Raw genomic sequence first — 72,089 nt, forward strand, 5'->3', positions numbered from 1 at the left:
CCACAACAAAGAGTAGCCCCTGCTCGCCGCAACTAGAGAAAAGCCCACACGTAGCAACGAAGACCCAACGCAGCCAAAAATAAATTTATTAAAAAAAAATTGTTTCCTACACACTAACAATGAACTATCTGAAAAGAAAATTTAAAAAACAGTCCCATTTATAACAACATTAAAAGGAATATACTTAGCCAAATATACTTAGGCATAAACTTAGCCAAAGAGGTGAAAGACTTGGATAGTTAAAACTACAAAACATTGATAAAGGAAATTAAAGAGGACACAAATAAGTGGAAAGACATCCTGTGCTCATGCATTGGAAGTACTAACATTATTAAATGTCCATACTACCCTAAACGATCTACAGATTCAATGAAATCCTTGTCAAAATCCAAATGCAAATTTTTACAGAAATAGAAAAAAAAATCTAAAATTGATTTGGAACCACAAAAGGCCCCAAATATCCAAAACAATTTCAAGAAAGAATAACAAAGCTGGAGGCATCACACTACCTGATTTCAAACATATTGCAAATAGTATGGTTCTGACTTAAAGACAGACATATAGACCAATGAAACAGAATAAAGAGTCCAAAAATAAACCCACACATATATGGTCAACTGATTTTTGGCAAGGCACCAAGAATACATGGTGGGGAAAGGATAGTGTCTTTAAAAAATAGTGTTGTGAAAACTGGATATCCACATGCAAAAAAATGAGATCGGACTCTTATCTTACATCATGCACAAAGATTAACTCAGAATGCACTAAAGACTTAAATGTAAGGCCTGAAATTGCAAATCCCCAAGAGGAAAACAGAGGAAAAGTTTCATGGCTTTGGTATTGACCATGATTTATTGGATACAACACAAAAAGCACAGTAAACAAAAGGCAAAAATAGACAAGTAAGATTACATCTCACTAAAAACTTCTGCAAAACAAAGGAAACCATTAGAAGATTTAAAAGGTAACTTAATGAAATGGAAAAAAGATTTGCAAATCACATATCTGATAAGGGGTTAATATCCAAAATATATAAGGAACTCCTACAACTCAATAGCAAAAATCCCCACAAAACTTAATTACAAAATAGGCAAAAGACTTGAATAAATATTTCTGCAAAGATAATATACAAATGGTGAACATGTATGTATACATGAAAAGATGTTCAACATCACTAACAATTAGGAAAATGCAAATAAAAACCAGTTTGATATCACCTTATACCTGTTAGGATGGCAATTATAAAGCAAACAAACAAAAAATAACAAGTATTGGCAGGGATCTGCAGAAGTTGGAATCTTTATGCACTGTTGGTGAGAATGTAAAATGGTGTGTCCACTATTAGAAACAGTAAGGGGATTCCCCCAAACAGTAAAAATTGAATTACCATATGATGCAGCAATTTCTCTTCTGGGTATTTATCCAAAATAATTGAAATCACTATCTCAAAGAGATATCTGCACTTATGTGTTCATTGCAGCATTATTCACAATAACTAAGATATAGAAGCAAACTAAATGTAAACCCACAGATGAATGGATAAGGAAAATGTGGTATATACATACAATGGACTATTATTCAGCATCAAAAATGAAGGAAATCCTGTCACATGCTACAACAGGGAAGAAACTTGAGGACATTATGCTAAGTGAAATAGGCCAGTCATAGAAGAATACAATACTGCGTAATTCCATTTATATGAGGTATCTTAAATAATCAAACTCATAGAAGAAGAAAATAGAGTGGTGGATGCCAGCAACTGGAGGGAAGGGACAATGGGAGTAGCTATTCAAGAAGTATGAGTTTCAGTTCTGCAAGACGCACAAGTTTTAGAGATCTGTCGTACAACATTGTGCATAGAGCTAACAATACTGTATTGTACATGTAAAAATCTAAGAAGGTAGATATCTTTTTTTACCACAATTAAAAAAAAAAGAAAGAATATCCAAGTGTACCTGCTGTGCTTGTAGCAGATAGCAGAGTGTTAAATAAATATTTGATAAGCGTCAGAAAAATAGAAGTCCTAAGATTCTGGAGCACTACTATGACCTATTTTTCTGATGTCTCTTCTCCATTAGAAGAAACAGTCCCTGGCTTGTTATTGAACTCTGGTTGAGAATGAATACCTGATCATGGGTACCAAGTGACTATGTTACTTATGATGACTATTATTTTGCAATAACAAAAATATAACTGAACATTAGCAGCAACATTCTACAATTAAATAGATATAGTATATATGAGAACAGGCCAAAGCAGTTCCTGAGAAACAAGTAAATTGTCTCTGCAGGTGGCTTAGACTTTTGTGGAACCTACCAAAGCTTTTAAAACCTTTCTATAGTATTTCTGCCAGCATCACAAACCAGGGACATAGTCTTAATAAAAATCATGGGCTTCCCTGGTGACACAGTGGTTGAGAATCTGCCTGCTAATGCAGGGGACACGGGTTCGAGCTCTGGTATGGGAGGATCCCACATTCCGTGGAGCAACTAGGCCCATGAACCACAACTACTGAGCCTGCACGTCCGGAGCCTGTGCTCCGCAACAAGAGAGGCCACGATAGTGAGAGGCCCGCTCACTGCGATGAAGCGTGGCTCCCGCTTGCCACAACTAGAGAAAGCCCTTGCACAGAAACGAAGACCCAACACAGCAAGAATAAATAAATAAATTAATAAACTCCTACCCCCAACATCTTAAAAAAAAAATCATGGTAATGATATCAGCATTGTGTCTGGGCAGGAAACATATTTACAGCTGAGGAAATTCCACAAAGTGTAATATCCATGAAATTTGCTGATTTTACCAGGTTCCCCATTAGGTAATGAAAGCTTTTCAGGGTTTTAGCTGGGGGCTAATACCCTGTATATTTTAGGTTCTGTCTTAAAGAAGGCAGTGTATGCTTTAAATTATGGCCTGATATACGATATATTCTGTATTTCAGTTTGAATACATGGGTTACGATATCAAGGGGTTGAAAGTGGGAATGGATCTTCTAACAAGTATGCTTCCCTATTTCCCTTAGACAAGTTTGTTTTTCATTACTACAACTTGGAGACAGGCAGTTTAGAGGTTGCATTTCTCAAGAGAGCAGTGATTCCACCCAGGCATATGGACATAATATACTTAGATCGGAAGCATGCATACTTCTTAATTATTTTGAGCTCCTCTGCATCAGAATTCACTTAGAGAAGGGCTTACTCTCCTGGCTGTGGTAATTTATCCAAAATACCAAAGATAAACTAGGTTGCTGACACATGATAAGTGTAGGCAAAATTATGCCTAGTATCCATCTCAATACTCTGATGTCCAATAGTAAAATGTCAGTGGAAAGCTGTGGCAAACCAGTAAGACAAGATATATTTTCACATTGATTTGGAGTGTAGAAAGATTTGGATCATCCTACCAGGTAAAGAACCCTGACCAGAGGATAAACAGCATGTGGAATGTTTATGAACAAAGTAAGTAAAAATATTAAGTTCAGTCTCTTGGTCATAACTAAGGTCTGAGAAAGTAAGATTTATGTAAAAGTACCTGGCTGATGGGACTTGGTTTCTGCTTTATTATCCTAGAATGAACAGTTTTATGAATGACTGCTAAGGAAAGTCTGTTCTTAACCTTTTTTTAAAAAAAAATCCAAATATATGCTGCAGTTATTCTAGCTAATGCAGTTGGTATCACCCAGGAATTTTTGCCAGATGACTTCTGATGATTCTCAGGCAAAGGAAGAAACTTGTAGATTACCAGAGGGCAGAAAGGGATAAATCAGGTGAGCAGCAGCTATGGAGCTGAAGTAAGTCAAACCAAATGGGTGCCTGCACTTGGGCAGTGTTCAGGGCCAGGGATGGCCAACCCACCTCTCATTAGATCTCAGCTATTTGCTACATTTTAATTACCAAAAATAAATTGAGCATAGAACAAACACAAGCAGCTCTTCTCGAAACATAATTGTAAAAGTCAAAACGTATCCATATGAATCACTCTTTTAGAAAGAAAACATTTAACAAACACATTTTCAGCCTTCACAAAAAAATTTTTATAATTTATTTGCATTTTCAGTAATGTACATATTCTAGAGGAAATACCTGTACGTTCTAGTGATACAATTATTTTTAAATTGGAAGTAATTTTCGATATACCATATTGAAATAAATAAGAATTTCAAAAAATTCAGTAAGCTGATAGATGTCATTTATTTCTTCAATTATATATCAAATACTGAAATTAAAACTTTAATTAGACATGTCATTAAGTTTATGATGGGTAAAGAAAGTAAAATCTTTAATCTATTTGTTAAATTAATGCAAAGCTGAATCCAATATGAACATTTCTCTTTAGTGCTTTGCATTGATGCATGTTTACTACAACATATCTTTGGTCAAACAGGTCTGCTAACATCTTATATCCTTGGCATAACAATTATTGATGGATTTAAATTTGTAGGAGACAGAGACTGAAAAATAGCATAATAATCGTGTCTTTCAGGTAAATATTTGTTTTTGACAGAAAACTACACCTTTGATTATAAATAGCAATTGTAGATTATGAGCTTTAATGATTTTTAAATATAATGAATTGACATTTAACTTTAAGGTTATCAATTGTACTGTAAATTAAAATTTTCATAAAATTATTTTAAAATTTTCCTATATTTGTTATTTTTTTCTAAAAATTATCTGTTCCCCCTTAAAATATTGCTTACATTCTCTGTCCCTGACAAAAAAATCAATGATTCAATCGATCTCTTGTTTGAAGGCAGTGCTCAGTCTCTTAAACTAAAGGGCACACAAGAATACTTGCTGACTAAAGGCAGAAATGTGGGTATGATTATCTATGTGTTTAATGGAAATTTGTAGACCTTCCCTGGTGTGATGTGCCATCACAATTATTATCAATTCGTGCTCTGACCCCAGTAACACTGGGCAAGCAGAAAGACTTATTTTTATGACAAATGAAATCATTACTCTTATGATATACTAGTCTCCTGTGATGGTTTCCTAATTTGTATGTTCTAGAGGAGCTTGTGAATTTTTTTTCTCTGTGGTCCCTGCATCTATCAACTTTGGCTTACATTTTGTGTGTTCCCCAGGATTCAGCATATTGTCAGTCAGCATATCACTTAAGGTTAAAAGTAAAGGAAAAATTGATATTATTAATAGAATAAACGTAAAATTATTAGTGAACCTTTGTCAGGAATGTTTGAGGAAGAGGGTAAAGCCACCTGGGAAAAGACAAAAGAAGAAGGGGACATGCCCACCAGTTAATGCTATTGTTGAATTCTAGACTTTATCTCTAGCTTAAGGCAGAGAGGAATGGGAATTTTGAAAGCAGGATGAAGATGTTATGTTTTCATTAAGGCCATTGTGGCTAGAATGAACAGAATTGCCCATACAAGTCTTTACCAAACTTAGAAAAATCTATTCTCTCTTTTTCTTCTTTCCTGTTTTAACAAATTTTAGACAAGAAAACAAACAACATTTTGTGACCAAGAATACAGCAGTTGCCACACAGGCCAGCAAGAACCCAATCACATCCAAAGAGTGGTACTGGAACCAGGTGAGGTTGTGGGCAGCTGGCCGCAGGTGCTTGGCTCCTTTGTGGTGCATGACAAACTCGATCCAGAAGACTGCTCGGTCCAGGGGCTTTACAGGCTGATCATGGTGAAGCCGTGATAACCTCATAGCATTCTCTTTATAACTGGTAGGCAAAAACAAACAAAAACATAGAAATTATAGAGCTTTTGTTTTCATTAAAAGTAAGCATACAATACATGATATGTGTTATGCAAGCCAAAATCCATAGCTGTGTTGAGAAAAACACTTTAATTCTTGATGTGACATGAACTTTGCTGGTCACATAGCATGTTAAGAGTTGTGAAAGAGGGGTGTGGAAGAAATATATTCTTAATGGAGTGTGGTAAAATGCAAACATATAAAAAAGATGGAATAAATCAGTTGTAAATGTATAGCCTCATTTTTCCAAGAAGGAATTTTGGTATTGTGTGAATTATAGTTTCCAGGACTGTTCCAGACCAAGACTCTGAATAACCCTATTTTGAGAGAAAATACCCATTAGAGAGTCCATAAGCATGGCCTCTAATGTCAGACTAATTAATGATGACAGACATAGAAACTGATAGTCAACAGTAGTGAGACATTTTTGCAATGCCTGAGATCGACACTGTGATAATGCCTCCATTGCACACACCTGTGCCTTTGTGATGCAAAACACAGTGTCTATATATCGGCAGTGTCAAGATTGGATGAAGATACTAAGGTAATTTTAGAAATGGCAAGGACATGGGTTTTGAGTTTTTAAGGTAAATAGAAATGTCTCACTAGCATAAAGCCCATAATCAATGTGGCATCACAAGAGCAATAGTTAACAACTCTAATAGTCTCTCAAACACCAATGGTTATAGGTATGTCTTCAAAAGGCATGTTCTGAATTCACTGGAGATTTCTTGGTGGCTGAGCCAAGAATTAGTATGTTTACCTTTGGTTTTGTGTTAGAGATAAAAGTTCCAGCCTGCAGACATGAAGATGACAGGAGGTAGAGATGTGAAGAGATGTCCTGGTGCAAGCTGGACATTGTTGGGATCAGAGAAGAAGAAATGTAATCATCATTCACCAGTGAACATGATACACAACATCCAGCAGCAAGAGGTAATTTACTTGTGTTCTTTTTTTTGTGCACAGTGAGAAAGAATAGTCATACTCTCTCTTTTTGTTTTGTTGTTTTGTTTGTTTTGTTTTTTGTTGTTGTTTTCATACTCTCTTTAAACCAGATTGAAATATAGGTAGGACTAGAAGAGTAGTTACACAAGTTTCATCCTAATACATTTTAGGCAAACTACAGTGGTGATAAGAGACTATCTGTTCAAATCATATTTTTATTCAAGGTTTTCTCCATTTATAGATAGAGATTTAAAATTTGAAATATGCATATACTTGACAGATACACTTGTACATGTGAATACAAATAAAAATACAGTAAGCCTTCCTACAAATGAGATAGGATAATCTATGCTCATTAAGATGATTACTTAATATTTGTTGTACACTGTTTTATGACAGTTATGTTAAAATATTATGAAATTGCTATGGTTTATGTATTTAAATGTAAACTTCGTGCTCCTTAATTCCTTTAAGGAATAAGAAAATGGAATACAAATACATTATATATATACTCTACACTAAACACTTTTGTTCCCAGATAATTTCAGACTTAGAATTAAGTTTAGGTTAAAGTTAAGGTATTTTTTTGTTTGTTTTTTTTGTTTCTTTTTTTTTGTTTTTTTTCTTTTTCAGTACACGAGCCTCTCACTGTTGTGGCCTCTCCCGTTGCGGAGCACAGGCTCCGGACGCGCAGGCTCAGCGGCCATGGCTCACGGGCCCAGCCGCTCCGCGGCACGTGGGATCCTCCCAGACCGGGGCACGAACCCACGTCCCCTGCATCGGCAGGCGGACCCTCAACCACTGTGCCACCAGGGAAGCCCAGTTAAGGTATTTTTAAAATAAATAATTTCAGGTATTTTCCTGGGAAATTCTAAGAGTATAATTTTTTCACATCAATAGTTTTCAAATCAACAGGAAAATTTAGTAAGCCTTCTATAAAATGAAGTAGAATTTTTAAAAATTACAGAATTTACCTACTCTGATATTTAGTAAAATGAACCAAATTATCAGCAATTAACAACTTGGTAATAGCCTAATAGATTAGACATCAAGATCATCATTTATGGGAAACAAAAGATCATAGTAAGCCTTGCTGAAACTCCTAACCTCCCTTTCCAGATCCTGATGATATATATAATATTCTGAAATATATGATTTGATTATGTATCTTAACAAAAATCTTTTGACTGCAATGTGAGTGGGAGGGGAAAATGGACCACCAGGGCTGACTTTTTAGGATGAGTTCAAGGCAGATATTGAGTGTCTTCCCTTTTGGAAATGAATACATTGACCACTTTGTCTAGAAAACCTTGCTGCTAGGGCTTTAACAGATGGTTTTTCATAGACTAGTTCCACTAAAAAAAGCTGCAAAAATTTCATTTATGTTGACCTTCTCTCCTAACTCCTAAATTGCAGGTTTCAGTAATGTGAATGGAATATTACAACTATCCTTCAAGTTTTGCCTCTGAATAAAAATAATTGAGTCTGAGATAAACTGGAAACAAATTTTAAAATAAGGTATCTATACAAATGTGGAGCAAATAGTGAAAGCAAGATGAGACACATGACAGCAACTTACACAATATTGGGGAAAAAACATAAAAATGACAGACTTAGAATGTAATTAGGCATAATACATAATTCAAAAGAAGAGGAAAGTTTGAGTAGAGTAAGAATGTGAGAGTTATGAACAAAAGCTCGAGGATCAGATTATGAAACAAGAGGAGGTAACAAAAGACAAGGTGAGCTATTGAAATTAGTTGTTAAAAATAGCACTTTAAAGGATTAATAAGAAAATTACAAACAGTAAGCAATGTTCATGAAAAAGTGAATTTACTAATTTATGGACTATTTGAAGGAATCTCAGTAAATTAAGAAAGCAAAAAATGATTAGAACAATTAGAAAATAATAGAGAAAGAAAACAAGCTCAAATATTTTAACATAGGGAATATTAAAATCTGATGTCCCTGAAAGAGATAAAAAATGGAACTAAAAGACATTTTAATAAACAAAAAAAATTAATTTCTGAAAAGAAAAATTGAATAATTTTCATCCTAGATTAACAGTGGTAAAAGAATACAATATAATCCCAGGAAAATGTAGAAAACAAATGATAAGGATATGCCATGTTTAAGTTTCTGAATTTAAAAAATACTATTTCCAGGCCGAACAAGAAACCCTTAAAAAGTAATACTGATCAGAAAGTCCTCAAAACCCTACAGCAGCATTTTAAGCCAGAAGATCATAAGTAACCCTGCACAGTTCAAAAGGAAAGAAAGTGAGATCTAAGTATGTTATATTCAGATAGGTGTCATTCTCCCATCAAGTCAATGAGCAAATATTGTTAACTGTGATTTCAGGGAGTCCATGACTCTTTGATGAAAGAAAATTCCATATGAAGCATTCAGTTAAGAATGAATTCAAAATATTTTGTAGAATCTCTGATTCAATGGTGAATATTGATTCTCTTAAAATATGTGAAAAGATTAAATTACTGTGAGGAAAATAAGTGCCATAAATATTGACAAATTAAAAATTTAAGTAATATATATTAGAGATGAAATAACTTCCAATTTCAACTATTAGTGGCTAAAATTAAAACACATTGTTAAAAATAAACACTATGTATACATATATTAATTCTTAACCTTGGTGAGACCTTTCAGAGAAAAATATTAAGATATAATCATCTGTATCTAAAGTTCATATAGTTTATAAATGTAGTTTACAAATTTATTTTATCTTTAGCTAAATCAGATAAAATTTAGAATTTTGTTTAAAAATACATATATAGTATCAATTGATATTTATAAAATTATTAACTACTCTAACTACTCCTCCCTGTATATATGCATATACTGATTAATGATATACACCAAGTGTTAACAATGATTATTTTTGAATGATCAATATTGGGTGAATTTTCACTTCCATTTTTGTACTTACTGAATGGTTATAATATTTAAATAAACATATATATTTGTTTATAAAAAAAGCAGATTATCCAGAAAATTATCTAAGAATTTATGTAATCACCAACATTATTTATTTTGAAAAAACATTAATATAATATTTGAAATCTTAGTTTGTTTTATCATCTCAGACAATCACTTCAGTAATTTGGGAAATGAAATAATAAAATGGTTTTTAAATGGTCATGTTATAGTTGTTATTTGAAAATACACTAGTTAGAAATGCATGAAACATTGGACATTTTTGAGTATGATGGGTAGCATAATTAATGACAAGCCTTTAAAAGTAGTAGTACTTACAAAGGTTCATTAATGACTGTTCTCAAGGCATTGAGTAAATCTGCACTTGTCATTGTGTTTATGTTCACCTCCACAGCTGCTCCTTTGGCCTTCATGTGAGCAATGTTGTCAGGCTGATCAGCAAACATGGGAACTCCCACCATAGGCACCCCATGATAGATAGCTTCATAGATCCCATTGGTTCCACCATGAGTGATAAAACCTTTTGCTTTGGGATGACCTAGTTTGGGGATTGGAAGAGAAGCAGGTGAGGATTTCATGATACATAATACATTAATAGAATTTCAGAGAGAGATGGGGAAAAAACTATTGGATAACTCAATGAAGAAGGCAGTGTTTTCTACAAAAGCCAAGAACATGGAGAATTGCTATCTCAGATAATCGTGATCCCCGAAAAAGGTGGAATTAACTTCCTCTGCATTGTCTAGAAAGACTTACTTAGGAGGCCATATCAGAACTGAAATTGAAACTTGGAGAGTGGTGAGAGTCTTAACTGAAGATTCTCTTTTATGAGCCAGAGTAAGCATCAATCTATAAAATTAATGGCCCGTTCTTTAATTATATCTGCTTTAAAACTGCAAGTAAAATGTGGAAATTTAAATATTTAAAATGTTTATTGAATTTACTTGCTGTTAAGCAGTTACTTGCCCATCATCCAACTGTACAGCTTTTTTTTCTTGGTCTTATCAAGATCATTCTGTGGTATCCAATCATAGAGCCGAGTATTGGCTCCTAACGTGGCCAGTTTCTTTCCTTTGTAACTCCATAAAACCTGTGGAAGACAGTGCTTTAATTTTGTAAGTAAAAACACAAAATTAAGGCATTTTAAGGCCATAGAGTTATTTATAAATCATATAGCCCATCTTAGTTTTTTTTTTTTTGACTATTTGAAAGTCTGTGTTGAGGTACTACATGAAGTATACAGAAGTTCATAAAAAGTTCAAACAACTGATGTTCATGTATATCTGTTACAGCAGTTAACTTTAAGTCATAAACAAAAGAATATTGCGAAGAAAGTTTTTCAAGAAAAAGTATACTAAAATTTGAAAACAGCAAATAGCACTTGATGTCCTGAAAGGATAAAAATTATAATTTGTAAGTTTTATTAATTTAAGAAACATAGATTGTGTTCTAAATAATTTGTTGGATATTCAAGATATAATATATCATGTTTAAATCTATAACCATTATTTTGTTTTCAGATATTTTATAGCTTGTATGAGTGCAGATTACTTTTCTTGCATAAAAATATAATTGAATAGAGAGGGTCATGAGCATAATATTCTTCCTTATTTCTTTGTATTTTGAGAGGAATTGATAAATGAGAGAAAAGTGCAGTTTGCTTCCCTCCCTGACAAGCTCCAAGGCATGACAGTTGTATTCCACATGCTTCAAATAGCTCCTGCTTTCTTGGAATCAACTCTGGGCCTTAATTCCGAAATGGAGACAAGTCCAAACACTTTTCACTTTCATCTTCTGTTTCAGTTATTTGTGAAACTGATCCAGGTTGCATAGTAGTTTATCAAGGAAGATTTTATTCTAAGCAGAGCTGCAGTCCTCTGTGCCTAAAAGGCTGAAGATCCAGAGGAGAATCTGATGGTGGAAACCAGAAGCTCTTTTCTAGGGACAGGAGAGAGGGTTTTTTTTTTCAGGTAGCATAAAAGGCTGACTTTCTTGTTCCCCAGGCTATGGCTCCAAGGAGTGAGGCACGTCCCAGGCAGGAAACCAGGCATGACTGGAGCAGAGCATCACCAGTGTCATCAGCAAAGAGTCTGGGACATTGACATATTGAATGACTTAACATCCCAGCCAGGCAGGTGTGAGGGGTGCACATGTCCTCCAAATTCTGAGTTCTAAGCATCCTGTTCTGCCCTCAATGGCCGGCAGGTGGTGCACAAAACCGCCCTTTCTTAGCCCATCCTCCTTTATGTGATAGTTGAGAGGAACATACAAAAGAGGTAGTTTGCAAACATTGAGAAATAAGGTAAAACTGTTTGCCTTTACCTTTTTTGAAAGGGCTTATACTAATAGTCTATTAAATATAGTATTATCACTTAAAAGCTTTTGGAAGTGAGATTGTGAGTGAAGAAATAGAAAATAAATAGGACTAGTTTAGGCAGAATATGAGGGTTAAAAAGCATTAAAACGAACATGAATACTACGTAACTACTTGTCATGAGGCCATCCTAGTTCTTAAGTTTCAAATGTAATGTTTTCCAAAAATATAATTAGCTTTAAAATTTTTTTGGCTGCTTTTTGGATGATTTGTTGCCTTTCTGCCCTCCCTCCCTTCCTTCCTCCCTTTGTTTTTCTTTCTTTCTTTCTTCCTGCCTTCCTGCCTGCCTTCCTTCCTTTCTCTCTCTCTTTTTCTCTCTTTTTCCCTTTTTTGTTTTTGAGGGGGAATGAGATAGAGGATTTGTTTATACTCTATTATTTAATGAAGTATCTTGTTAGGATGCTAATCTTTTGTTACATAATTTTTTTCTTTTTTTTTTCTTTTCTGTATTACGATTTTCAGATTAAATACTAATAGGTGGCAAACTCTTTAACAGAAAAGTTTAAAAATAAAAATCCAGAGTTTTAACAGGCCTAAATAGTACACTTACAATTATAGAGTTTTATTTACTTTAATATAAAAATATAAAGAGACAGGATGTTTTGTGAATGGAAGTATATAAAGAGTAGAAATCTAGAATTAACAAAATTAAAGTTAATTGAATGTCATAAATTAGAAAATATATACTGTTTGACAATAACACTAGGATCTTTAATTGTTTTAACTGTAGAAAATTTATCTTGGGAAGATTAGGCTTCTATTTCTAAACCAACTATACTTTAATTGAATCCTAATAAAGCCTAGCAATATAAAGTATATTCTTGAACATGATTCTACTCTACTCTATGTGTAATCTCTCTTTTCCTGGACCTTGAAGCTAACACACTTTAGAATTTTTGGGAAGAGTCAGTGCAAGTCATAAGGTTTCAAAGAGTAAAAATTATTAGAATCTTAACATTTTCATCTCTATTTCATTGAAAATAAGTGACTTCATAAAAAGATGTATTTTCATAGTAATGCGAAGGCTCAGTAGGCAAATGGTAAAATGTGCCCCAAATACATTTTAATGTTTTGAGACATATTTACTTAAAGGTGGTGCCAGTTCTGCTCAGTGTGTGATGAGTTACAACTTTCACCTAGAAAGAGTACTATTAGCCACACACTCTCTCCAGTTGGCAGAGTGGCTGCCCCCCATGACTGGAGTTTGTACTAACCTTCTGTGGAGTCTGGGCAAGGGCTGAGGCAATGAGATTGGCTTTTTCTTCTGTGAGGTTTTTGACCATTGACCCCAGAGAAAACACCACAATACCATCTTCGCCTGAACTTTGGACAAATTCTTCCATTTCCTTCAGAGATAAAATTCTCTCTCTTACACAAGTGCAGGATCACAGGGGGAAAAAGGCTCTCCTACATTTCTAAATAGGCAGACTCAAGAGAAGTGTCAGGGACATTGTTAGACTGATTCTGTCTTCTGCCACATAGAACCATCTAGTCTCTTTAAGAGGAAATGTATTTCTGAAAACTATGGCTTAAATATATAATGAGTGATTACACATAAAGCCATGGAACCAAACCATTATACAAAATGAATAGGGGATAAGAGGCCGATGTTTTCATGGTACATGGAACTATTACTCCCAAGGCTTAATTTTATGAACCAACAGAGCTGTCTGCAAACTTGTAAAAATATTCCTTGGAAGGAAGCCCAAAGAAGGGTTCTGAATGAGGCTTTGAAAATTTTTAGCATGCCAGTTTACATCCAATAAATTATGAATAACTTGATCTAACTTCCTGTTAGGCGTTCAGAATATTTTTCTCATGTTTATTATTTCCCTGATTAATAGGGCTAAAAATATTTTTTAAGAAATGGTATATATAGTAATACATTTGAAAAGATGATAATGCAGTTAAATTCCTGCTACAATCATGATAACAATTATGAGACAGTGTTTCTCTGCCTTCCCACAAGAGTGTGACACTAACTGCGTGCCCAAAATTTGAGCCTTAGCACAGATTCTCTGCAAATAAAATTCTCTTGATCATCACTTACAGTTGTGCAAACTAGGCATAGCAAAGTCTGGGATTGGGGTGTTTCACATAATCTATGTAAATGTCACCCTCTAGAGATATGTCATCTCTTTGTAACTATATGTGGTCACCCTGCAATCACTATGTTTCTCAGTTTAAGGCTAGTAAAATTACAACGGGAAGGACAATGCCATAAATGAAATTAGACTGCTATTTTTACTTAGTTAATGCTAAGAGAATATCTGATGTCCCAGGAATTGGTATTTTACCATTTTGATTCAATTCCCTAAACAGATAGTGATTGAATAAAGAAACATTACACACACACAAACACATATGCAGGCACATATACACACAGGTATATTAAGATTTACACACTTACCTGTTTGATTTGGATTCTTGATTTAACTCTCATTTCTTTTCTATTCTGTGTATCCAGTGACTGGCATAATTCTTTCATCAGAGATATAAGCCAAGATTGGTATTGCCCAAATATCTATATTAATAATTGGGTTTGGGATGGAATAATTTTTCTACCTTGTGAAACATGTCTGAGTCATTTTTGTGAAATTGTCTGCATGTGAAAAGTGGGGTTGGAAGGATAAACATAATAGTGTGGCAAGGTATTACCTAATGAGCCATGGGATATGTCTTATCTCTTTCTGTACCTTTATTTATTTTAGATATTGGTTTACTACCTCCAGTAATAACACTCAATAGAGCTTGTCTTCAGCTATACCTTAGTTGGTGTGAAAAGCATATTCAGAATCCTGAAGTAAAGTTTTAAACTTCAATATCCATCTTACCCTAAACAGAAATCAAGAACTCACCTGGGAACACCATTTAACCTGCTATCTTCTACAGAGATTATGTTTGTTTACCCACAACCCAAGCAAATGAATATCTGTCTCTTCACTGCCTATTGATAAAGATAGTTAAATACAATATTCTTACTGTATTTACCTATTATTTTCCTTTGTTTCTCAATATTGTTTGCTTCTAATATTTCTGGCAGTCCATATTTATTCTTTGATAACATTGGAATATGATTTTCTCTTTTACTCCAAAAAAACCCCTGATATCATGGTCATAAAGAACCAATTCAGCGTTTGGGTTTCTCAGTTTTATGATTTCTACTTTATGTTGATGACTCCCAATTTATTTCTAATGCTCTCTGCTGAGACTGAAACCTTGTATTAACAGATGACTTCTAGAAATCTCCACCTGAAAACTCTTTAGACTTCTTAAAGTGAATTTGAAATGGAACTCATCATTGCTATCTCAAAAAAGCTTTTTCAACTAACTTTCCTGGCTCAGTAAATCTCATTGCTCTCCAAGAGGCCCTGTCTGATTCCATGTCTTCCATCAACACTTAACTTCTTCTTACTGACCAAAGCCTGTCAGTAAGAGTCTGCCCAAGACTCACGAAAGCATCTTTATCACTCAAATGATCATAGTAAATGTCCCTATTCATAACTCTATCATGCTTGTTAGGAAGACTACAGCAGTCTTCTTAATGATTTCCAAGGCTCTAGCTTCCTGTTCTTCAATCCAATATCTATACTATGGACACAATGATATTTTTAACATGTCACATGGCAGACTTCATTCTCTGCTTAAATATCAAAGTAAAGTAAAAAAAAAAAAATCATTCACGAAAGACCCCTATGATTTTGAAAATAGATTTGGTGTAGCAAACTGAAGACATCCAGCAGCATAGCTCTGTTATTGACACTGTGGAGAAGAACGAGTATTTGCAAATTACCAAGTCAATCATTTGTATACAAAGAAAACGTGTTTTGCATCCAAGTAAAGAAAAACTCAGATGAGAATATTCCTTTCTTAAGGATTCTATTCAGAATTGGTGATCATGTATACTGCAGGTTGGATAGCCTCTTTTTAGAATCATTACTACTTTGTAGTGCTTGGATATATGTCTGAAGTTATATAGGCAATGATTTAATTTGATAATAAAGAAGCAATTTCCAAGGACACTCAGCTTGAAATTGCCAGAGACTGGATGAGAACACTGCCTCACAGTTTCCCACCAATATGTTATTGTTCTTTAGATGTCTTGTTCCATGCGTGTGACATCCTGTCTTGACTACTAAGTACTTAGGTGAAATTATTGTGTAAACCTGTAGACCACATTTTAAGAAAGACCTAGCTTAAAGTATTCACTAAGCTTCTATTTTTGAAACAGTTATGCGCAGTATGAAATACAAAGCCAATCAAACGTGAGAACAAAACTGAGCAAAAGTATGCAAAAGTTGTTAAATACTTTCATAAGACATTCTAAATGTTATGCTGAGGACTTGCAAAACAAAAATATGGAATTAAACTTTACCACCAGTCTTTTTCCTATAGTTATATTTATTACACAAAATGAGTTATGAACACAGTGGAAAATTATATAAATAATTGATAAATGGCCATTAAATTTGAATTACCATGTAAATATTGTTATTGTTTGAATCTATTACTGTAATCCTACATGGTGAGTTTACTGAGATGCCTTTCAATTTCAAAGACTTCTTAGAGGTAGCCTGAATGTATGGCAAAAGCCTTAATGTAGGTGAGTTGGATGGAGGGAATTGAGCAGAGGACAGTTACCAATCTCTCGGTGGTAATTCAGGCAAGCCGCAGATATCAACCTAGAAATAACTTTTCTAGGTTCTTTAGCTTATTCATTCCTTTCAAAGGCATGTGAGAAAACTAATATGCATAATTTCTGTATCACTTTTAAAAAATTAATACTTTACATTTTTAGAGCGATATTTGGATCACAGCAAAACTGAGGGGAAAGTGGAGATATCTCCCATGTACCCTTGTCTTCACACATGCATAGACTCCTTCAGTATCAACATCCCCCAAGAGAATCGTACGTTTGTTGCAATTGATGAACCCACACTGAAACATTATAATCATCCAAAGTCTGTTGTTTACATTATAATTAACTCCTAGTATTATAAATTCTGTGGTTTTGGACAAATAATAAAGACATGATCAATCATTATGGTATCATACAGAGTATTTTCACTACCCCAAAATTCTTTGGTGCTCTGCCTATAAATCCCCCATCCCCATCTAACCCCCTAGCAACCATTGATTTTTTTTTTATGGTCTCCACAGTTTTACCTTTCCCAGAATGTCAGAGTTTGAATTGTACAGTAGGTAAACTTTTCAGATTGGATTTTTTCCTTAATAATAGGGACTTAAGGTTCTTCCATTGTTCCATGTCTCTTTGTGGCTCAATAACTCATTTTTTAGAGCTGAATAATATTCCTTTGTTTGGATCTGCAACTTGGTTGCTTCCAAGTTTATCCATTCACCAACTGAAGGGCAATGTGATTGCTTCCAAGTTTTGCCAAATATGAATAAAACTTCTATAAATATCCACGTGCACATTTTTGTGTAAACATGTTTTTAACTCCTTTAGTTAAATACCAAGGAGTGTGGTAGCATGGTAAGAGTATGTTTACTTTTATAAGAAACCACCTAAGTGTTTCCCAAGTGGCTGTACCACTTTACATTCCCACTAGCAATAAGGAGAGTTCCTGTTCCACAACTTTCCAGCTTTTGGTGTTGTCAGTGTTTTGCATTTTGGCCATTTTAATAGATGTGAAGCGGTATCTCATTATTATTTTAATTTGCATTTCCCTCAAAACAAATGACATGGAGCATCTTTTTATATGCTTATTTGCCAACTATATATCTCCTTTGTGCAGTATCTGTTATGATCTTTGGTCTACTTTTTAATCAGGTTTCATGATTTCTTCTTGTGGAGTTTTAAGTGTTTTTAAAAAACATTTTGGATAACAGTTCTTTATCAGACCTGTCTTTTGCAAATATTGTCTCCCAGTCTGTGCCTTGTCTTTTCATTCTCTTGACATTGTATTTCACAGAGCAGAATTTTCTAACATTTTGTTGAGGACTTCTGACTCTATGAGAAATATTGATCTGTGGCTTTCTTGCCTTGTAATGTCTTTGTCTGGTTTTGACATTTAGGTAATGCTATCCTCATAAAATGAGTTAGAACTTATTCCCTCAGCTTTTATCCTCTAAAAATGACTATAAAGAATTAGTATAATTTCATCTTTGAATTCATTTTTGTTACAATTTTTTTATCTCTCTTTTTTTGGTTTTTCTTAGGATTTGCATCTCACTGCTTACACAGTTCATCTGTTTTTAACATGTTGTCCACTTTATCCATTTAGAGCCTTTAGCATATTAATCAGAATTGTTTCAGGTCCTTGTTCTGAAAATTACAACATTCTTGCCATCTCTTGTGATGATTGTTCTGACTACTCGAAATGTGTTTTTGCCTTTTGGTATGCCTTGTAATTTTTTCTTCATAGCCAGTCATGATGTACTGGGTAAAAGAAACTATTGTAAATAGGCCTTTTAAATGTGGTCATGAATTGTGGGGAGAGAGGCAGTCTACAGCCCTAAGATTGTTCTCAGTATTTTACTGAGTCTATGCCTCTGGACTCGTCACAACTCTTTCTCAATTTTTTCTCCCACTTTACTTGGGGCAGGATGGTCTAGAGTTGGGTATATCCCTTTTCCATGTGGTAGTCTAGCGGGACCTGGAGTTGGGTATTTTTCTTCTGCAGGTCAGTTAGGCTCTGATAATACCCCAACACATTGTGTACTGGTTTACTAGTTTACCCTGAGGACAGACCTTTTTAGGAAGAACAGAGTGCTCTAGCTTCTTTCAAAATGATTCCTTTTCCCCTCCCCTAACTGGAAGTAAGGGATATTTCTTTGATATTTACTATGGAAAATTGGTTGAGCTCCTGGAAGTAAATCTCACAATATTGTGGGGACTCCCTTATGACTGAGTCCCATTGGATTTTTTAACCCTCAGATTTGTCCACACTGAACCTCCAGCAATTCACCAATTATAGTTTAGGTGTTCCTACCCAGGGACTGGTTCCTGTGGTGATTTCCAATCCTGAGTCTCTGCTCTTGAGTGTTCAGATAAGCTGAAACTCTCTGTACATTCCAAAAGAATATACAGATACATTATTAGAATAGAGTTTGATAATTTCAGTGGATACAAAATATTGTGAAATGGCAACTGAAATTTGTGTGTATGAATAAAAGAAAATATAAGTAAAATATATACTTCAACTTCTAATTGTTGAATAATTGTATAAGAGTTGTGTAAACTATGTCTGATTAGAATTGTAAAGTCTTATTAAAACCCATTGTATGTCATGAAGAACCTAGGGGTAAGACAGGAATAAAGACACAGATCTGCTAAAGAATGGACTTGAGGATATGGGGAGGGGGAAGGGTAAGCTGTGACAAAGCGAGAGAGAGGCATGGACATATATACACTACCAAACATAAGGTAGATAGCTAGTGGGAAGCAGCCTCATAGCACAGGGAGAACAGCTCGGTGCTTTGTGACCTCCTGGAGGGGTGGGATAGGGAGGGTGGGAGGGAGGGAGATGCAAGAGGGAAGAGATATGGGGACATATGTATATGTATAACTGATTCACTTTGTTATAAAGCAGAAACTAACACACCATTGTAAAGCAATTATACTCCAATAAAAAATTGTAGAAAAATAAATAGAGCTGTCATGTGCATTGATAGGAAAATCAAAATTCATAAAGATGTCCATTCTCTCCAAAACAATCTACAGATTCCTTGTAATTCTTATTAAAATCTCAAAATCCCAAGGTTCATGAAACTTGATAATTTTTGTAGAATTTTACATTTAATTTTAAAAATCTACAATAGAAGAGCAAAGAGCTAAGGATAACCAAGGTGCTCTAGAAGAGATACAAGGGGAGAGGGTATTACCCTTCTAGGTATTTTGAGCACGACGACCAAATAAGATGTCTCTCATGTATCCCCCTACCCCTCAACAACAATGATTTGGCATTTATCCACAGACAAATGTGCCTTTGTTGGAGATTCAGGATACAGATAGGAGATTGTGAAATCCGGGTGCAGTACAAGACAGAAAAAGACCTTTTGAGAAGGCAAGTTTGCAATCAGATGACTGACCCATAGAGTGTGATCCTGGTTGCAGACATGGAAAAACGCTCTGTACCCCTGAGAACTCAGCTACAGCCTGTTTCTCTTTGGTTCTGTCACCAACACCATATGCCAAGGAACCCAAGAAGAGTCATGCCCACCTGCATGTCGAGTAATAAACACACAAACCTCAGTCTCAGCTGTGGGCCGTGAAGTGGCCCATGAACTGGCTCGAGCACCTATGGGATCCCTGGAAGCAAGTTTGCTAAACTTGGTCAGACTGTAGATTCTGAAAAGACCCTGTAACTGGGCTGCAGCCCCTCCCAGTCACAGTCCTCAAGTAGCCTTGCTGGCACAGCAACTAGGCAGGAGGCACTCCTGTCTGCACCCCAGGAGATCCTGAAATGCTCCTATACTTAAATCCAGCCTGCTCACAGCCACAGTCTGCCTGCTGTCCTGAGGGTTCAGGGTCCCAGAAGGAGACACTTTGACCTACAACCTGGAGATTCTGAAAGGGCCCTAACTTGGCTCTAGCCCCTTCTAGCCACAGTCTGTGAAAAATCCTGCTAACTTACAGACCCAGCAAAATACACTCAAGGCTGTGTCCCCAGAGATCCCAAAGACTTCCCTACTAAGCTGCAACTCCATCACAGCTACAGTCCATTAGCAGATCTGCCACACAGGGACCCAGTAGGAGACACTCCTGTCTGTGCTCTCAGAGATACTGAAAAGGCCATACACTTAGTTCCAGCTCCTCCCAGCCACAGTCCATAAGTCTAATTTTTGATGGGTGGGTAGAGGATGTGGTAAACACACACACACACACACACACACACACACACACACACACACCGGAATATTATTCAGCCATGAAAAAGAAGAAAATCTTGACACTTGTGACAAAATGAATGAAACATTCTAAGTGAAATAAGTCAGACAGAGAAAAACAAATACTATATGATCTCACTGAAATGTGGAATCTTAAAAAAAAAAGGCCAAATTCAAAGAAATGGGGAGTGGATTGGTGGTTGTCAGGGATGGGTGGGGGAGGCTTAGGGAGATGTTGGTCAAAGGGTACGAACTTTCAGTTATAATATGCATAAGTTCTGGGGATCTAATATTCAGTATGATGACTATGGTTAACAATACTGTACTATATACTTGAAAGCTGCTAAGAGAGTAGACGTTAAATGTTCTCACCACAAAAATAGTAAATAGGTGGGGTGATGGATGTGCTAACTAACATTACTGTAGTAAGCATTTTGCTATACTTCTGTGTGTATCAAGTCATCATGTTGTGCGCTTTAAACTTACACAATGTTATACGTCAATTATGTCTTAATAAAGCTAGAAAAAAGAACAAGTACGAGAAAGAAAGATAATGAATAGAAGAAAAACCACTTAAGTAGTGAAATTTCTGAATGATAAAGCAAATATTGTAGTTAACTAGGGAAAAGAAGAAGCCTTGAATAAATAGTAATGGTACAACTCCTTATCCCTGGGCAAGGGTAAGAAGAAAGAAAGGAGAGGAGAGAAGAAGAGAGGAAGGAGGCATGAAAGAAGGAAGAAGGAGGAACAGCAAAGGAAGGAAGGTGAAAAGAAAAGAAATTGAGTCCAACCTACAAAATACACAAAAATAAATTAGTAAGTAGATTAAAATCTTCAAAAGCAAAACAAGACCATAGCTTCTTTGGGGACAATACAGAAGGCAATCTTTATGCTTTCAGACTAAGAAAGGATTTCCTCAAGTGCATAAAGAAAATGGTTAATTAATTTGACTCCATTAAGTTTAAAACCTGAAGGTCTTCATATGATATTTAGGACAATGAGAAGCACATTATAAACTGACAAGAAGATGTTTGCAATACATGAAACTAACAAAGGCTTATATAGAGTATACAAGGAATTTATTGAATCCATAATGAAAGCACAAGCAAACCCATTAGAAAAAATGGGCAAAAGACATGAGAAAGATATTCACTGAAAAAGAAATAAAAATGGCCCATAAAATATGAAAAGTTACTTAATCTTAGTAATAGCAATCTAAATAAAACCTAAGATGCAATTTCAGACCTACCATATTGACCAAACTTAAAAGAAAATCATTATTTTGAGGAATTATAAAATTAGAACATGGAGACAGTTGCTGATGACTGTTAATAAAAGTCATTCAATCATATGCTAAGTAAGGATGTGGTACTGTGAGGACTAAAATGCTGTGTTGGTTAAGGTAAAATTTTGTATAGTCTTGGTTGGAGTATAATTTTTTGAGAAAAGTCTGAAATTACCTAGTAGGGGAAATATATTATATATATATATACAATTTACATCCTATTGATACTATTGCTCTGTTATTACAACAGAGGACATATACAAAAATGTTCATAATAGCAGCATTATATAAAAAAATTGTAAATAGATAGTTGTCCATCCACAGAATGTCATGATGTAGTCGCACAACAGAACACTATCTATAGAGCTTAAAAAAAAACATGATTGCATCTTTAAGAGTATTGAGCATAAGTAGCACATCTATGCTTGTATTTGTATAATATTTAAATAAACTAAACAATAGAGTGTTGAGGAAATCACATATAATGGTAGACATCAAATTTCCAAGAAAATGTTCACCAAAGTTAGACTTGTGGTTTTTACTGGAAAAAGCATGTTTCTAAGAAGCTGATGACTATCTATTTCTTAGCTTGCTTGTAGGGCGCACAGAAGTTTATTTTATTATTTACATCAACTGTATACTTACATTTTTCACTTTTTATTGGTATGATATTTTCTAAAATCTAAAACTTCATATGTAATCTTTTAAACTATATAAAAATATTTTTATGTTGATGTAAATTAGTTTAAAATTCCTAAGTCAATTGATGAGCTTAAAAAGATGTTTGTAATGCATATCATAGAAAGAAAGGCTTTAGATTCCCTAAAATTCCAGACCAGTTAGAGATCAATAGAATAAACAGCCCATAAGAAAATGGAATAATTGCTGGCCACCTAAGAAAAGGTCTGAAGATAAAGGTTAAATGTTTCAAAAATTTTAGAGGACATTGTGGCAGAGTTATAAGTACAAAAGTTTAGGGCAATATATATGTGTATATATATATATATATATATATATATATATATTTTTTGTAACACCAGAGCTGGAACAATCGAAGTATAGCTTTCACACTAGACCAGTTCAATGATTTGTTATACCCATTCATATGAATATTACTAAATCAATATAAAGGATAATGTAGATTTTAAAATGTTGTGTGGAAAGATGTCAAATATATATTAAGTGAAAAAATAGGTAAACATGAATATTTACTCATTATTCCTACTGGTAAAAGAAAGAAAAAAATGTATATTTATGTTTAATAATACATAGACAATATCTTGATGTAAAAACAAGAAAAGTTAATAGTGCTTATGTAGGAGAAACATGAAGCTAATTATCATTCATTATATATACTTTTGTTCCATTCAAATTTTTTAGCAATTTGTATTAGTTATTTTTATCATGACATCAGGAATGAAATTATACTCATAGTGCATTCAGAATTGCTTAAAAAGAACATGAGAGTACAGCAATGAAAATCAATGACAGTACTTATGGTAAAAGAAAAACGTATTAAAGATGTTAGAGTTAAAAATTTGCCATTGATCCTAAGGACTATATTTGTTTCATAATATGTATACATACAGAATCCTATACCTTTCCTCTATTTATGTATAATATGACAAATGTCCTAGAAAGTTATTGATTAGAACTAGGGCAGCATCTCTAATAATCAGAGTATATTTCTAATTCTGTGTTTTGTGTTTATTTGTGAGGGAAGAATTGAGGCCAAGGCCCTAGTCTTATTTACCTCAAATCCACACACTGCCTATACCCAGGAAGTTCTTATCAGTTGCTAAATTATTTACTGTGAAATCAGTTCAGTGTAAATTCAAAATCATGTGTAAATCTAAGGATTTTTAAAGTGGGTTATTTTGACTATTAGTTCTGTGAAACAATGTGTCTATTAAAAATCAGTGTTATGGACTGAACTATGTTCCTCTAACATTAATATATTGAAATCTGACTGTATTTGAAGATAGGTACTTTAAAGAGGTAATTAAAATTAAATGAGGTTATATGAGTGGGGCCCTAATCTAACATGACAGATCACCTTACAAGAAGAGGAAGAGACACTATGAATTTACATATACAGAGAAAAGACCATGAGAGGACATAGCAAGAAGGTGACCATCTACAAGCCAGAGAGATAGGCCTCAAGGGAAACCAGCCTTGACAACACCTTGGTCTTGGACTTCTAGCTTCCAGAACTGTGAGAAAATAGACTTCTGTTTTTTTATGCCATCTAGTCTTTTAGATTTAGTTATAGCATCCCTAGAAAACTACTGCATTAAGGAAGTTAAATTAGTTAATATTTCTAATACCCAGTATGATCTTTTGTTTGTTAGTTCATATTTCTTCATGACTCTCAAAAATATTTGGAGTGATAGCACATGCTGGAGAGGGTGTGGAGAAAAGGGAACCCTCCTACACTGTTGGTGGCAATGTAAGTTGGTGTAGCCACTATGGAAAACAGTATGAAGGTTCCTCAAAAAATGAAAATTAGAACCATATGGTCCAGAAATCCCACTCCCAGGCATATATCCAGAGAAAACCATAATTCAAAAAGATACATGAATCCCAATGTTCATAGCAGCACTATTCACAATAGCCAAGACATGGAAACAACCTAAATGTCCATCGACAGATGAATGGATAAAGAAGATGTAGTATATATATACAATGGAATATTACTCAGCCATAAAAAGGAATGAAATAATGCCATTTGCAGCAACATGGCTGGAACTAGAGATTATCATCCTAAGTAAGTCAGAAAGAGAAAGACAAGTACCATATGATATCACTTATATGTGGAATCTAAAATATGACACATATGAGCCTATCTATGAGACAGAAACAGATTCACAGATATAGAGAACAGACTTGTGGTTGCCAAGGGGGAGGGAGGTGGGGGAAGGGATAGAGTGGGAATTCTGGGTTAACAGATGCACTATTATATATAGAATGCATAAACAACAAGGTCCTACTGTATAGCACAAGAACTATATTCAATATCCTGAAATAAACCATAATGGAAAAAGAATATAAAAAAGAATGTATACATATATATAACTGAATAACTTTGCTATACAGCAGAAATTAACACAACATTGTAAATCAACTATACTTCAGTAAAAAAAAAAAATATTTGAAGTGAAAGCCAGCCTCAGCTGATGGGATCAGATAAGAGCTAGATATGTGAAAATTGTAAAGCAAAACCATTCTTTATTAGAAAAGGCAAGTGATTAAAAATAGAATGTATGTAACTAGTGAAGTGAAAAATATGCTGTTTTTAACACCTCAAGCAGTAAACTCTTTTAAGTTTCTATTTAATTTTCCAGGTTTCTGTATTATGCTCCCCCAAAAAACATAAAACATACTAGGAAACTTTTCAGTATGACCAGCTATGATGAAGCAGTTCACATAGGACTTACTGAAGTTTCATCCCAAATTTATGAGAGAGATAGGAATAGAAGGTACTCTGGTCCAACAGGAGAATGGTATAAATTTTAAATCTAATAATCTATGATTTTCTAAATTTATAGAGCAAAATTCAAAGAAAGTTAAATAACAAATTTAATCCCATTGTTAGTATAGTTTAGGTTTCAGTTTATTACTGGAACCAGGCAAGAAGATTATCTTCCTCTTTCAACAAACATTACACTCTCTTTACCAATAAGAAGTCAAACGTCCTCCTTTATGAAAACTCAGTGTACTAGACCTATTTGTGATATACTGCATCTGACAAAAATACATCTTCCACTGGATTGACATTTAATAGCATGTTTTATATTTCATTTTGTTTTGATAACTTTTAAGTATTGAAGTATCCTACAAAATAGATGACTGGAAAGAAAGAGTAACTATAGCAAGATATTTCTTGCCTCCCCTTCCCAATTATTTATTGAACAACAGTTCATTGCTATCAGTTGTGGAATTTTATGTGGAAGTGAAAGTTTTAAAAATATATTCCTTTCATCTTCCTAGACTTTTCTTAAACCTCCTTAGCTTCTTCTGATAACTACTTTAGAATGAAAAGCAGAGTCTCTTACCTAATACTTTACTGTAAAACTGGTCCCACAGCTGAGTGTCAGTCATATTGTTGGAACCAGAAGTCAAAGAAAATGGAAAGCATTAATTTTTTTACCCTTTCTGGAAATGTCATTTTGTCTGTTAGTCCTACCATGGCAACAGGCACATAGGAAGGCGGAGCTGGAAGTTTCCCACAGTATTCCTCCCTTGTGCTACCCAAGGAGAGCCTTAGCGTGTACACAAAAGGGACTCCCAGAAACTCAGCAATCAGCTCTCCACAGGGCATCACAGGGTCTATAATCATAATATTATAGTTGGTTTCCTGGAGTTTCTTCATGATTGACTGGTTGTAGACAACACTCTCACACAGAAGTGTTAAGTGTCCACTTATTTGAAGAAAAAATTCTTGCAGTTGTTTTGCTGATTGTTAGGGTGACAATGATGGCATGACGTTAACAGACAGGTCTGAAAAGTCATTTAGTGTATTTTCAGCAGTCTCTCTGTCCTGTGGCACAGGGACCACCTCAAAGTTCAGTGTGGAAGGCTTGTTGTGATCAGTGATGAGATTTTGTGGAGACACCAACACAGTTACTTCGTAGCACCTTTTTGTGAGTTTCTCCAAAATAACCTTTAGATTAAGCCAATGACTCATGTCACAGGGCCACACCAGGACCTTCTCACAGAATCCACAGCCAGTGAAGCTGAGCTGCAGCAGTAGAATTGGTGAAACCCATTTCTCAGACACCATGACAGCAGCTGCCTCACTCACTGCTCTACAGAGGTTGAATATTTGCTGGGCACAGAAATGAAGTGGCAATTTAGACATAGATCAAGTTAAAAATTAATTTCTAGAGTTAGGAAATGGCACTTACATGCAGAGAACTTTGCCAGTGTTTTTTAACTGTGCACAGTACTATATGAAATTTGTTCAGGAGGCGGTATGAGATATTTATATATTTTGGAGGAAATGATTGCCACATTCTAGGAGTTTGTTTTAAATATGTTAAAATAGAAAAGATATTTTTAAATGAAAAATTTTAAATGTGATAGAAGAAGCCATTTAAGTAAGTCTAGTAAATAATATGGTGTATCTTTTGGAACATGATGATTAATAATTTGGGTAAACATAAAATGTAGGTCTTGTCATAAGGTTGGTCACATGCTAGTATGTGGATAAAACACATACATCACATAATATAGAAGGAATATACTAAATACTGTTCAAAGGTACAGAGTTTCAGGGCCTCAGAAAATGCTGTCACTGTAATGTGAAGAAAATCAGACAAAGCTTCAAGATGGAGGGGACATTTCAGCTGAGCCCAGAAGCAAAGATTACAAGAGAAGGGTTCTGAAGGTGAGTAGAAGAGCGGGAGAAAAAGATGAATATGTAAGTCATGGTCATTTAAGTATACAGTTATTAGTTCAGTATGTATGGAGTAGAGGCTATCACAAAAGAACTGTGCAGAAAAGGAAAATATTAGTTAAAATAAGACACTTTGGAGAGCCTTGAATGCTATACTCTGGGTTCAGTTTTTTTTTTTTTTTTTTGCAGTACGCGGGCCTTTCACCGTTGTGGCTTCTCCCGTTGTGGAGCACAGGCTCTGGACGCGCAGGCTCAGTGGACACGGCCCACGGACCCAGCCGCTCCGTGGCATGTGGGATTCTCCCGGACCGGGGCACAAGCCCGTGTCCCCTGCATTGGCAGGTGGACTCTCAACTACTGCTCCACCAGGGAAGCCCCTGGGTTCAGTTTTAATCTCCATAAAAATATGTCTACTCAAATTTTCGAATCAGGTTCAGAAAATGATCATATATATCCTTTAATAAAACTATTCTGGCCTCTAAATAGGATTTGAGTTGTAGAGAAAAAAGGATATGTAAGTGGTTAAAAATTAAATATTAGGAAAGCAAGATTTGATGAGAGTATCAGGGAGAATATAATATTGATCTGTGAATGGAGAGCATAGAATGAAAGTCTTAATGACTGATGGGAAGTGAAAGGTGACCAGTAGTTAACAAGGAATTGCTTGGTTTATACTTTGAGCAACCAGAGTGTGATAATGACACTAGCAAAATCATGAAACACTAAAGGAAGAGTAGCTATCAGAAGAATTTTTGACCTGCAGTGTGTAAGTTAAAGACTGGACATGTCTGTGGATCCAAGAGAGGGGTAAAATTTAGAAGTATAGATTTTATGTCCAGTCATCCATCCATATTTCAATCCAATTCCAATTCTTTTCCAAATTCTTGATATTTCATACCTTCAACAAGCAATTTTTAGCACTTATTATATACCAGATTCTATATTATTTGCAGGGCATAAAGAGACAAGTAAGATACAGTTCTAATTCAAAATGATCTCTCAGATTATTGGAGAAACTAAGTTAACCAGTTAACTAATACTTATTCTGCAAGTATAAGGGAGATGGATCATATAAGGTAGAGATGAATTGAGGAAGGGCTAAAGCCCATGAAGGAGGTTGCTTAGTGGAGGAAGGGAATGATGGAATTATGAGTTAGCTAAGTCTTTAAGAGTCTATTTAGCAGGTTGAAATGTATCACTTAGAAGTAAAAGATAATATTAATGTATTTGTGTTCTAAGACGTGTGGCATAGTTATATCAAGGGTTATATTCAGTTACAAAATTATACTGATTTCAATAATTTGAAAGAGATATATTGAAATTTCAAATCCGTTGAGAGCTTATCTGTTTTGCTAAAATGAAAACACAGAGTAGGTTTGCTTAGAAGATACCAAGATAAATCCAGGACCAAGGATTGAGGGTTGTGCTGTGTTGCATAGTTAGGCTAAGTTCTGGTAGTAATTGGTAAAAAGTAGAATCCAAAAGAGAGTCAGAAAACAAGAAGATAGGACAGAACCATAAATCCATGAAAAGAAAAATTGAGATAACATTATAATCTTGAGGAAGGTCCTTTTATACAGGATAAGTAACACAGAAGTGATTTGAAAAAAAAGACATAAATTTATCTACTCACTATGACAAAATTCATATGCTGTAAACAGCTTAAACAAAGTCAAAGAGAGAGCAGAGATATATAATACAGTTCAGAAATTGACTACAACATGCATGTATAATTTGGTAGAGAAATATTTCTAAGTTCTTTTATTATATGAGAAAACTAAGGTAGAACTCAGATTTTGAAGGATTTATTTGCATAAATTTAAAAGTATAGGCCTTTTTTCACTTATGTCAAACTGAAACATTTAAAATTCTAGATAAAATATAAAATTGCCCCATTAAAATTCATTTTTGATTTGGCAAGAAAGTAAAAAGGCAGCAGAATCTCTAAACAAAGTCAAAGCAGGAATTCTGATGTTCAAGCTTGTCATTTCTTTGAAGAATACACAGCATAGGGCAGGAGCAGGGAGAAGGAAAGTCTGAAGGTTTGCCTAAGACCCCACACCCTGTGTATGTTCATGTAATGTTAGATTCTCGAGATATGGCCTCACTTTTATGAATAATTCCTTTACACAGAAGTTTACAGCAAGGAAAATTGCTATTTTTGACTTGGCATTGTATGGATGAAAAAAATCTTCCCTTAGAATTAACACAGTCAGCTTTTGTATGGATTTCCAGCTCAAACTAGAAAAGGCTCTTTGAAGAAACTGACCCCAGCTTCAAAGGTTCCCACAGATAAAATTTCAAGGGAAATAAACAGCTCCTTTTCACAAGGAAACAAGGCTTTAGGACTCAGAACCAGAAAAAGCAACAGAGACCAGAAATATTAGCGCAATGATTTGAAGTATTATTATTGTTTGAATGAAAAATAAAATTATTTTGTACAATAGATTTAAGGTTATGAAAGTGAAGTTTGAAAATATGGGCAAGGAAAAAACAAGAGATTAAAAAGAATAATTGTGAAAATTTGCTAAAGAAATAAAGTGAATATCTGGAAATTAAGAATTCAACAAATAAAATTTAAAAGTCAATTTTGACTGAAGAGCAGATTAAATGCAACTGTACAAATGAACAGTGACCCAAAAGAGAAATCAGAAGATGTTATGTAGAATTAAGTTCCGAATTTTAAAAAATGAAATAGGAAATATGATAGAATGGTGAAGAGGCATAGAGAATAGACTTAAGACTTGAATCTAGTTAGTGGTTTTGCCTACTTGGTGCCTCCTCTCTCAAGTCTTTTTTCACTCTTTAAAGCTTGTGCATTTTTCATGCAACCAGTCTGCACAACTAAGCCCTACATTAATGTTCCTTTAACCAAATCTTCCAATTACTTTAACTTTTTAAATAAATAATCATTTTCGACATAAAAAGTTTCAAATTAAGTATAGAGATTTCTGTATACCCTGCAGTAGTTATTACTATGTGTTTGCCTAATAGTGATTTTCTATTTCCATTACTCCTTCTGTAACTATTAATTGGAAATTTACTGTAAAGGATTGTAAAAATATGTGCAAACATATGAATAGCATGACTTGCATAGTCTCACAGTATCTCCCTTCAAGATACTTATTAATTACAAAGGGTGAAATAGGGAGAATCCTGGCAGACACCATCTTAACTAAGTGATCAAAATATGGTCACTAGTAATAACCTATCTCTATGATGTACCTCTGCTATGTCACACTGTGAAGGACACAAGATTGCTTCGGTAGTATTCTTACCGCAAATGCATCATCTCACCCTAATCACAAGAGAACACCAGAAAAAAAAATTGAGGGATATTCTGAAAAATAACTAGCCAGTACTCTTCATAAAGGAAAAAACAAAGAAAGACTGTGGGAACTGTCACAAATTGAAGAGTAGGGAGACTGGACAAGTAAACATAAGGGGGAAACCTGGATTGTATATTGGAAAGAAAAAAGGGTATCATCAGGATAATTGACAATGTTTTAATAAGAATTCCTAATTTTGATAACTTTATTATGGTTGTGTAAATGTAATGTTAAAAACCCAGTCAATTAAAAAATTTAATTGTTCCTTCTATATTTATTAGTTAGAATTTAAAGAATTTCCTACTTACTCAATTATTTAGTTACTTATATCACTATAACTCAAAAAGTTATTTTTATAGATTCTATTTAATTTATTATCATTATTCATTTTATTGCTCAAATTGTCACAGATTTTGGAAATTTTTTCATATATTAGTTCCTATGTCCTTTTGATATGACACCATCATTTTCAAGCACTATTTACTTTCTGATACCACAAAATGTTTCAGGAACTTCTACTATTTTCACAGCCCCAACCTTAAAATCAACCATTTCTTCAATGAATGCTGGTTCATTTCATTAGAGAATGGCACTTAAAAATCAAGATATGTTAGGTGTGTTCAGTGCTACTGGGGTTTTTAGTCTTATTCAGAAGACAAAGCTAGTAAATATACTTGCACATACTAATACTCACTAACAACATGGGGAATGTAGCCAATATTTTGTAATAACTGCAAATGGGAAGTAACTTTTAAAAATTGTATTTAAAAAAGGATGCACTAGGGGAAAAAAAAAGAAAATAAAACTGCCATAACTTTCAAATGCTATAGTTATCTATATTGAAATTCAAAGAAACATATAGCCACTGCCAAGTTACAGCTCTGCACCTGGGGAGACAAACTTTCAACTTATACATATATATATATATATATATATATATATTTGATATTATATATAATGTATAGAGAGATGTTCTGCATATGTAATGTTTTACAAACTTGAACATATCCATAGTATAATATTGCATACACAAACATATATATTATACATATGTAATGGTTTTAAGTTGATATGTCTAGTTTGGTTCTTGCAGAATGAATGGCCCTTCTGCTTCCTCAGAGCTATCGTCCACTTGGATCTTGTGGGTCAGCTCTTAATTGGGTGGGGAGGTGACATATTTAACCTATTTTGTACTTAGTGTCTTTAGTGTTATATTTTACTGACAGTAACAAACGTCATCTTATGAAAAAAAAAAAAGAATTAGCTCAACTTTGACTCCCTATGCAAAGAATTACCAATCTCCTGGTCCTTCGGGTATAACGTTTAGCTTTAACAGGGCCACAAAAACCTGGTCCACTTATTGTTTAAATATGAGCGGTTCCTACATTGAATGGGAAGATTGAGTTCATCATTTGATAAGCCAACTTCCATATTAATGCTCAGGGAGTCAGTGCAGACTGTTAAAAATAAAATTCTTTTTAGGGAGAGGGAAGGGAGGAGTGGCAAGATAGGGGTAGGGGATTAAGAGATACAATCTACTATGTATAAAATAACTAAGCTACAAGGATATATTGTACAGCACAGAAAATATAGCTAATATTTTATAATAACTATAAATTGAGTATAAGCTTTAAAAATTGTGAATTGCTATGTTGTACACTTGAAACCTATATAATATTGTAAATTAACTATACCTCAATAAATTTTTTTAAAAGTAAAAAAAATAAAAATGCTTTGATAAACTGAAAAAAAGTTGATATCTCTTATAATATACACTATATATAATATTATATAATATATAATACCACTTTATATAGATAGATGCATATGTTCAACTTTAAACAATATCTACAACATCAATATCAAATAGACACACACACATATATATAATATTGATAATTTTGGAATTAAAAAAACAGTAAGAATAATAAAACATTATGATAATTCAATAAAACAAAGTGTAATTCAATATTGCAATGTAAGTTTCTGTGTAAAATGTTTTTCCTGTACCCATTTATTGAAGAGAGAATCCTTTCTAGATTGTATGTTCTTTGCTCCTTTGTCGTAAATTAATTCTCCATATATGTGTGGGTTTATTTCTGGCCTCTCAATTCTGTTCTGTTGATTTATGTATCTGTTTTTCAGTCAATTCCATGCTGTCTTGATTATTATAGCTTTGTATAGTTTGAAATCAGGGAGTGTGGTACCTCCAGTGTATTGAGTTCTTCAGCTCCAGAATTTCTGTTTGATTCTTTTAAGAGTTTAAATTTCCTTGGTAAATTATTCTTTCTGTTAACTAATTCATTAATTTTATTCCTGAGCTCATTGAATTGACTTTCGGAGTTCTCTTGTAGCTTGTTGGGGTTTCTTCATGATAGCTATTTTGAATTCTCTATCAGATTGTGATATTCAGTGATTTTAAGATTGGTTTCTGGACAACTGTCATTTTCTTTTTGTGGTACAATGTTACTGTGGATCTTCATGGAGCTTGATGAGTTGTTCCTCTGCTGGCACATTCGAAGTAGTGAATGTCTTTCTATTGTTTTCCAGTACGTGGCACTATAGCAAAGGTTTTTCGTTTCTCTTACCTGTGCTGACTGGTTATATTTGAGAGTAGGCACTTTCCACCCTCTGCTAACTCTGTCATGGGTGTTGCCTAGTGCTGGCATTGTCACTACTTTGGAGTCCTTGGTGCCTTGCTGCTGCTGATGTCACTGGCATTGCTGCCTGAGGCTCCAGGATAGTGGGTGCTTCTGCTCTGTCTGCCATCTCCTGAGTCACGCATAGGCTTGTTCTCCACAGGGGGTGGGGAAAGATGGAGGGAAGTGGGGGTCACAGGTTCCTCTGCTGTGTTCGGAGTTATTGGGTTCACAGGCACTACCACTGGAGGCAAGGGCAAGGGCCTGGAGTTGTGGGTGTCTCCATGGTTAGAAGGACAGAGTCATAGACATTGCTCCCACTGCTGCCCGGTTACCTGTGGCTGCGAGCACCATTGCAGCCAGGAGGCCTGAGTCGTGTGCACTGCCTTCCCTGCTGTAACCATGTTCTCTGGGGCTGAGTTGCTGGGATTACAAGCATCACCTCTGCTGTTCCCTTGGTTACACTTTCTCTAGGTATTCTAGTCCACTCATATTTAGATGTACACTTGGTACATCTAGGAAGGGCATTAGCTGCCAAATCACTGAATAGAAAATTAGACCAGAGATGCTTGATGGATCACAAATTGAACATGAGTGACAATGTAATGATGTTACTTTTACAGTTAAAATGATTATAGGGTGTATTGAAAAGCTCAAAAAAGAAAAATGGAAGTCCAAAGAAAACAAAAACACTAATTCAAAAAGATATATGCACCCCAATGTTCATAGCAGCATTATTTACAATAGTCAAGTTATGGAAGTAATCTAAGTGTTCACCAACAGAAGAATGGATAAAGAAGATGTGATGTGTGTATATATATATATACATAATACACACGATGGAATATTACTGAGCCATAAAAAAGAGTGAAATCTGCCATTTGCAACAATGTGGATGGACCTAGAGGATATTATGCTTAGTAAAATAAGTTGGACAGAGAAAGACAAATGCTCTGTTATCACTTATATTTGAAATCTAAAAAATAAAACAAATGAATGTACATAACAAATCAGAAACAGACTCACAGATATAGAGAACAAACCAGTGGTTACCAGTGGGGAGGTGGAAGTGATTAAGAGATACAAACTACTATATGTAAAATAAATAAGCAATAAGGATATATTGTACAGCACAGAGAATATAGCCAGTGTTTTACAACTTTAAATGGGGTATCATCTATAAAAATATTGAATCACTATGTCATACACCTGAAACAAATATGTTATAATATTGTAAAGTAAATCAGTTATAGTTCAATAAAAAAAGAAAAATGGAAGTAAATAAGAAAACTGAACTAAATGGTAGGAGTTATTCAGTCTGATAAGTGTCTAAAAAGTTCTGGAGAGCTGCCATGTTAGAAAGGGATCTTAGAGATTGACGTGTTGGTTACAAAGGTATATACATCTGATAAAACAAAGCACTGTATGCTTTATGTACTTTTTGAAAAACAACATGCAAATTAACCATTAATAAAAAATAATAATGAGCACATCAACAATATGGTTACAATTAAAATAAAAGAAAAAAAGAAAATGCCCAGTGAGATGAAAATGAAAAGAAAAAAAAAAAAAAGGAGAACAATCGGAATCCTAGTAAATGGCTGATGAGATTATCAATCCGTACAAGTGCTTGAGAATCTAGACTTTAGCAGTATCTTCTAAACCTAAACAGATGCATAACCTATGACTTAGCAATTCCACTCTTATGTATATACCCCATACTATGACATACATGTATTCACCAAAAGACATGTTCACGAATGTTCATAGCAATGTTTATCATACATAGCCAAAACCAAGATAGCCTACATGACCATCAACAGTAGAATAGATAAGCAAAATGTATATTAATTCACTAGACAGATTTGAGAATGAACATACTATACGTACAACGACTTGGACAAAGAAACAAAAAAACAGAAAACATGATGTTAAATAAAAGGAGCAAAATACAAAAGAGCCATAATGTGTGGTTCCGTTATACAGTTTAAAATCAGGCAAATTTAATCTGTGGTGTTCGAGGTCAAGAAAGTCGTTACCCTTAGATGAGAGTTGTAGGGACTGATGTGAGGAGGGATAAGACGTTATGGGTATAATAATGTTTTGCGTACTGGCTTGGGTGCTGGTTGCATCGGTGGCTTTATATTGCGAAACTGCAATGGGCTGTACAATTTATGATTTATGTTTTACCTCCAAAGAAAAGTTACAGAGAATTTTAAAAATCTCACAGCACTGGCCACAGGAAAACCGTATGTGAGAAGGAATTAAAAGCCAACGTGAGGGCTTCCCTGGTGGCGCAGTGGTTGAGAGTCCGCCTGCTGATGCAGGGGACACGGGTTCGTGCCCCGGTCCGGGAAGATTCCACATGCCGCGGAGCGCCTGGGCCCGTGAGCCATGGCCGCTGAGCCTGCGTGTCCGGAGCCTGTGCTCCGCAATGGGAGAGGCCACAACAGTGAGAAGCTCGCTTGCAGTGAGTACCGCAAAATAAATAAATAAAAGCCTACGTGAGAGCAGATTAACAGAGATCCACCAGGGAAAGGATGAGATGTTGGCAATGAGGATTAGAATGGGAGTGAGTTACAGAAAAACAAATTAAAAATATTGGGCCCAGAAAGGGAGCCAGAAATCAAATGTAAAAAATGTAGTGAGTAACCTAGCCCAGTTTCAGTCAAGCGGGGTAGATGGGAAATGTTATGAGGCTTATTTAATTAATTAATTTATTTATTTTAATCGTCTGGGAAAAGGTGGGGTTAGTTCTAGGGAATCCATCTAAAATTTAGCAGCAGGGAAAGAGGGACCAACATGGAACCCACATGGTACTTAGAGGTAAAAGCAGGCTACACTGGTTGAGTGTTACATAGATTAGTACTGAGCTTTCCTCTCTCCTGTCTGCAGTGTGCTGGGAAAAATGGAGACAGATCAGGAAACCAAAAGACACAGGCAAAATGGGACTATTCAGTTTCTTTACCGGTTTAACTATTTTCATTACAACATTCAAGTCCTTGGCCTTCCTATAGCTGTAGCAAAGGCTAGTCTCAAATCCTTCCCACATGAGAACTACCTATGTACTATATGTACAACAAATCTCTCTGAGGTTGGGGGAGAGATCAGGCTCAGTGCAATTGGATGATGCCTTGCAGAACAATTAGCCAGGGCAAGATTTATTAATAGATTCACTCCTTAATATGAATAACAATATCGGCATATTCCCAGATATGCCTGTTCCATTAGGTGTTAGAAGCATATTCAAAATTGAATTGATGATCATTTTAATTTACTTCATTCACAAAAGATTTCTTCACTGATAAATAAAACAGGATTTTTAACCAATGCAGTTAGATATTTCCTTGTTACTTCTATTTCTTTCAAAATAGATTTTTGAGGGTTTTTGTTTGTTTTCTAACCACATTTAAGCATGCTATTTTTCTAGTCTATTTTTCTCACAGAACTGAAGAACAGTCATTGAAATGGAAACTTCTCAGAAATTTGACATTATGAAATCTCGTGTTCAAAGATAATATCAAATATAAGGTACCTGCCCTATTTCAGTGTCAGTTTACAGTTAACAGGTGTCTCTAATACTTTAAGAATGTAATTGAAAACAAAAGACAAATTAGATTTTACCAGTTCTTCTTGGAAATATAGCTTGATTTGAAATAAAATATTCAAGGTAGTTATTTGTTGTTCAACTACATTTAGTAACATGAGGAGGGTAAAGGATTTAAGTAAATAAAATATTTAATTTCTTAATATGTGGGATTTCTGAAGCTAGATTAGTATACTGTGCAAATGAGAAGTTGGGAACATTCTGTTTCACAAAGGCTTTTTCACACGTTATATAATTTGTCATGGTTTCCTTTGAGAAGGGAGATTTAGTATATCCCAGAGGCCGTTTATTTTCTACAAATATTTACTGACTACTTTCTATGTACATAGCCCCATGATAGTATAATTAGGGCATTGTCATTACAGAGTTCTTGTGTAGTTTGGTGTAAATAATATTCAGCATAAGTATAAACCTTCATAATTGACATAACATTTCCATCCATAAAGTGTCATATGATCATCCTAAAGAGTACTGTGAAATAATTTCCCCATTTTAAAGAGAAGGATGTGCTGTGACTCGAGTTTACCTGCCTGAGATCACACATTTAGCAAATGGAACTTGAACCCAGAATCTCCTGTGCTTTGCAAGGCCCTTCACCATTTTACTTTTTACATCTCCTTATTTATAGGCAGTTACCTTATTCAAAACCCACAGTAGTTGTTGGTATGTGATACATATATGCGCAGTGATAACTATTATAGCACACATTTCAAATGTCTTGAGAAATAATCATGTGAATAACATCTAAATTTAAAGTGAAATGTTTCTGAAACATATGAAATTTGGAACCCAGAAAAAAAGAAAATATAGTTATGTTACATTATAAAAGATATAAAAACACAGAATTTTACTTTCAAAATTCTACCATATCTACAAAAGTATATGCAAAATTTAATTACCTTGCATATGTTTTATTTATATGTGTATGATATGTTCAATATCTTTCTTCTAGACTAATTCCACAAAGAAGTTTAAAAGTGATGGAAAACAGGATAGAGTATTCCAAAATCAAGGAAAGAGAAAAATTTTACAGATTCTACTTGTGAAAGGTAAGATTTAAGGTCAAGATACATTAAATCTTTATTGTAAATCCTTATGTAAGTCCTGCATCTATGGACTGCCATGGGTTTTTGCACTTGTTTTTACCTATGCCTGAAATGCTTTTTCTCCAGGGATCCTACTGGTTCTCATTCTCACTGCTCTGAGGTCTTTGTCTGAATGTCATCTTTACATTTCAGACCTTCCTTTGCCACCCTATTTAAAAGTATAACACTACTTGCAGAACTGTCTAGTCTTCGTGTTTTACTACATAGCATATATCACAGTCTAACACCTTGTATATTTTATAGATTCATTTTATTTGTTGACTGTCTCCTTTTACTAGTGTGAGCTCCATAAGGGTAGAGTAGAGATTTTGATCTGTTTTGCTAACTGTTGTATTCCCAGTACCTAGAAAAGAGGTAGGTACTGGGCTGGTATTTGGTAACTTTTCTACACAAAGAAAGCGAGATGGATGGAAGGAAGGAAGGAAGGAGGGAGGGAAAGAGGAGGGAAGGAAGGAAGAGGGAAGGAAGAAAGTAAAATAAATGAAGGGAGATAGGGAGAGATGGAAGAAGGAAGAAAAGAAATAAAGGGAGGGACAGAGGAAAGCCAAAAGGTGAGTGAAAGAATAGTATTTTGCATATTACCTTTATAAGAAAGTACCATTGGTAGCATCAACTATTAATTTTTGCTTTTAATTAATATCCCTGCTACTACTAATAGACCTAGAGAAAAAAGCATTAATTAGAAAAGGAAACAGAAAAATAAAGAAAGGAAGACTCATGAAGATGAGAAAAAGAAATAATATATACAATGAACCAGAACTGGCCTTGACAGTTTGTTTTATATTGTTTGATGCTCATAAAGGAATCTGTGAGACAAGGAACCTTGAGGTTTGCCAAAGGTCCCTGAGCAATTAAGTTGGAGGCAGTGCTGGCGCAAGCACCCAGGGGAAGCTAAGGATGGAGAGATAGTGAGAGGCAGAGAAGAGTATAAATTCAAGTTTCCAATGCCTAACCCTAGGCTTTTTAAAGCTTCCTCAGACAAAGAAAAAATGAAGAATGAAGAGGGAAAGTAAATCAGGTATCACTTCAAAATGTGTGTCAAGGTATTTTTTAGCAGTGTCATAATTTATCCTAGTAAAGGTATTTCCATTTATATTTGAAGATTTATTTACAGATTGAAAAGCTATTACCTAAATAAGCACAACATTATTTGCTTTGAGACAACAACATACGTATTAATACCACCACTCTATTTTCTAGGAATTTATCCAGAAATAATGTTCAAGGATGTGTACAAAGGTATAATAAGTGTATTTACTTCAGCTTGGCATAGGCAGTGGTATGGAAACCTTCTGCTGTATTAACAATAAGAATAAATAAGATATCTAGAATCAATAGTAAGATAATATTTTAGAGACTTACCTAGGATTTTGCTATAGTATGAATTCCATTGTCCCCAGTAGGACTGAAATATATAATCTTGCAGTGGATAAGATATGGTATTTTTAACCCCTTCGCCAAAGGTCATCTGGTAAGTGAGCTCTGAAAGTGCTGCAGGTACATAGGAGGCAGGTGCTGGGATTTTTCCACAGTGTCTCTCCACTGCTGAGGCTGGAGAGAACTTCAACGTGTACATAAATGGAATTCCTGATTTCAGAGCAACCAGATCTCCACAGATTGTTACTGGGTCGGCTAGCAGCACATCAAAGCCTCCTTTCTGAAGTCTTGCCATTAACTTGGGGTTCTTTAATACTCAATCACAGATTTGTATATTAATCTGAAAAAAAGTATGTAGGAGTTTTCCTAGTTCTATCCACAGCATTATCAGATGTTCAATTAAGAAGTCGATGTTGCTTTTCTTGTAGGAAACAGATATCACCTCAAAATTCACAAAAGAATCATCACTGGAGTTGACGAATAGAGTCGCTGATGAAGCCTGTACAGTCATATTGTGATTTCTTTGATTCAACTCTTCTAAAATGATCTTAATGTTTAACCGATGGCTACCATCCGTGGGCTAAATTAGCACATTCCCACTTAGAAAAATTTCAATCGGAGTCAAATTAAAAATCAGAAGATAGGAAAACTTCTTAGGCATGGTGATATCCATTATGGAAACCATCCTACTACAGATCTTTTAAGACGAAAAGAAACTTTCAAAGTATATTTAGGTAGATTATTTTTTCAAACAAAATAATATTTAATGCGATGGCTACACTCATTCATAAGTCAATTGATCTATAGATTAAAAGGAAAACAATATAACTCAAATTCTTGAATATATTAATATGATTAGTCCAACAAAAGAAATGAAATCTGGCCCTATTTTAAAGAAAAAGAAGCAGGCAGGTTATAAGCCTGATATCTGTGTTCTCTGTGAAAATAACCATAATTTATAAAATGTGCCTTCAATTTAGTATACCTTTCCCCAAATTGTTAAATAAAAAATAATACTTCTCACTGCTAAAGTCACTTTGCCAAAACTTGCAGAACTTTCAAGCTGGATATCTTTATTATAAGCCATTTCTACATGCATTGTCTGACTCAATCCTTTTCATAATCTTGTTTAGCAGAAGTGATTTACTCCATTTCATGGATAATGAAACTAATGTTGAATTGCATATCCAGAAGCATATTTGACAGAGTAGTACAATTGGGACAACAATCATAACACTATTTCACTCATTTCTGGCTTTTTACAATGTCATGTCTCATCTTTGTTAAGTTTCAGGAACTTTGGCAATGCCCAGTGACCAGCATTATTATCATTTCCCCATGGCTCATATTTAGGAAAATATTAAAAACAAGCTTCCCTTAGAGGATGTTTGCTCAAACACTTCAAGAAGTTTTAGATTAATTGGGTAATAGAGTTAATTACTACACATTTGATAGAGGACTGTTTTCTTCTCTGATAAAGCAAATTGATCACTGTCTCCTTGTTACAGGGAAATTTTAATTTTCTTCCCTATGATATCTTTATACACAATCAAGGAGATAGCAACCAGCACCCTGAGAAACCATACGCTTTTTACTCAGAGCCGTTTAGTAGCTTAAATTAGGTGAACTCTAGATTTCAACAGCCCTGGATTCAAAAACTGACCTTTAACAAGATTTGTGACCCTGATGAATTACCTAGACCCTCTCAGCCTTAGTTTTCTCACGTGTAAATGAGAGATGATGCTAATTTGTTATATTAAGTTGTAAATTAGCAATAATATCTGCAAAGCTGCTTTGCAGACTGCTTGGTTCAGAGCAAGAGTTTAGTAATGTTAGCAGTTTAATAAATTTGCCTAAAGATTGACCAGTAAATCAGTGGGTTAGCTACAGAATTATTGGCTAGACATGGATGTAATGATACATGTTAGTTGAGGTTCTTAGTGAATGCCAAACTGAACAAGGGCAACTATATACTGGTGCTATTTTAAAAGTTAAAATCTTTGAAGGCTGCCATTAAAAAGAGAAAATAAGAACAAATAAAGTGATTAAAAGGACAGAAACCGGGAGCTGAGATTGGAAATTAAGTGCTGGGTTTTCTCTTTATAATCTTTTGCCCTTGAATTGTCATTTCAGGACCTTAAGGAACAAAAGGACCAGGAAGGCAGAGAAAGGGAAAGAGGAGAGAGAGAAGTTACGCTTTTAGAATGATTGTATTTGTGTCCTTTCAAGAGCTAGCCTCAATTTGGTTATAGGGGCAGTAATTTTAAAATTAATTACATTTTGAAACAAAACAGCAGGAGAAGAGTATGACTAATCTTGATGGCCATTAAAATGGCCTAATGAAGAGAATTTAAAATAGCTTCATAAAGAAATCTGTTGCTGTCATGACCTTATTATAAAAAGGAGACAAAACACAACAACATATAAAGGATAACTGAAAGTTTATTTATAAAATACTGAGATTTGTTCAGTTATTGAAGTCCTTGTAAGTATAATAATTAATTAGCCATTACTCACTAGCAACAGCTATGATAACATTTAAAAGCTTATCAAAATATACCCAAGAATCAAATGCAGGTAGGCAACCCTAAATTACCCTGCATTTAAAAAAAAATGCAAGCGTTCAAGGAGTTAACTTTCCACTGTTAGGTGGTCTTTTCAGGACAATAATAAAATTATATAATTTAATAAAGACAATAAGAGATAATAGAATTAATTAGTAGCTGATATATGTATATATATTATTTTTGTTTTAAAATTATTCTTGGATGTTAAAATGTTTAATCTCACTACCATCAATGTAGAGTTCTGCTCCATTTATTCTATGGTTTCCTGTATACCTGAAATGCTTCATAATTTGCAAATTCAAAAATGATGAAGAGATTAAAAAATAAATTATGTTTGGGGACATATGCAGTATAAGCTTAGATTTAAATTTCCATCAGTGAAAAAATAATATGCTAAATATGCATAATTTCATGAAATAATGAAGTTCTGTAATTTAAAACAGTCACATATTTGTTTCCTTTATGAGTTCACTTATAGCTCTTCTGAATACGGTTTCAGTGATAGCATGTGGGATTGTCATTCTATAGACAACATAAGTCCAGTTTGCCCATCTCCATCATTTTATATGTAAGAAAATAGACTAAGAGAGGTTTAAATAATCTGAAAGTCACAATGCTGGAAATGCATAAGTATTCTGGTTCCCAGTCCAATGTTCCTTCTTCTATAATCTACTTTTTAAATTGAATAGTTGTGATATATTTTATAACAGTAAAAATTAGAAAATATTACATTTCACAATGGTGAATATTTGATGATGACATCTTAAACATAACTAAAGAGCTCAGAAAATAATTTAAAAAACATATGCCTGTGAAACAATACATAAGTACCATGAGTGAAAAATAGATTAGTCATAGAAAATTTGCACCAATTATGATATTGTTCTTGTACTTTGAATTGTTAGAGAGGAAAAAAACTTTCCCTCTACCTTTTCTAGGTTATTTTGGCTCATCTAAAAATTAAATCGATGTGACACAGATGAACAGGAGAAAAACCAAATTTAGTGACATGCAGGGTCTCCTCAAGACTATGAGGCCCAAGAACAAGTTAGGCAACTGAGGCCTATATGCCACCTGAGGGAAGGAGAATGGGGTAAGGGTTTGGGGCTTTAGAGTGGAGGAAGGCAATTCACATAGAGATGGAGAAACAAATATTTGGTAAATGAATATTTGCTGTGCCATAGAGACAATGGGACACAGATTGGACTTTGGTCTCCAGGCCCTGTTGAGTTTCCCTACCACAGTAGGTGTTGTTCTCTGTAGATTTCTCTGGTGAGAGGGCTCTTCCTGGACAGGGCCTCATATCTAAATTCTTTTAAGCAGTTAAAGGGAAGGTAAAAAGAAAGACTTCATGAGTCTTTGTCTCTTAAAAGCAATCAGCCTCAGATAATCCTCAAGCCAAAGAGACACATTTTAGGGTGGAAGATTTTGTTCCCCTCAGAATCAATTGCTCCTTTTCATTCTCTATTTTGAAAGAGAGGACTCCAAAGGATAATAAAACAGACATAAATTTTTCAGAATAAGATTTAATGACGTTTTGTTGGAGAATGTTAGTCATCTGTATAAAACTAAATTAGAGTTAAAGTATCTTAAAATGTATAATGCTATTAATTTGAATTGAGAATGTTTACAACAACACTTTTGTACAGGAGCTTTGCTTACAAATTTTTTCCCCAAACACATGCCCTGCCTTGAAGCTTTCCTCTTTCTGTGCATTGCCCTGGATGCTAGGATTTAATTGTGCTGATCATTTCTCATTGTCACTCAGATTTGGAGGTGGCTCCAGAGGCCACAAAAGCCTACAAACCAGTCTTCACACTGTTTTAGGAACCTGAGTAATCAACTCTTTAGTAACTTTAAAGTTTTAGCCTTACATTAGTACTTCAATTTTATTTGAGTTCCTTGATTGGCATTTAGTTAATTCATTTGAAATTGTATTTGTTTTTATTTTCTTCATTTATACATTTTTAATATGATGGATTCTCTCTTTTTTTTTTAACAACTTTTTTGGAGTATAATTGCTTTATAATGGTGTGTTAGTTTCTGCTGTATAACAAAGTGAATCAGCTATACATATACAAATATCCCCATATCTCCTCCCTCTTGTGTCTCCCTCCCACTCTCCCTATCCCACCCCTCTAGGTGGACACAAAGCACCGAACTGATCTACCTATGCTATGCAGCTCCTTCCCACTAGCTATCTATTTTACATTTGATAGTGTATATATGTCCATGCCACTCTCTCACTTTGTCCCAGCTTACCCTTCCCCCTCCCCATGTCCTCAAGTCCATTCTTTATGTCTGCCCTTCATTCCTGTCCTTCCACTAGGTTCTTCAGAACCATTTTAAATATTTTTAGATTCCATATATATGTGTTAGCATACAGTATTTGCTTTTCTCTTTCTGACTTCCTTCACTCTGTATGACAGACTCTAGGTCCATCCACCTCACTAGAAATAACACAGTTTTGTTTCTTTTTATGGCTGAGTAATAGTCCATTGTATATATGTGCCACATCTTCTTTATCCATTCATCTGTCGATGGACACTTAGATTGCTTCCATGTCCTGGCTATTGTAAATAGAGCTTCAATGACCATTGTGGCACATGACTCTTTTTGAATTATCACTTTTTCAGGTTATATGCCCCATAGTGGGATTGATGGGTTGTATGGTAGTTCTATTTTTAGTTTTTTAAGGAACCTCCATAGTGTTCTCCATAATGGCTGTATCAATTTACATTCCCACCAACAATGCAAGAGTGTTCCCTTTTCTCCACACCCTTTCCAGAATTTATTGTTTGTAGATTTTTTGAGGATGGACAGGGTGAGGTGATACCTCACTGTAGCTTTAGCTTGCATTTCTCTAGTGATTAGAGATGTTGAGCATTCTTTCATGTGTTTGCTGGCAATCTGTACATCTTCTTTGGAGAAATGTCTATTCAGGTCTTCTGCCCATTTTTGGATTGGGCTCTTTGTTGTTTTGATATTGAGCTGCATGGGCTGCTTGTAAATTTTGAGATTAATCCTTTGTCAGTTGCTTCATTTGCAAATATTTTCTCCCATTCTGAGGGTTGTCTTTTCATCTTGTTTATGGTTTCCTTTGCTGCAAAAGTTTTTAAGTTTCATTAGGTCCCATTTGTTTTTTTTGTTTTTATTTCCATTTCTCTAGGGGGTGGGTCAAAAAGGATCTTGCTGTGATTTATGTCATAGAGTGTTCTGCCTATGTTTTCCTCTAAGAGTTTTATAGTGTCTGGCCTTATATTTAGGTCTTAAATCCATTTTGAGTTTATTTTTGTGTATGGTGTTAGGGAGTGTTGTAATTTCATTATTTTACATGTAGCTCTCCAGTTTTCCCAGTACCAATTATTGAAGAGGCTATCGTTTCTCCATTGTATATTATTGCCTCTTTTATCAAAGATAAGGTGACCATATGTGCATGGGTTTATCTCTGGGCTTTCTATTCTGTTCCATTGATTTATATTTCTTTTTTTTGGCCAGTACCATACTGTCTTGATTACTGTAGCTTTGTAGTATAGTCTGAAGTCAGGGAGCCTGATTCCTCCAGCTCCATTTTTCTTTTTCAAGTTTGCTTTGGCTATTCGAGGTCTTTTGTGTTTCCATACAAATTGTGAAATTTTTGGTTCTAGTTCTGTGAAAAGTGCCATTGGAAGTTTGGTAGAGATTGCATTGAATCTCTAGATTGCTTTGAGTAGTATAATCATTTTCACAATGCTGATTCTTCCCATCCAAGAACATGTTATATCTCTCCATCTGTTTGTATCATCTTTAATTTCTTTTATCAGTGTCTTATAATTTTCTGCATACAGGTCTTTTGTCTCCTGAGGTATGTTTATTCCTAGGTATTTTGTTATTTTTGTTGCAATGGTAAATGGGAGTGTTTCCTTAATTTCTCTTTCATATTTTTCAGCTTTAGAGTATAGGAATGCAAAAGATTTCTGTGCATTAATTCTACCAGAAAACTACTAGAGCTAATCAATGAATTTGGTAAAGTAGCCAGATATAAAATTAATGCACAGAAACCTAATTTGAAATTTTAAACTTAGGTGAACTTTCCTTTTTTCCCTTTGTTTTACCCTGTATGCACTGAATATTGTCTAAAGCTTTCTTTTTAGCCCTGGGTCTGGCATTAAATCCTTCACCACTTCCTTGATTGTAACCTCAGGCAAGTTACTCAGCCTCATTACAAACTAGGGCAGAATGATGGTGCCTATTTTCTGTAGTTATGGGGACTAAACGAAGCAATGCATGTAAATTATTCAGAATAGCATTTGCACTCAATAAATGTTAGCTATATTTGATATTGTAGGGAGAGAATCTGACTTTAAAATGATCAATTTAACCAGATCAGATCACCTGGATCTCATCACTTAGACCCACCTCCACTCTTCCACTACTCAGACAATGGCCCCCTGGGGCACCTGAGCTTCAGTGCAGATGTTCCCAAACACTTGCAATTTTCTCCACAAGTGTCAGTCATGCTCAATCTCCAGGCACATCACAAATGTTCTATCACTAACAATATACTCAGTTGCAAAGTTCAAAAATGATTTAAGAAATACACAGATATAAAGCTCAAGATTATACCTACAAAGGTTATAACCTTCATTCCTTTTCATTGAGTGGGAGCAAAAAAGAGTGAAAGCTCTTTCTGGGAATTGTGCATGTCCCATAGCAAGTTCCATCTTGGTTGTCATGCTGCCTATGGCTATCATCTGGCTGATGGGTAATTGTGTAAAAGGGAATGCTACCAGTGGTGATTTGAAAAATTCTAACCAATCAAGATTAACTTAAATTTTGAAATAGAAGAAGAAAGGAAGGAAGGAGAGAGGGAAGCAAAGGAAAGACAGGAAGAGAATAAAAGAAAGAAAAAGAATGTTCCAAACCAAAATGTATTACTCTTCAGGGAAAAGAAGAGTATATTCCAATATACTTTTTCTCTTTTAAAATGACAACTGGAAATCAAGCACTGTGCAGATACACACACTCAAATATGTCTAATTTCTAGCACTTTATTTTACATTAATTACCTATACTTAGTGAGTACCTTGTTCATGTGAAGATCTGAATACTGTGGTCAAGTTTTTTCTTTTATGAAGGTCTACTGTTTTCCCTATTGAACTTAATATATTTGCATGATTATCTATTGTTATTATAGATGGCATTCGTTTTTAGAGATTATTCATAGATAAAAATACATTGTATATTTATATAAATCTAATATGTAAAAGTTACTCACAAAAAAAGTTTGTTTTTATAGTGGCCACAGGGTAAAACTGTTGGTAGCAAGAGGTAATATTTATGGATTATAAATATTTTTACTGGCATTAAAATGCTACATTATCGTTTCCCTAAATGTTTCCCCAATTTTGGTGGCAGCTTTTTTGTTGTTAATATAAACAAAAATAAAATTTACCTGGATCAACTTTAGACGAATATATTTGAAATCTGCAGAAGCCGTTTCTAACTTTCAGTTAAAGTGAAGCTCTCTTAAGACCATAAAGCTATCCTCAGGCAAATTATCCCAGGCAACAGAATTGCTATGCCTAAAGGAATAACAAGGTGCCTAGTGATAACATGGCCCAATTAAATTCAATTCAGCAAATTAAATAGGTGAGAAATAGAATAGTAGATTGTAAAAACTAAATATATTGAAAGGAAGAAGAAAAGTACCCAAGAAAGTTTAAACCTAAAATATTCTGAATAATTGATGAATTTGTACCTGAAGATTTTAAAGGAGAGAAAAATTGTTCTAGACGCTTTGGTGTCAGAAAGAATTGTTTCGAAAATTCTCTCAACCTAATAGCTATATGATTTGATTTTAACATGTTCACTATTTCTAAGCCTCAATATTCTCATTTGTGATAGTAGATTTTTCTTCACAAGTTCATTGCAAGGATTAAGGTGTATATTACATGTGAAGCACTTATCAACAAATATTGCCTGCTCTAACTATAATGATATCCAGGAGTTTCAACCAAATACCTGTTACCTGAAATAAAAGAAGTAATTTTCACATGATAATATCCAATTCCTAGCAATTAGCAGAGATGGACTCACTCTGAGGTCTTATAGCATACCACTGCAGAAAAATAATGTTATAGAAAGAAAGTTGTCCTCTATTTATTTACTCAGGTGTGACAATTTGAGAACTGAGTAGATATGGATTTGTTGCAATGACTTTGATTAGAGCAGTCAAGCTAAATTAAAAGGTAAATTCAAATTGGAAATAAGTTATTTTTCCAAGTCAGTTCCGTTCATCATCTTCATTTATCATTCCACATGTACAAAGTCTTGCAAAAAAATAAATTACTCTGTCATGTCAATACTTTCATTTCTTACCTGACCTTTTGAATATGAGTGCTCGAGTCCCTGGACATCAATAAGAATATTGTGTTTTAGTACAACAAAGTTTAAATAGCCATTCTAAGTCGGAAGAGTGTAATTTGATTAGAAACATGAGATTATCAAAATCAGAGAGTAAGAACCTTTCTAGAAATCTTCATTACATTCCCACGAAAAAATTGTTAAGAAATATTATTCTAATATCTTAAGATGGGAAAATAGTGTGGTTTTATTACCAGTATTAACTTACAAGCAAAATACAATGAAACATATGATTTTGAGATTGCCAGCATGGAGAAAGTTTATCTAGGGATAATTTCACCAACATAAATAAAGAACATCGTAATCCTGATAATTATTATCTCAAGTTGAGAACAAGTAGTTGATAAAAACATAAGTGATGAGATGAAAATGTAGACACATACTGTGACCAAGGAACTCTCCATGTACATTCCTCTAGTTCATTAACTGAGATTCTGCACATGTTCAGATGTCACTGTTAGTTTACTACATGCATGAGGAGATTAAAGAGTTTTCAAAATCTTGACAGCTTTGTTGCCTTATAAAATTGCCATTTCTTTGTCCTCTTTCTTAATTTTTAAGGTCCAGTTTTAGCCCTATGATGTTGACCATTCACTTTTATCTTAGTAGGGTAGTTCACGATTGTCATAGTAACTGAGCTTATTCTCTCTAAGAATCAGAACAGGTAGACTTTTGTTTGGATTCCAGGAGATAAATATCTGTTTTTGAGTTTGGGAGCAACTATTTAATATATCCAGAGAATATGATCAGCCAGTTGTAACTTACATCCCCCTTAATACTCCTCACCCATAAACCCACTCATATACTGTCAATTAATTTATAACAAAGGAGCCAAGAATATACAGTGGAGAAGACAGACTCTTCAATAAATCATGTTGTAAAAACTGCACAACCACATGTGAAACAATGAAACTGGACCCCTATCTTACATCATGTACAAAAGTTAACTTGAAATGGTTTAAAGACTTTTGTGGTTTGAACTGAAACCACAAAACTCCTAGAAGAAAACATAGGAGCTAAGCTCCTTGACATAGGTCTTGATGATGTTTTTTAGATTTACTACCAAAAGAAAAAGCAACAAAAGAAAAAATAAACAAGTAGGACTACCTCAAACTTAAAAGCTTCTGCACAAAAAAGGAAACTATCAACAAAATAAAAAGGCAGCCTATCATATGGGAGAAAATATCTGCAAATCATATATCTGATAAGGGGCTAATATCCAAAATATATGAAAACTTATACAACTTAGTAGCAAAAATACAAACAATATGACTGAAAATGGGCAGAGGATCTGAAATGACATTTTTCCAAAGACATACAGATGGCCAACAGATACATGAAAAGGTGTTCAACAGCACTAATCATCAAAGAAATGCAAATCAATTTGACCTTCATAAATACTGAATCATCAGTAATACACATCACACACATGCTATTTTAAGCCTCCACAATATTGGGCACACTGTTTCCTTCCCCACACTTAATTTGCAGGAAAATTTATATTCACTGTTTAAAAATTTCCTTTTGAGGTGCAACACCTCAACTCTGAAGTTTTTCAGAATACCACTCTCTCTCGTCACATACTGCCTGTCTCCTTTATACTATCTCTGTCCTTTATACATATTTCCATTACTCACCTCATTCATACTGTAAGTATTCCTTTTCATGTCTGACATCTCTTCTGCTTGACTGTGAAATCCTTGAATCCAAGAACTTGGTCTCAGTCTTTGTTGTAACCTCTCTATCTAAGGGAAAGCCTAGTAAACAGTAGGAAATCTATGTGCAATAATCAAACATTTTCCATAAACACGTATGTTTTTAAATACACATGCACAAATGTTTATAATAATGGGCTTGTAGAAAGCATAATTTCTTCCAGCTTTTCGCATACCCCACTGAAGTTTCTAGGCAATTTCTATTTTCAGTGCAATATCTAAATGAGAATTTAGTCCTATTTTTGAACTTAGGTATTTGTCACCAGAAGGTTATCCGTAAAATAACTTATTTGGTACTTTCAAGTCCATAAAATTGGAAAACAACACACTGTAGCTGCAAAGCATAGTGTCTTTTATTTTCTTTCCTGCTGTCAAATGATAGTAATAGACAGTAATCAATAGGTAGGATTGAAGAAGAATAGCCATAGGGAAATAGAGAAGAAGTGATACAAAGCTCTGTTTGTTCAAACTTAAATAATAAAAAATGTAACATACCCAAAGCCTTACTATAGTAGGAATCCCATGATTTCCAAAGCATATTAAACATGCAGTCCTGTAGATGGTAGGAAATGAAATTTCTTATTCTTCTGTCGGTGAAAGACATCTGGTCAGTAAGTTCTGATAAAATAGCAGGAACATAGGAAGGAGGGTATGGTACCTTCCCGCAGTGTTTTTCCACTGTTGAGGCTGGAGAAAACCTCAAAGAGTATATAAATGGAATTCCCAGTTTTAAAGCTATTATATCACCACAAGGAAATACTGGATCTGATACCAAGGCCTCAAATTTGCTTTTCTTCAGCTTTTCCATTAGATTTTGGTTTTTGAGAACACCATCACAGACTTCTCTAGCCACCATATGGAAGTCCTTGATGACTTTGGCCATCTCCTGATAGAATCTCCAAATGGTTAAAGGAGATGGTCTATTTTCCATCCATGTCAAAACAAAGTCCTTGATCAATCCTTCTATTCTTTCTTTGCCAAAGGGCACTTTAGATATTTCAAATATCAGAGATGGGTTAGAGGTCGGTGTGATGAAAAGTGCACCAGAAGCAACTAGGACAGTCACATTATGCTCTTTTTTAATTAGATCATCTATAATTGTCTTAACATTTAGCCAATGACTACCTTCTATTGGCCAAATCAAAACATTCCCACCAAGAGTGGTTCCTAAGAGACTTATCTGAAGAGCCAACAGCAGAATGTTCTTGTTCAACATGATGTCGCTTGATGTAGAAGATTCAATGAGGTGTGGTGCAAATGAATTTCTCTGATTTTTAAGCAAAAAAGGAGAGACAGATTATTTCTAAGTTTTGATTCAAACCACTGATACTCTTAAGAGCCTTCTCTCTACAAAATGATATTAGTCATGGTAGCTCTACAATCATAGTTTTGTGATAATTGGAGATTTAGGGGTATCATGTGTCTTGTCTCTCAACCTGTTGCTTTAGCTTTGGTGATGATTCTGGCTCTCTGATCCTTTTCTTGAAGTTGATCCTTCAACCCTTCCTTCGCATCTTATAATTGTTAAATTATTACTACTAAGCTGCTTAAAGCCACTGTGTATCTCAACTCTACGCTCAGGCCTAGGTACCAAAACCTTAGACAGGGCTAGAACTTACTCAGAAATGTAGAGTTGCTAATGCTATAGATTTTCCAAGATTTAATACATTTTATATAATGTCATTAGTAACAATTAAACTTTGTAAGTAGTTCTTAGTTGTTAATAGATAAGATTATTGCAAAGAGAATACTTACAAAATGCAAAGTACAAAGAAATATAGTGAGTGCAATATTTATTACTACTTTAATAATATGTTTAGGAAAATATTTTATGTTAATGAATCACTGAGAAAAAATTACAAGTAAATAAATAAACTATGTGCAAGTAATATATACAAGAGATGATGGGTAATGTTACATGTGAATAGGAGCTATCTGAAGAGAATTGCTAATTCAAACATCCTTCTTTTGAAAGTGCTGCTCAAAAGCTAGCTAAGCCTATGTGAATAAACTATTTTACATCTAGACTCAGATTTTTAAAATTGTTACTAGCATTTAAGTGTTCACTATTTGTCAGACATCGTGCAAAGTGTTTTACAGGTATTAATGTCATTTACTTCTCACTAAAGAAAAGATCCAGTGAAGCAGTTACTCTAATTATTCCCACATAAAGAAAGAACCATTGCTCAGAGAAGTTGAGTAACTTGACAAGTTCATACAGCAAAATAAAGAAGGAACTGGTATTAACAGAATTAAGGTTCCTTGCCTCCCATAGCCTACTGTGTCAAACACTAGGATAGATTAGCCCATGAGAGTATATCATGTCCGCTTATCAACTATAAGACACCTATGTATATGAACCATAAACTGCCCCAAACATGCTGAGACAATATAAAAGACACAATATAAATTTGTGTAAGTCACACTGAATAATGTAGGATCAAGTCATCCCAGTAACGTAATCTCTATGAAAACTGTGTATGTGCAAGCATATGTCTATGAGTAAGCAGAGATGAATCTTTTTGTTTTAATGTCTGTTGAAATCAGAAATCTTATTTTTTTTTTTAGTGATGTCTCTTCTGAGCTCCCCATCACCAAAGATAATCTGTAGTGAAACATTAACTGCTTCATTAAAACAGTTACTACCTTTTACAAAGTACTATTCAAAGCTTAGCAGAGTAATCAGACCGTTCATGGGGTGGATTTCAATTCAAGGCTCTGTGCAGTAGGATTTTATGGTATGCACAAAACTTCTGTCTGCTGGTGTCACCCTGGTCCACAGTTACTTGCCAGGAGACTTTCAAATAGTTGATACACTAGGATGAACAACTGGTCACAGTGTACTACTATTTTATTCACTTTATTTACTAGCAGGGAATCAGATCCAGTTTAAACAACTAAAATATAGTCTTTATTCAGGTTATATGTGTTGACTGGGTACCTACTAGGCACAGAACTCCCTACTAGGCAAAAGATGAATCAAAGAGATACTAATATTCATCTTACAGTCTATCAGAGGAAGATAAGAAAATTGCATACATAAATGTAACAAAAATCGGCATAGCATATTTAATATGTCAGCATTATATTAATAAGTCAGCATGATATTATAAAAAGAATTTAGTTTTTAGAATCAGGCCAAGAAGTCCTAGCTTAACATTATGCTGCTTAATATTTACGAAGCTTAGGTTTTTCATCTGGAAAATGAAAATTAAAAACAACTTAGGATGCTTCTGTGAGTATAAAATAATACAACAAAATAGATAATAAAATATTTATTAATATATAATAAATGAATAACTTACAATAAATACTATAAATTATGTAATTATATATACAATATATAAGATAAATATATATTTAAATAAATAAAATAATATTGATTAAGCAACAAGTATAGTACCTGGAGTAAAAGACATGTTTAAAATCTATTCTCTCTCTCTTTTAATTCCTTCTCCTTCTCTTAATTAGAGAAAATGCTAAGTGCCATCAGATGAAATGACACGGTTAAAAAAACTGTTTCAGAGCTCTACAGAGTAGAGATTGCTTTCAGGTTTCTTTTTGTGGGGCATAAGGATACAAGAGTCTTTATGAGAGATGTGGTATATGACACTCATCTTGGAGTCTGAAGTATCTGGACATTAGTGATGAGTAATGTGCACAAAGGAAACCAGAGTTATATCATAAACTTTTTGATTTAAAAAAATATCTTAGTAATATGACAAGTGTTAAGAAATTTGTCAAACTATTGAGGTTAAATTTTAGATTTGTTTGTGTTCTTAAATTTAATAGAAAACCAAATGAAGAAATTATATTGACCATAGACATTTAAAGAGGTTGTAAAAAAAGGATTTTTTGAAATGTGAGGGTCTGAAAATGTGATTTTAATTATTCTGACCTTAAGAGCACTGAAAAGCTAATATACTCTTTCCAGAAAATTTTTGAGAGACTACAGCTAAAAACATGATTAATATATTTGTGAAATCAATTGAATTCAAAGAAAAAGCTAACATATTTGAAAAGAAGCTAGTATATATGAATATTTTTATCATAGATGATGATAATAAAAAATGTGCTTTACCTAATTGCACAAAGGAAGCAAGCACAGTATTTACAATAACAAAATTGGTTGCACAACAGGATTTTGTTTAGAGAACCTTTAAATTTTCTTTTGTTAATAAATAAATTTGACTTTGCATAAACTTATTTGAGATTTATTTGAGATATATGTATATTTAAAATATGTAGTTATAAAAAATCCACTGCACAATATTAAGAAAATAAAATACCTATCGAAGGATGTCATCTTGATCTTTATACATGTTCTATCATAAAGACCATAGTGGTCACTTGTGAGAATCATCTTTGCCTTCACCATACATCGGTATAAATCTTACTTGTTACTTTATGTGTTGGCTAATGCAGGAAGAAATGTTTTCCACTGGTTGGACCTGAGGTAAGTGAAGTTTTAAAGAGGCCTTTGGGCTCACGTTTAGATAAAACTCTCAATTTACTGCTCTATAATACAATTCCCTCAATATCTATAAAATTATTGTGAATTGTATAACTGGAGTTGGGGAGGGACCCTCAAGTTATTTCCAGAAACCTGAAAACTTTTTCAAAGGGAAGCAATGAAACAAACCAGAAGTTAACCATCAAACTTGTAATGATTGATATTTCTTTTAGAAGAAAATATAAAGTCTACATGTACATTACACATTGCATATGTATTGCTTGTCATGAGATTTAAAAATTTCTTACCTGAAGTTTCCAGCCAGAACTTTAATAGTGCTCATTTGCCACCAGGAAGAAGTTGAACTTAGATAAATGCTAGTTGTGTAAGTATAAATGATGAGAAATATGATCTTAAGTGGAGAAAAGATTATACAGATCATTTTACTCTTTGCATTCCCCCCCATTACATTATAAAGCAGATTAACATTTTGTTAAAGGTGTATCCTTGTACTGGTTCCCTGGAAACTATTTGAATTGAATATTGCCTTTGCTATCACGGTCTCTGCGGCCTCCCACCTCCACATCAACCAAGTATTTCTGGATGTATCTGAAATAATTACTAGTAATGATTAATAATTGGGTTATTATAAGAAGTAGATAAAATTAATATCTCTCAAGTTCATGCAACATAAAATTATTATTATTATTTATAAAGAGAATAATTTTTTAAATTTGAAGTGTCTTTCTTCTTTTCTGCTGAGTCCTGTAATGGTGATAATAGTTTATGTTAATTCAAATACAGGAACCACGGCAGAGCTGAATTGCTCTGTAGAATGAAGAACCATCTCTGGAAAATCCTGGTGGCTTTACTTATCTTTGCGTTTATATATTTAATAAAGGTACTAATTTAGACCATTAAATAAGTGTTTTAAAGCTGCACACTTTCATTATGCAATATCCTTGAGAGTGAAAATTACAATTACATTTCTTTGTGCAACCATTTTGAAGGGGAAAAAATAATAACTGAGTATGTCTTTTAGCAGTGTCCCAAATATGTCATTTAGTAAATAAGTACTGGAATAGAACATGACCATTTATTGTTGGACCATTTATTGTTGTAATTGATAAACAGATGTGGCAATAAATTTCAAACGGATTGTAAATAGGGATTAGTCTCACAGAGATGCATTTTATGTGAGGGCAATGGAGGGGAAATAAGGAGAACAGTGGAGGTGCCACAAAGCATTTCAAGTTTAGTTCCCTTAGATTGCATACACGTGACTGCCGGTATTCTTTCTCAATTTGTGGAGTTCAAGTTCAATCTAGATAAAAGAAAATCAGTACTGTACATGTTTTATAGAATAATTCTCCATCTTTGAATTGCTAATATAATTTACCTATCAACTAAATAGAATAAGTCTAAGTAAATATTTCAAGATAAGTCTATAGGTAAAAACTTTTCTGAATCTTTCCACATCTAGTAATATATTTTTCACCTTCACACCTGTATGACAGCATGGGTGATAACTGATTTCTTTGACCCTGACATTTTTCACTAAATATCTAGTAGATCATATTGTATTGTCCTCTTCCAACTCTTGTTACAAAAGACAACAATGAAGTCGACAACTTTTTCTGCCAAAATGCCAATGTGTGTGCAGTTGTTGGTGTGTGTGTGTTTGAGTTACATTATTCCTATAAATTATTTTGTCATAATTTGTCTAGGTAATGTTGATGGGAACAATCAATAAAAAATCCATAATAGGAATAGAAAAGAGTTTTATTTGAGCCAAACTGAGTACTATCGCCTAGGAGACACAGATTCAAGAAGGACTTGAATTTTGTCCTGTCAGACTACAAAATGGAGAACTCTTACAAAAGTAAAAAGTGCAAAATTACATAAGTTGTTTGTCAAGGATTATAACCAGACCTGGCAAGAAGAGTGCTTGTTAAGCAAAGATTGGCTGTGGTCTGAAATGATTGCATAGTTACAAGGGGAGACCTTGAGACTAGAAAGTTGCAGTTGGCAACTTCCGGCAGATATTATTTTGAGAACGACTCGTGATGTCCTTGAGCCTAATACAGTTCAGAGAATTCAAGTAAGTTCTCAGTGACACAGGTACATTGTCTGAACCCATGTCCACAATGGCCATGCAGCTCCATTTTGAATTCCTGAACCATATTTATAACATTTTGATTTTTTAAATGCATTCTTTTCTTTAATGGTTAAAGCAGATGTACAATGCATGCTTAATTGGGTACAAACAGGTTGTTTATTGGTTTTGTTTTTTGGGGGTTTTTTTGAAGTATAGTTGCTGTACAATATTAAGTAAGTTACAGGTGTATAATATAGCGATTCACAATTTTTAAAGTTATATTTCATTTATAGTTATTATAAAATATTGGCTATATTCCCTGTGTCGTACAATATATCCTTGTAGCTTATTTTATACTTAATAGTCTGTATCTCTTACTCCCCTACCCTTATAATTCCCCTCCCTGCTTTCCTCTCCCCACTGGTAACCACTATTTTGTTCTCTGTATTTGTGAGTCTACTTCTTTTTTGTTATATTCACAAGTTTGTAGTATTTTTTAGATTCTACATATAAATGATATTATACAGTACTTGTCTTTTTCTGACTTATTTCACTTAGCATAATGCCTTCCAAGTCCATCTATGTTGCTGCAAATGGCAAAACTTCATTATTTTTTATGGCTGAATAGTATTCCATTGCCTATATATACCACATCTTCGTTATCTATTCTTCTGTTGATGGACACTTAGGTTGCTTCCATATCTTGGCCATTGCAAGTAATGCTGCTTGAACTTTGGGGTGCATGTATCATTTCAAATCAGTGTTTTTGTTTTCTGGGCTGTATACCATGGAGTGGAATTGCTGGGTTATATGGTAGTTCTATTTTTAGTTTTTTGAGAAACTTCCATACTGTTTTCCCCAGTTGCTGCACTAATTTACATCCCCACCAACAGTGTATAAGGGTTCCCTTTTCTCCACATCCTCACCAACATTTGTTATTTGTGTTCTTTTTGATGATAGCCATTCTAACAGGTGTAAGGCGATATCTCATTGTGGTTTTGATCTGCATTTCTCTGACGATTAGTGATGTTGAGCATACTTTCATGTGCCTGTTGGTCATCTGCATTTCCTCTTTGGAAAAATATCTATTCAGTTCTTCTGTCCACTTTTTAATCAGGTTGCAAACAGGCTGTTTTGATTAGCCTAAAGTTCAAGTTAAATCATGTGTAAGCCAGAATGACTTCTCCATACTTTAATATGTAAAAATTTCTTCCATCAGTAATGAACTCATTCAATATATGTGTATTCTTTTTAACTCAAAAATTTTTCTTTGATAACTTTTATTTAAAAAAAAATGCTTTCTTATTCCGATTGGATCTCAGTATTGTAAAACTTGTATTGAACATTTTCTTACCTGAGTTATTGTTTTCCTATGTGTATCACTTATGTATTGCTGTGAAAAACATTACTCCAAAATGTAGTAAATGACAATCATTTTATTTTCTACCAATTTTGTGGGTCAGCAATTTGTGCTGGGCAGTTCTGCTGATCTCACTAGATATCCCTCCTTCTGTTAAGGTCATCTAGTGACTCTATGTGATGGCTAATTTTATGTGTCAACTTGACTAGGCCACAGTGCCCACATATTTGATCAAATATTATTCTGGTTGTTTCTGTAAAGGGGTATTTTGGATGAGATCAACATTTAAACTGGTGGACTTTGAGTAAAGCAGATTATCCTCCATAATATGTGTGGGCCTCATCCAATCAGTTGAAAACCTTATTAGAACAGAGACTGATCTTGCCTAAGTAAGAAAGAATTCTGCCAACAGACTGCCTTTGGACTTGAACTACAACTCTGCCTGGCTTTCCAGCCTTCTGTTCTACCCTAAAGATTTTGTACCTACCAAACTACCACAATTGCATGAGCCAAGTCCTTAAAGTAAATCTTTCTCTCTACATATAACTCTATATCTGTCTATCTATCTATTATCTATCTATCTATCTATACTTCCTGTTAGTTCTGTTTCTCTGGAGAACCCCAATATTCTCCACTTTAGCTAGATTATGTAAGATAGCCTCACTTGTATGTCTAGTGGTTGGTTCTGGTTGTTGACTGTTTGGTTCCAGGATCCAGCCAGATAGGGCATACTGGAATGACAGTTTCAGAGTACTGTTCCAAGAGAGTGAAGGCAATACCTGCAGTGCTTCTCAAGGCCTATGCTATAAAGCCGTGTTTTACTTCTGCAGAGTTCTGAAGGTCAAACAAGTTATCTGGCCAAGCCTAGAGCGAGAAAGAGAGTGTGTCCATGGTGTCCATATTGCAAACAGTATACCACAGGGTACATCCTTGAAGAGATTCTCAAATTTAACATCCTCGTGAATGAGTCTCTTTTCATGTGATCAATTTTACAATTTAGTAATTTCTATACGAGTTTTTATCCCTTATTGCATTTTCAATTTTCTGTAAGTTAACATCTATTGAGCATTTCCAATATGCCATGTGCTATTCTAAGTACTTCACGTACCTTAACTCATTTAATTCTTACAACCCTTTGAGGAAGGTAATGTTATTATCTCTATTTGCAGAGGAAAAATCCAAGGCATAGAAAAGTATGTAACTTACTCATGTCATTCAGAGATTTAATGACACAGCCACAATTTGAATGTAGGCTATCTGACTACAGAGGCTGACCAAGTGCTTAACCATAATACGATTAAAGGGAGCTTTTTAAAAAGCATAGGCTTTTTGTCCTTTTTATGCCCTGTGAATTGTGAATGCAGCAACAAATATTGTTCTTATTGACAGAATGAGATGACATCTATCTGTTGCTGATAAATAACAGAAGCGTAAACTGCTCATAAATATATCTCAAGTAAAATGTTAGAAATACATTCCAAAAACATTGTAAAAATAATACATCACACTTAAGTGGGGTTTGCTGCAGAAATGATTCACTAAAATGAAATCCATTAATATAATTTATATATTAATAGAACTAAGAGAAATTTATATAATTACCTCTCTATGAAAAAAAGCAGTTGATGAAATATGGCACTCAATTCTAACTTACGAAGAGTGCATTTAATAAAAGAGAAATCAATTAATATTTTCTTTTAAAACATCTTTATTGGAGTATAACTGCTTTAAAATGGTGTGTTAGTTTCTGCTGTATAACAAAGTGAATCAGCTATACATATACATATATCCTCATATCTCCTCCCTCTTGCATCTCCCTCCCACCCTCCCTATCCCACCCCTCTAGGTGGTCACAAGGCACCAAGCTGATCTCCCTGTGCTATGCGGCTGCTTCCCAAGAGCTCTCTGATTTACATTTGGTAGTATATAGTAGTCCATGCTACTCTCTCACTTCATCCCTGCTTACCCTTGCCCCTCCCCGTGTCCTCAAGTCCATTCTCTACATCTGCATCATTCATCATTATTCCTGTCCTGTCCCTAGCTTCTTCATAACCTTTTTATTTTTTTTAGATTCCATATATATGTGTTAGCATACGGTATTTGTTTTTATCTTTCTGACTTACTTCACTCTCTATGACAGTCTCTAGGTCCATCCACCTCACTACAAATAACTCAATTTCATTTCTTTTTATGGCTGAGTAATATTCCATTGTATATATGTGCCACATCTTCTTTATCCATTCATCTGTTGATGGACACTTAGGTTGCTTCCATGTCCTGGCTATTGTAAATAAAGCTGCAGTGAACATTGTGGTACTCCACTATATTTAAAAAGAAAATATGAAGGCCATATCTCCACTGCTATGAAACATGTGTTTGGAGATACAGACAATAAAATTAAACAAGAAAATATAACCAGTTAAAAAAGATTGGAAAGGAAGAGATAATCTATTTTTAGTTGCAGTTTATATAAATATATATTTGGAAAACTAGTACAACATATAAGAGAGTATAGGATAATAGCAAGATATATAATTTAAATTTAAATATGAGTAGAATTTTATATATGCAAAAATAGCCAGTAGAATAAACATGAAATATTTAATGAACGTTTGAAGTGAGTGAAACAATGAAATGAATAAGCTGTTCATAATTCTAACAAAAACATAAAATTAGTAGCCATAAATTTAACAAGAAATACACAGAACCTGTATGAGGAACAATTGTAAACACTCCAGAAGTACACAAAAATAGTCACATTTCATTAAATTAAATAGGTGCTTTTGCTTCCCATTATCTTTAAATTCTTCAAATTCCCTTTTTCCCTCCATTCTCACTAGTTTTAACAGCTTTATTGAGGTAAAATTGATATGCAGTGAATTGCAAATATGTAAGGTGTACAATCTGATGAGTTTTGACATACACAAACACCAGTGGTATTATCACCACAATCAAGGTAATAGATATATCTAACACATCCCAAAGTTTCCTTTGTCCCTTTGTATGTGTGTGTGTGTGCGTGTGCGTGTGTGTGTAGAGAACAATTAACATAAGATCTAACCTCCTAACACATTTTGAAGTGCACAATACCACTTGGTTAACTATAAGCACTATGTTGTACAGCACATTTCTAGAATTTATCATCTAGCATAACAAACTTTATAAACATTGAACAACTCTCCATATTAATAAGATTATATTGTAAGATCCTATTAACTTGCACCTGAATCAGCTTCAGTTTAAAACATAAATATTCTGCTAGAATAATTTAACAATTGCTAAAAATATAACAAGACCCATACTTATCACTGTAGCAGGATAGTAGTACAAACACAGAACCATGATATCAATTTAAAGGTAATTACATGAACAATGGAAACAAACTCAAGGAAACAATACTAAAGATAAAAATATAAAATGAAACATATGTAGAATAAAGAGAGAAAAATCATAGCATTAGAATATTGAAATGGGTTTTAATCAATAGCTATTAAAATTTGGTGCATACATGTGGAGACATATTTTATAACTCAAATAATAGCACATTTAATGTGTAATAAAAATATGTCTGAATCTTCTTTTCCTATAATCATAGATGTGACAATCTCTTAATCTTAGCAAAAAACAAAACAAAATAAAACTGAACAACATTATTTCTCTTAATGGCCTACAACAAAAGGATCACTGGCATCTCTTTTCCTGGGTACTTGTAACAGCATAGAAGCGGTTGCTTGATATAAAGGGGAAGGAATCACAAGGTAATCTTTTACTTTCTTATTGGTTTAAAGTTGAGAGAGAAAGAGAGAGAGAGAGAGAGAGAGAGAGTGGGATTTAGTTTTCAAAACTTAAGAAAGATACTAAAGCCATGATAATTATATACTATGTAATAATATAAAATGCTGTTTCAAAACTCTTTATCTTCTTTCCATAGGAACATTTGACCAAATAAAAAATAATTAAACTTTAAATAAAAACAAGTCTATAAAAATAGTTTCAAGGAAGAACAATATAATTTGATAGGGCGTTCAATTAACTTCACTTTTTTCTGAGAAATATGTCATATTGCTTCTGAAAAAGCCTCTTAAAATTAAAAGTAATAATAACAATCAGAGTTCTCTCAAGTCTTTGTATGAATAATAGCCTGCACATGCATGTGAGGATGCCACTGAGACTGGGGAAGGAACCACCAGAAAGAGTGGGTAGTTTAGGGATGGATTATATTTTCCTCCACCATAGTAGAAAGAGCCTCAAACACTCTAAGTAGAGTCCTTAAAACTGTATTGCTTCAGTGGTGGGATGAAATTTATTTGAAAATAAAGTATCATCTGAGTATGATTTAATTAACTTAATAGCAAGTTTCTAATGTATCAAATTCAAAATTTATCTCTACTAGAACAAAAATCCCAAATATTTAAAAGAATACAAAAAAATCCAGCACTCAACAAGGTAAACTCACAATAAAAAGCTATGAGACATTTAAAAAAATCTATAAATATATGACTTTTAACATATGATATATATCTCTTTCACTAGACAAAGTCACAGTAATGACACAGAGGATAAAATTAGTTGATAAGAACTTTAAAACAGCTATTATAAATACATTATGGTCAAAAAAGATAGAGATAAGCATAAGTATGTGAGGAGAGAAATAAAAAGATATCCATATTAAACTCCATAGAGATAAAGACTATCATCTAAAATTAAAAATATATTGGATAGGATTAGCAGAAAATAAGGCATAGTATAGAAAAAGAAATCAACGAACTTGAAGACATAGTAATAGAAGCTACACGAAATGAAACACAGAGAAAATTAGCCAACTCCCCCCTTAAAAAGAAAAAAAGAAAGAAAATGAACAAAGCAGCTTACCATACATGAATAAGAGTCCCTGATGAAAGGAGTGTAGACAGAAACAAGTACTGAGAGGCACAATAGCTAAACTATTTTCAAATGTAATGAATTCCACATACACAGATATCCAAGAAGCTCAATTAACCAAATAGAAAAAAGAAACATACAAACAAAATCACCCCTAGCACGTCATAATCAATATGCTGAACATCAGAGAAAAAGAGAAAATCTTTAAAAAAGAGGAAAAGTTAGAAAGCATATTAGCAACAAAGGAACGAATTAAAGAATAAAAACAGACTTATTATAAGCCATACAAGTTATAAAACAGTGGAGTGATATTTATAAAGTACTAAAAGAAAATTCTTCTAATTAATATATATACACCCAGCAAATTATGGAACCTGTAAATGTAATTTTAAAAACAAAGGCCAGAGGGGGGCCCTTGAAGATGGCGGAAGAGTAAGACGCGGAGATCGCCTTCCTCCCCACGGATACACCAGAAATACATCTACACGTGGAACAACTCCTACAGAACACCTACTGAAGGCTGGCAGAAGACCTCAGACCTCCCAAAAGGCAAGAAACTCCCCACGTACCTGGGTAGGGCAAAAGAAAAAAGAAAAAACAGAGACAAAAGAATAAGGACGGCACCTGCACCAGTGGGAGGGAGCTGTGAAGGAGGAAAAGTTTCCACACACTAGGAAGCCACTCCGCGGGCGGAGACTGCGGGAGGCGGAGGGGGGAGCTTCGGTACCGCGGAGTAGTGCACAGCGACAGGTGCGGAGGGCAAAGCGGGGAGATTCCCGCACAGAGGATCGGTGCCGACCGGCACTCACCAGCCCGAGAGGCTTGTCTGCTCACCCGCCGGGGCGGGTGGGGCTGCGAGCTGAGGCTCGGGTTTCGGTTTTGGACGGAGCGCAGGGAGAGGACTGGGGTTGGCGGCTTGAACATAGCCTGAAGGGGTTAGTGCACCACGGCTAGCCGGGAGGGAGTCCGGGGAAAAGTCTGCACCTGCCGAAGAGGCAAGAGACTTTTTCTTCCCTCTTTGTTTCCTGGTGCGCGAGGAGAGCGGTTTAAGAGCGCTGCTTAAAGGAACTCCAGAGACAGGCGCGAGCCGCGGCAAAAAGCGCGAACCCCAGAGACGGGCGGGAGACGCTAAGGCTGCTGCTGCCGCCACCAAGGGGCCTGTGTGCAAGCACAGATCACTCTTCACACCCCTCTTCCGCGGAGCCTGTGCAGCCCGCCACTGCCAGGTTCCCGGGATCCAGGGACAACTTCCCCGGGAGAACGCACGGCAGACCTCAGGCTGGTGCAACATCACGCCGGCCTCTGCCGCAACGTCATGCCGCCTCTGACGCCGCAGGCCCGCCCCGCACGCAGTGCCCCTACTTCCTCCCCCCACCCCCGGCCTGAGTGAGCCGGAGCCCCCGAATCAGCGGCTCCTTTAACCCCGTCCCGTCTGAGCAAAAAACAGATGCCCTCCAGCGACCTACACGCAGAGGCAGGGCCAAATCCAAAGCTGAGCTCCTGTGAGCTGTGAGAACAAAGAAGAGAAAGGGAAATCTCTCCCAGCAGCCTCAGAAGCAGCGGATTAAAGCTCCACAATCAACTTGATATACCCTGCATCTGTGGAATACCTGAATCGACAAGGAATGATCCCAAATTGAAGAGGTGGACTTTAGGAGCCAGATCTATGATTTTTTTCCCTTGTCCTCTTTTTGTGAATGTGTACGTGTATGCTTCTGTGTGAGATCTTGTCTGTATACTCTTGCTTCCACCATTTGTCCTAGGGCTCTATCCGTCCATTGTTTTTTAAAAAAAATTTTTTTCTTAATAATTAATTGTAATAACTTTATTATACTTTACCTTCGTTCTTTCTTTCTTTATTTCCTTCCTTCCTTCTCTCCTTTAGACAACGAATCACCCCAAATTGAGGAGGTGGTCTCTGAGAGCAAGATTTATGATTTTTCCCCCTTTACCTCTTTTTGTGAAGGTGTATGTGTATGCTTCTGTGTAAGATTTTCTCTGTATAGCTTTGCTTCCAACATTTGTCCTAAGGTTCTATCCGTCCTTTCTTTTTTTTTCTAAATATTTTTTAATTCAATAACTATATTATACTTTATTTTATTTTTATGTATCTTCTTTCTTTCTGTCTTTTTTCCCTCTTTCCCTCCTTCCTTCCTTCCTTCCTTCCTCCCTCCCTCCCTCCCTCCCTTCTTTTCTTTCTTTCCTCATACTTCTACTAATTCTCTCTACTTTTTCTCCCTTTTATTCTGAGCCGTGTGGATGAAAGGCTCTTGGTGCTCCAGCCAGGAGTCAGGCCTCTGCCTCTGAGGTAGGAGAGCAAACTTCAGGACACTGGTCAACAAGAGACCTCCCAGCTCCACATAATATTAAACGGCGGAAATCTCCCAGAGACCTCCATCTTAACACCAGCACCCAGCTTCACTCAACGACCAGCAAGCCACAGTGCTGGACAACCTATGCCAACCAACTAGCAAAACAGGAACACAACCCCACCCATTAGCAGAGAGGCGGCCTAAAATCATAATAAGGCCACAGACACCCCAAAACACACCACCAGACGTGAACCTGCCCACTAGAGGGACAAGATCCAGCCTCATCCACCACAACACAGGCACTAGTCCCCTCCACCAGGAAGCCTACACAACCCACTGAAACAACCTTAGCCACTGGAGACAGACATCAAAAACAACGGGAACTACGAACGTGCAGCCTGCAAAAAGGAGACCCCAAACACAGTAAGATAAGCAAAATGAGAAGACAGAAAAACACACAGAAGATGAAGGAGCAAGATAAAAATGCACCAGACCTAACAAATGAAGAGGAAATAGGCAGTCTACCTGAAAAAGAATTCAGAATAGTGATAGTAAGGATGATCCGAAATCTTGGAAATAGAATGGACAAAATGCAAGAAACAGTTAACAAGGACCTAGAAGAAATAAAGATGAAACAAGCAATGATGAACAATGCAATGAATGAAATTAAAAATACTCTAGAAGGGATCAATAGCAGAATAACTGAGGCAGAAGAACGGATAAGTGACCTGGAAGATAAAGTAGTGGAGATAACTACTGCAGAGCAAAATAAAGAAAAAAGAATGAAAAGAACAGAGGACAGTCTCAGAGACCTCTGGGACAACATTAAACGCACCAACATTCGAATTATAGGGGTTCCGGAAGAAGAAGAGAAAAAGAAAGGGACTGAGAAAATATTTGAAGAGATTATAGTTGAAAACTTCCCTAATATGGGAAAGGAAATAGTTAATCAAGTCCAGGAAGCACAGAGAGTCCCATACAGGATAAATACAAGGAGAAATACGCCAAGACACATATTAATCAAACCGTCAAAAATTAAATACAAAGAAAGCATATTAAAAGCAGCAAGGGAAAAACAACAAATAACACACAAGGGAATCCCCATAAGGTTAACAGCTGATCTCTCAGCAGAAACCCTACAAGCCAGAAGGGAGTGGCAGGACATACTGAAAGTGATGAAGGAGAAAAACCTGCAACCAAGATTACTCTACCCAGCAAGGATCTCATTCAGATTTGATGGAGAAATTAAAACCTTTACAGACAAGCAAAAGCTGAGAGAGTTCAGCACCACCAAACCAGCTTTACAACAAATGCTAAAGGAACTTCTCTAGACAAGAAACACAAGAGAAGGAAAAGACCTATAATAACGAACCCAAAACAATATAGAAAATGGGAATAGGAACATACATATCGATAATTACCTTAAATGTAAATGGACTAAATGCTCCCACCAAAAGACACAGATTGGCTGAATGGATACAAAAACAAGGCCCTTATATATGCTGTCTACAAGAGACCCACTTCAGACCTAGAGACACATACAGACTGAAAGTAAGGGGATGGAAAAAGATATTCCATGCAAATGGAAACCAAAAGAAAGCTGGAGTAGCAATTCTCATATCAGACAAAATAGACTTTAAAATAAGGACTATTAAAAGAGACAAAGAAGGACACTACATAATGATCAAGGGATTGATCCAAGAAGAAGATATAACAATTGTAAATATTTATGCACCCAACATAGGAGCACCTCAATACATAAGGCAAATACTAACAGCCATAAAAGGGGAGATCGACAGTAACACATTCATAGTAGGGGACTTTAACACCCCACTTTCACCCATGGACAGATCATCCAAAATGAAAATAAATAAGGAAACACAAGCTTTAAATGATACATTAAACAAGATGGACTTAATTGATATTTATAGGACACTCCATCCAAAAACAACAGAATACACATTTTTCTCAAGTGCTCATGGAACATTCTACAGGATAGATCATATCTTGGGTCACAAATCAAGCCTTGGTAAATTTAAGAAAATTGAAATTGTATCAAGTATCTTTTCTGACCACAACGCCATGAGACTAGATATCAATTACAGGAAAAGATCTGTAAAAAATACAAACACATGGAGGCTAAACAATACACTACTTAATAATGAAGTGATCACTGAAGAAATCAAAGAGGAAATAAAAAAATACCTAGAAACAAATGACAATGGAGACACAACGTCCCAAAACCTATGGGATGCAGCAAAAGCAGTTCGAAGGGGGAAGTTTATAGCAATACAAGCCCACCTTAAGAAGCAGGAAACATCTCGAATAAACAACCTAAACTTGCACCTCAAGCAATTAGAGAAAGAAGAACAAAAACACCCCAAAGCTAGCAGAAAGAAAGAAATAATAAAAATCAGATCAGAAATAAATGAAAAAGAAATGAAGGAAACGATAGCAAAGATCAATAAAACTAAAAGCTGGTTGTTTGAGAAGATAAACAAAATAGATAAACCACTAGCCAGACTCATCAAGAAAAAAGGGAGAAGACTCAAATCAATAGAATTAGAAATGAAAAAGGAGAAGTAACAACTGACACTGCAGAAATAAAAAAAATCATGAGAGATTACTACAAGCAGCTCTATGCCAATAAAGTGGACAATCTGGAAGAAATGGACAAATTCTTAGAAATGCACAACCTGCCAAGACTGAATCAGGAAGAAATAGAAAATATGAACAGACCAATCACAAGCACTGAAATTGAAACTGTGATTAAAAATCTTCCAACAAACAAAAGCCCAGGAGCAGATGGCTTCACAGGTGAATTCTATCAAACATTTAGAGAAGAGCTAACACCTATCCTTCTCAAACTCTTCCAAACTATAGCAGAGGGAGGAACACTCCCAAATTCCTTCTACGAGGCCACCATCACCTTGATACCAAAACCAGACAAGGATGTCACAAAGAAAGAAAACTACAGGCCAATATCACTGATGAACATAGATGCAAAAATCCTCAACAAAATACTAGCAAACAGAATCCAACAGCACATTAAAAGGATCATACACCATGATCAAGTGGGGTTTATTCCAGGAATGCAAGGATTCTTCAATATACGCAAATCTATCAATGTGATAAACCATATTAACAAATTGAAGGAGAAAAACCATATGATCATCTCAATAGATGCAGAGAAAGCTTTCGACAAAATTCAACACCCATTTATGATAAAAACCCTGCAGAAAGTAGGCACAGAGAGAACTTTCCTCAACATAATAAAGGCCATATATGACAAGCCCACAGCAAACATCATCCTCAATGGTGAAAAACTGAAAGCATTTCCACTAAGATCAGGAACAAGACAAGGTTGCCCACTCTCACCACTCTTATTCAACATAGTTTTGGAAGTTTTAGCCACAGCAATCAGAGAAGAAAAGGAAATAAAAAGAATCCAAATCGGAAAAGAAGAAGTAAAGCTGTCACTGTTTGCAGATGACATGATACTATACATAGAGAATCCTAAAGATGCTACCAGAAAACTACTAGAGCTAATCAATGAATTTGGTAAAGTAGCAGGATACAAAATTAATGCACAGAAATCTCTGGCATTCCTATATACTAATGATGAAAAATCTGAAAGTGAAATCAAGAAAACACTCCCATTTACCACTGCAACAAAAAGAATAAAATATCTAGGAATAAACCTACCTAAGGAGACGAAAGACCTGTATGTAGAAAATTATAAGACACTGATGAAAGAAATTAAAGATGATACAAATAGATGGAGAGATATACCATGTTCTTGGATGGGAAGAATCAACATTGTGAAAATGACTCTACTACCCAAAGCAATCTACAGATTCAATGCAATCCCTATCAAACTACCACTGGCATTTTTCACAGAACTAGACCAAAAAATTTCACAATTTGTATGGAAACACAAAAGACCCCGAATAGCCAAAGCAATCTTGAGAATGAAAAAAGGAGCTGGAGGAATCAGGCTCCCTGACTTCAGACTATACTACAAAGCTACAGTAATCAAGACAGTATGGTACTGGCACAAAAACAGAAAGATAGATCAATGGAACAGGATAGAAAGCCCAGAGATAAACCCACGCACATATGGACACCTTATCTTTGATAAAGGTGGCAGGACTGTACAGTGGAGAAAGGACAGCCTCTTCAATAAATGGTGCTGGGAAAACTGGACAGGTACATGTAAAAGTATGAGATTAGATCACTCCCTAACACCATACACAAAAATAAGCTCAAAATGGATTAAAGACCTAAATGTAAGGCCATAAACTATCAAACTCTTAGAGGAAAACATAGGCAGAACACTCTATGACATAAATCACAGCAAGATCCTTTCTGACCCACCTCCTAGAGTAATGGAAATAAAAACAAAAATAAACAAATGGGACCTAATGAAACTTCAAAGCTTTTGCACAGCAAAGGAAACCATAATCAAGACCAAAAGTCAACCCTCAGAATGGGAGAAAATATTTGCAGATGAAGCAACTGACAAAGGATTAATCTCCAAAATTTACAAGCAGCTCATGCAGCTCAATAACAAAAAAACAAACAACCCAATGCAAAAATGGGCAGAAGACCTAAATAGACATTTCTCCAAAGAAGATATACAGAATGCCAACAAACACATGAAAGAATGCTCAACATCATTAATCATTAGAGAAATGCAAATCAAAACTACAATGAGATATCATCTCACACCAGTCAGAATGGCCATCATCAAAAAATCTAGAAACAATAAATGCTGGAGAGGGTGTGGAGAAAAGGGAACACTCTTGCACTGCTGGTGGGAATGTGAATTGGTTCAGCCACTGTGGAGAACAGTATGGAGGTTCCTTAAAAAACTACAAATAGAATTACCATATGACCCAGCAATCCCACTACTGGGCATATACCCTGAGAAAACCAAAATTCAAAAAGAGTCATGTACCAAAATGTTCATTGCAGCCCTATTTACAATAGCCCAGAGATGGAAACAACCTAAGCGCCCATCATCGGATGAATGGATAAAGAAGATGTGGCACATATATACAATGGAATATTACTCAGCCTTAAAAAGAAATGAAATTGACCTATTTGTAATGAGGTGGATAGACCTAGAGTCTGTCATACAGAGTGAAGTAAGTCAGAAAGAAAAAGACAAATACCATATGCTAACACATATATATGGAATTTAAGGGGAAAAAAAAATGTCATGAAGAACCTAGGGGTAAGACAGGAATAAAGACGCAGACCTACTGGAGAACGGACTTGAGGATATGTGGAGGGGGAAGGGTGAGCTTTGACAGTGCGAGAGAGAGTCATGGACATATACACACTAACAAACGTAGTAAGGTAGATAGCTAGTGGGAAGCAGCCGCATGGCACAGGGATATTAGCTCGGTGCTTTGTGACAGCCTGGAGGGGTGGGATAGGGTGGGTGGGAGGGAGGGAGACGCAAGAGGGAAGACATATGGGAACATATGTATATGTATAACTGATTCACTTTGTTATAAAGCAGAAACTAACACATCATTGTAAAGCAATTATACCCCAATAAAGATGTTTAAAAAAATAAATAAATAAATAAAAAAGTAAAAACAAAGGCCAATCAAAAACTTTGTTCCGTAGTTACAAGAGCCAAGATAATTAATCTTCTATAGACCACAATATATTATATATATTTTATAGAGAGAGCAAAGAAACTGGTTAAATCTAACCATTAATTAAATACAACACAAAAAACTCATGAAATTGAAAAACATAAAAGAGAAAGAAATAAAACTTTTGATAATACTAGAATGTAAGTCATGAGGGGCAAATGGATTTAAAGTACCACAGGATAATTTATTGAGCAGGAGAAATATTAAAATACTGATTAATTTTAAGCATTTATAAGTTAAATAATGAAGTTAAATAAGAAGTGTAAAAATGTTACCAAGATTGGGCTTCCCTGGTGGCGCAGTGATTGAGAGTCCGCCTGCCGATGCAGGGGACACGGGTTCGTGTCCCGGTCCGGGAAGATCCCACATGCCGTGGAGCGACCAAGCTTGTGAGCCATGGCCGCTGAGCCTGCACGTCCGGATCCTGTGCTGCACAACGGGAGAGGCCACAACAGTGAGAGGCCCGCGTACCGCAAAAAAAAAAAAAAAAAGTTACCAAAACTGATGCAAGAAGAAATAATAAATCTCTTTGTCCCCATATCCGTATAAGAAATTGAATCAATGGTTAAATAAATTCCCACAAAAACGGTCCAGACCAGATGGATTCCTGGGCAAGTTTTACCAAATATTCAAAGAACAGGTAATTTAAAAATTTCTCCTAAGAGGGTAGGTAATCATGATTCAAAAGATACAGAAAGGGAAATTACAGAAAAATCACATTCATAAGTATAGAGGCAAATAATAAAACAACTGTTAGCAATACTTTTTCAGTAATGAAAAACCTTTTCAGTAATGTATAATAAGCTTTAAGTACAAGTCAGAATTATCCCAGGAATTCAGGTTTAATGTTGGAAATCAATTAATATAATCTACAATATTAACAGATTAAAGGAGGAAAAATTATATGATAATTTTATTAGACGTAAAAAAGTCTTTAGGGAAATTCAACATCTCTTCATGATTTTTAAAAACTGTAGAATAAAGGATTTCTTAACCTGATAAAGGGTATCTATAAAAAAGAAACTTTTGTAA

At 34.9% G+C, this 72,089-nt stretch overlaps 1 protein-coding gene and 1 pseudogene across 1 annotated transcript; both read right to left on the reverse strand.

Annotated features, from left to right (window-relative positions):
• Positions 1-5,104: 5,104 nt before the first annotated feature.
• LOC111168149 (UDP-glucuronosyltransferase 2A2-like) lies at positions 5,105-51,497 on the reverse strand. The gene is given in 7 exon segments (XM_089906074.1): positions 5,105-5,694; positions 9,948-10,170; positions 10,635-10,782; positions 13,218-13,371; positions 33,544-33,748; positions 39,523-40,174; positions 50,784-51,497. Coding segments are annotated over 7 exon segments (2,376 nt in total). The 3' UTR covers positions 5,105-5,414.
• On the reverse strand, positions 26,165-27,133 carry LOC149743898 (UDP-glucuronosyltransferase 2A3 pseudogene; annotated as a pseudogene).
• Positions 51,498-72,089: the final 20,592 nt, after the last annotated feature.

This window comes from Delphinapterus leucas, unplaced genomic scaffold (assembly GCF_059928025.1).
Source record: "Delphinapterus leucas isolate spDelLeu-1000000601 "Yukka" unplaced genomic scaffold, BTC_Dleu_Yukka2 spDelLeu_asBTCV2_sq60, whole genome shotgun sequence".
Lineage (NCBI taxonomy): Eukaryota > Metazoa > Chordata > Mammalia > Artiodactyla > Monodontidae > Delphinapterus > Delphinapterus leucas.